General features: G+C 43.4%; 4 protein-coding genes across 7 annotated transcripts; 3 read left to right on the top strand and 1 right to left on the bottom strand.

Moving 5' to 3' along the window:
- Positions 1–7,956: 7,956 nt before the first annotated feature.
- LOC142090023 (olfactory receptor 10R2-like) lies at positions 7,957–9,019 on the top strand. The gene has a single exon (XM_075167291.1). The coding sequence runs from the start codon at positions 7,957–7,959 to the stop codon at positions 8,890–8,892; it is 936 nt and encodes a 311-aa protein (XP_075023392.1). The 3' UTR covers positions 8,893–9,019.
- Positions 9,020–12,257: 3,238 nt separating this feature from the next.
- On the bottom strand, positions 12,258–23,708 carry LOC142083947 (uncharacterized). Its single transcript, XM_075154361.1, has 3 exons — positions 23,632–23,708; positions 14,030–14,806; positions 12,258–12,414 (listed from the first exon to the last, which is right to left on the bottom strand). Exons 1-3 carry the CDS (start codon positions 23,706–23,708, stop codon positions 12,258–12,260), a joined length of 1,011 nt encoding a protein of 336 aa, XP_075010462.1.
- Positions 23,709–27,164: 3,456 nt separating this feature from the next.
- LOC142088174 (C-type lectin domain family 12 member B-like) lies at positions 27,165–47,330 on the top strand. Of its 4 annotated transcripts, none has more exons than XM_075163238.1 (6): positions 27,165–27,375; positions 41,571–41,669; positions 43,023–43,109; positions 43,395–43,549; positions 45,563–45,675; positions 46,026–47,330. In XM_075163238.1, exons 1-6 carry the CDS (start codon positions 27,285–27,287, stop codon positions 46,144–46,146), a joined length of 666 nt encoding a protein of 221 aa, XP_075019339.1. In that variant the 5' UTR covers positions 27,165–27,284; the 3' UTR covers positions 46,147–47,330. The 4 variants fall into 4 exon arrangements, with proteins under 4 accessions (XP_075019339.1, XP_075019355.1, XP_075019330.1 ...); XM_075163229.1 differs by lacking the exon at positions 27,165–27,375 and adding an exon at positions 38,589–39,025 and having other exon boundaries at positions 46,026–47,327; XM_075163254.1 differs by lacking the exon at positions 41,571–41,669 and having other exon boundaries at positions 27,168–27,375; positions 46,026–47,328.
- A 2,919-nt stretch (positions 47,331–50,249) lies between these two features.
- On the top strand, positions 50,250–58,267 carry LOC142088168 (C-type lectin domain family 1 member B-like). The gene is made up of 6 exons (XM_075163216.1): positions 50,250–51,754; positions 52,887–52,976; positions 54,166–54,264; positions 54,525–54,679; positions 55,226–55,338; positions 56,419–58,267. The coding sequence occupies exons 1-6, from the start codon at positions 51,643–51,645 to the stop codon at positions 56,540–56,542; spliced, it is 693 nt and encodes a 230-aa protein (XP_075019317.1). The 5' UTR covers positions 50,250–51,642; the 3' UTR covers positions 56,543–58,267.
- Positions 58,268–59,529: the final 1,262 nt, after the last annotated feature.

Genomic DNA, 59,529 nt, shown 5'->3' with positions numbered 1-59,529 from the left:
CTTTAATTATTAAATTAGCAAACATTTCTACCCTAGTACAAACGGTATTTTTTGGTTGAAATGATAAAAACAACCATTCTAAAATTCGTAAATCTTTACCGTTCGTCTGTACAATTAACCCAATCAAATGTTCTCTATTTCCAGTAGAATTTATTATCACCAATTGCAACGGACAAGCTACTAATCTCCTTTGCACACTGGCTGTAATTATTTTTTCTATAATTTTGTCAAGAGCTTTCTGTTGAGATTCTGATAATTGTCTCTTTTCATCAGCCCCTGTCGTTGTTCCCAACAAAGGCATGAGAGGAGCTAAGTCATCATTGGTAATTCCGGCAATTGTCCTGACCCATTGTATATCACCAATCAATTTTTGCACATCTGTTAATGTGTGGATATTCACTGACAGCTTAACTTTCTGAGGTTTTACCACACTTCCTGTAATTATCCAGCCCAGATATTGCCAAGGCCCCTGCTTTTGAACCTTTTCTGGTGCTATCTTTAATCCTTTTGATTCCACAATCATAGTTAAATCTTGCAATGTTTTTTCTTTTCTTTTCTTTTCTTTTTCTTTTTTTTTCTTTTTTCCTTTTTTTCCTCTTTTTTTTTCTTTTTTTCTTTTTTTCTTTTTTTTTTTTTTTTTTTTTTAGATTAAGGGTCGTACCGCTGCTCCTACAGCAGCAGCCATAACTGTAACTTGTTCTTGAGCAAGCATGTGCTCCACAGCATCTAGCAGCTGAGCAGTACTACTTCCTCTTGGTAGCATGCTTAAAGCCGCCTTTGTTTTTTCATTAGCATTGTCAAAAGCTAACAAATCCAAAAATTTCACTTTCATGTTATCATCTAAGTCAGGATGTGATGATAGAGCGGCATGCAAACGATCAATAAATTTAGAATACGATTCCGTGGTACCCTGCCGCACAGCAGTAAAAGCAGGTGAAGTTTTTTCCTTTTTTTTTTCTTTTTTTTTTTTTTCGAAAGCAACATTTGGATTACTTGTTTAACATCGTAAGGTGTAAGCAAATAGCCCGAAAAAATATGCTCTAATACTGCTTTCGCGTATGATGACTGCAACCCATATTGAGACACAGCTGTTTTAGCTTCTTTTAAGATCTTCCAATCTAACGGCCCCCAATCATGCCCTCCTTGTTGGTTAGTAAATATCGGATATGCGTTAGGGAAAAATACTCCTTCTACTGCAGCATCCCTAATCACCCCTTTCCACCGAGAACCAACCCCGGAATCCCCCCCTTCCATTCCCCCCTGTTGTCCCAGAGGCGGGGCCGAGGGGAAAAACGAAGGTGGTGGAAGACTTCTTTCTTCTAGGTGCGCTTCCAGAGCTTCCAACTTCTTACACAACTCCTCAATCTGACGCTCCGGTGGGCTCACAGGATCACTATTCTCCGGTCTGGAGGGCAGCGACGATGGCAGCGGGGGGTAGTGCTCCGTCTCTATGGTTGGATCCCTCTCATCGCTTCCCTCGTCTATGTCCAGCTGTGGTGGAGGTGGGGATGGTGGCGGAAAGTTGCAGGGAGAACTCTCAGCCACCTTCTGGGGTTCCTTAGGATTTTTTAAGTTAAGTCCTTGAGTCAATTGCGGCCTCTGGGTCAAAGGTGGATTAATCGGTCGCGTCCCAAAAGTAAAGCTCGTCGGGGACGGCCCCTCTGGATTAAGTGCCGCAAAAGCGGAGGCTGAAACAGCACGCTCAGCCCGCATAGTCTTTAAAGTTTCTGTTATCAACCTCCACAACGTGGAGAATTTTTGTGCCTCTTTGGAGCCTCTACTCACTTCATCCCACAATACCGTGCCTATGCGATCCCAGGTATCGGAAGCATAAAGCGCCTCAGTTGTGGGGATCAAACTCCTTTCCCGGGCCCACAGTAATAGGGCCTTCAAAACAGGCACATCATACTTCAGTCCTCTCATGGAGAGCATATGTTGGAGGAGCTTCACCGCTGCCTCTTCCTTTTTGGACAAAGCGGACCCCATCTCCTCCCCGGCCGCTCGCCTGATCAGGGCGAGATTCCCTTTATTTCAGCGCTAGCGTCTTTTCTGAGTGCCGGGGCAGCACTCACCTTTCGGCCAGCTTCCGCACCCTCTCCTTGTCGGCTCGTCCCGTCGGTCCGGTATAAGGCCCAATGCCGATCTGAGGGTCCTTGTTCGGGCGCCACTTGCAGACGCGGAAGTTTCGGACACAACACAGCGACCAATGTGATCAAGTTAATGCCACTTTATTGCCCAAATAGCTCGGTTTATATACATTCTTCTACCCAGATACACACGCATCTAGTCCCCCCTATTGGTCTACAGTCAGCAAGCACACAAATCTTAATATACACAGATTGGTCAAAAGCAGGTGTCCACGCGAACGCTTCCTGCGCCTGCATTCCGTTACCTAATCTGCTGATAGTTACATTCCTCAGGCTACCTCCCTATTCTGCTGTCGCTTCAGAGACTCTGAAACCATAATTGCTCTTTAGCAACCCTTTGCCTTATACTGTTGTTAACACATCCTCAGTGCTTGGAGTGTTCATAGGATGTCTGTTATTTAATAAAAATCCTTCCACAGGCTGTGATCTTTGGCTGCCCCAAACCTTTTTTTTTCAATAAGGGAGAAGGCAATTTACAACAGAAGAACTAATTTCCCAAAGAAGAGCTGTCAGGGGCTGCAGAAACTCATTGTTCCTCCGAGAAGTATAACATCCTGAACCCATTACTTGACTTAAATGACACAATGCTCAGACAACCAGAAATTTGTCCTATCCTGTTGCTCTGAAACATGTGTCAAATACCACTGCTGTAGTTATTTTGTTCTTTGAACTGAATAACATCAGAGAGGTTTCTAACAAAATACCACCCATTATAAATACTTGTACATTAGGAGGTGTGGTAACTTGTTTGGAGAAACAAGAAGACTTGAGAGGTTAAAGAGAAGCCGAATTCCAGACTAAGAAGCAGCAAAAGAAAGAAGAAAAAGAAAAGGAAGAAAGAGGAAAAAAGAAGAAATAGACCAGCATTATCTAATAGGGAAGAGAAGATGTACAAGAGGAAATATCAACTGAACTAGTTAATCAACAGGTTGATCATCAGAGCTGGAAGCCCTCAAACTTTCCAACCATTAAGATCCAGCTTTGATCATTAGTGCTGGCTTCTTAGGCTCAGGCCTCATCAGAGCTGTGGCTTCAAGCTTTTAGAACTTTGGAAAGTCATAATGTTATTTGATAATTTGCAAGAGGGTTACTTTAAACTGCACCTGGGTCTGACGCAGGCTGAACGGTCCGCTTGACCTGAAGAGCAGCAGGAAGCGTCAGCTGGTCAATCTTACTCACTCTAGCTTGCTGGCCTGAGTATATTCCAGCAGGTCTGATACATTTATTTCACTTCCTTAGCTCTTCTGAAGGCACATGTTGCCTCAATTGTGGTGTATTTCATGCCTAGATGAGCAGCTGTGAGATTTAGGGATGCAGCTAATTCTGCTCTAGGTTTTTCGGGATCCAGAAGTTTTCTCGCTCTCTATAAGGGTCAGTTAAGAAATGGAGAAGAGACAGCATTTCTCAGCTGACAAGTAGTCATACTACAACAGGATGATTATATAGGTTTTCTGTAAGAGCTTTATCTTACTTACTTTATTTTAGACCTTACGTATGGTTTCTCTTACATGATTATAATTTTTGATTGCCTGGAGCAATAGTCAAATATTAAATTGTAATAGGCAAGAAATAAATAAAAAGGCTATTATTATACAGATGCTTATTTTTCTTAATGCCTACATGAAAATTTTATAGCTTTCAGAGGTGCTGGGTGCTGGCTTGCCTCCTTTAAGTCAATGAAGAGCCTCTGAAAGTTGAAATCCTTTAACTTGGTGCCTAAGAGAGGATATAGAGTGGAACTTTCAAAAACTCCAGAATTACTTTGGTGCACAAAGGTGATGGATCATTTTAGGTATTTACAAATAAACATATTTTACCAATGACACTTCCCTAAACAAGCACACTTGTGGGGAAAAAAAACAAGAAAACAAAACAAAACAAAGCAATTATTATTCCTTTTATTAGAGATAACGAATTATGCTTCCTCATATGCAGCCATCCTAGGCAGGTAGTATGTTTTACCAGAACTATTGACCCAGCTGGAAAGAATAGTTTGTCTTCTCGATTCTAACTTGCAGTCGGAATAAACTACTGTGTAGCAGTTTTTTTTCTGAGCATATCAGTTGATCTAGTAAGATATTATTTGTCCCTACCATATTTGTATTTCCTGTATCCTTAGGATGCTAGAGCTTCAACTCTATTATTCGAGAAAGAAAAAGAGAGAAAACATGATGCTAATGGGCTTTGCTTCTCAGGAGGGTGAATGAGCCTGTGAAGAGTTTTGCTACTGCACTCTACGGAGCCTGACACCTCTCACGCAGGAAGCGAACATGACGACCACTGCAGTGCAGAACCCGCTTTGTGTGGTTTTGTCAGGCTGCTACCCACAGCAGTTCCTCAGACTGAGTAGCTGAGGTATCTGCATTCTGCAGGGTAGTTCTTGCATTGACCCTGACTCAGGGTGTAGGCCCTTAGTGCCTTCCCACATTTTTCCCAAATCTTTACCCACATTTCAAATGTCTTTCTTCCTGCAGCTCTATTTGCTGACGTTTATGCTTTGGAAAATCTTCCCTGGTCTCTGTGTTGACACGTCTAACTGGGAGGTCTAATGGTTCAAAAGTGCCATATATTCCACCAGTCTATCAGCTTTCATGGAATTAATCGTCTGCAGGATCATGTCTTCTGGGAAATAAGGCTGCTAACTGGGATGGGGTTTTCGAAATAATGGACTACATTCAACACCTAATTCCTCTGGATCTTTCTACTTGGCACAAGTTTAGAGGAGAAGAAAAAAATCTCCCTACCCCTCATCCTAAACAAGCCTTTGAAGGCAGGAGCCTTATATGTTCATTCAGGAGAATAACTGCAGGTACCTATTGTTGAAAACTTCCTGTGAAATAGGTAACAGTTGAGACAGCTGTCTTCTTTCAAAAGAAGAGAAATGGGAAAGCTGGCACCCCCTTCAGCCACAGGTGCCAGCCATGGTTGTGTTCGCTAATGTGAACACATTAAATGTCAAAAATTGATGAGCCACTTACCATTTGGATTGAACAGATGTTCATCTACCAGGGGAGACTATCGCTAATGTTCTAACCCTGAGCATCGATAAACCAGATACATTAGTCCATTCCTACTTGAACCCTGTAGGTGTTTGGCTTTTTCTAATAAACATGAGAAAAGCAGAACTGAAAACTGCAAGTCAAACCACAACAGCCACAGTTGCATTCATACAGCTAGACATTCGTTGTAGTTGTTTCTGGAACACTGAGATGACTGAGGGGCCAAATTCTCTTTTCCAAGGCACCCACGCAGTAAACAAAATTATAAGATAGCAAAAATCTGACAGAATTTTACAAGTGAAAGAGAGGTGGGAAGAAATCTCCTTTTCCTAAAGTGGATCATTCCTAATTTCAGCATGAAAAGCAATCAGCATTAGCATGGTAGCTACACCATTTGGATAATTGGGGCTGTAAGAGAGCTTCACTGCCTTTGTTATCCTTTCTTATCCCCATGTTGGCTTTCACTTCAGAGCCAGAGATAATTCCTGCACACACAGACTCATAGAAGAAGTTAGACTGGAAGGGACGTCTGGGGTCACCTGGCCCAGCATCCCATTTCTGAAGCAGGGTACATCCTGACGCACGCTCCTTCGCACGACTGCATCGTTCTTGCCCGGCCCTGAGACCACCAGTGTGGTCCTAAAGAACTTTACTCAGTTCCTCATTTCATACCACCCTGTGGAGGGAAGAAGAATGGTCTTGTCCTTACGACCCAGATGGGTGTAGAGCCTTCAATGAAGTATAAGTCTCCTTCAGCCCAGCTGATGATGGCCTCTTCTCAGGGAACAAAGCTCCTCTCTTGCTATTGAATTATATTAACCCCGAGAACAATGCTGGATATTTTATGCTGATTTTTTTTCCATTTCAGTCCATGCTGTTTTGGAATATGGAAAATCGGAATATGGAAAATACGGAAAAATGTAGTTTGCTAAAAATTTAACCAAGAAATTACTAATGAAATCAGGTCTAAGCTTACAGGGAAGCTCGAGATTATGAGCTATCAAACAAATCTAAATAACAAGGTGCGAGAGATGGCATTTCTTTATATTCTGAACTCTTCAATAACAATTCTGACAGAGTTAACTCACGGGTTTCCGTTTTGTGTCATAATGGCATATTGCATTTGGTTGACTCATTGATTTCCTGGCCCAGAAGTTTGCCTTGTGACTCACAAGTCCAGTTGCGCTAACAAGAATTTACCATGTTAATGTACTTTGTTATTTACAAATAATTCCAAAGAATTGTTGATCTTTTATTGAAAAATATGCATTTATTTGGGTTTGTGCACTAGACTGTGTGGAAAGAGTCTTCCCCAGCCCCAACTTGAAAATGAAACACTTTTCCAGTCACAACAGTAAAAAAGACACTTTTGATAACTTTGAGCAAAACTTCCCCTTTTTTTAGGGAGAAGAGCTTTTAGTTACAATTGCATTGAAGCTTTTCTTCATTTGTTTTCTTTAATTTATGAAGTAAAACTGTGAAGTTCATCCTATTTTATTATGTCCCACTGATGATACTGTTACCAATTAGTCCCAGCTTTTGATTTACCACAAAGACTATGCCCCAGAGGTCTCACAGGATGTATAAAGGTGTGACTTCTTTGAATTGCAGGTATTCAGAAGACTTGTTCTATACCCTGCATTGCTAACAGCTGGTTTTTCTCCTAGTAGGACTGGAGTTACGATGTCTATCCCCTTTTTTTTCCAGTCCTTGCCAGGGTGATAGGGAAGACTGCTAGTGACATCTCAGGAAAGAAATTAATGGCAAGACTGAGCAAAGTTTGCATCAATCTGTGATTTTAGAGTTGTCAACTAAGGTATGTTTCTTTAGGTAAGAAATTCCAGCAGCTTCTGCAAATCAGCATTCGGTTTCTGATATTAGACATGTAGGTAAGCTGAACTGTAGGGTCCTGAGAACGACAAAGTTCCCAGCGATTAGGAGAGCGGTGCGACTACTGTCAGTGATGAAGGATTTAGCCCGGTTTCTCTCCCTTACAGCACTATTGGTGTGAAAGAAACAGTTCCCTGGTTTTGTCTTTCCTCATATGTCACTCTGCATTGTGACGAAGCTGTTAATTATAGCTAGGTTTTACTTAAAACGTTAAAATGTGTTTAAATGGGTTAATATACGGCACTAATTGGCACTAATACTGAACCTGAATGAGTCAGCAGTTTGTTTTATCTGACATTACTGGCTTCTGAATATTGAACCACAGAAAGAAATGGCTTGCGGGATTTTATTTTGCAATGCTAGATGAACAGTGAAGATTTTGTCCAAGCATAAAACCATCTTTTCCTTCCCCTGTATTTAAACTGTCTGCTTTTGAATACTGGTGCACTTCTAGACCCTCTAGTCCCAGAATACCAAATTTTATTCTGTAGTGAGATAAAAACCACTGGGATTTCAGCTTCAAATAAGCCTCAAGTGATTTTTACCCTGTACGTTCAGTGCCGTTAGGCTGAGCTGCTACTCTGAATTCGGAGTAAGATCCCAAACTTGGTTCTCTTACCATTTTACTTCATACTGAAGGAACAGCAAAGAAATGTTTTATAATACTACATTTAATAATATTCCTAAACTGAAAGGAGAGTTTGCAAAGAAGCAGGGAACTTAAAAGGAAACAAAGTTCTCTTGCTTACTGTTATTATTGCTTCACTGTAGAACTACTGCCCATTTGTGTCAGAGGACTACACCCTGCTGTTATACTGTGCTTTGGGGATTATGAAGGGGAAATGGTTTTGTTACTTGTCTCACCATTCATGTCAGATTTCTTTTTGACAATGACCTCTTTTTAGATCAGATACTTTACGATGAATGAAACCAAAGTGATGGAGTTCGTCTTGATTGGATTTTCAGATTTTCCAGATCTTCAGATTCCATTATTTATCTTTTTTTTCCTGACTTACCTGGTCATCCTCACTGGAAATGTCCTGCTAATGACAATTATCAGGCTTCACCGTCACCTTCACATCCCCATGTATTTCCTCCTTTCCATTCTCTCTTTTTCAGAAACTTGCTATACATTTACTGTCATTCCCAAGATGCTGGTAAATCTAATAACAGAAAAAAAGTCCATTTCTTTCACTGGATGTGCTGCTCAGATGTTTTTCTTCCTTGGCTTTGGAGGCACTAACTGTATGCTTCTAACAGCAATGGGGTATGACCGATGTGTGGCTATATGTAAACCTTTACATTACAGACTCCTCATGAACGACACAGTCTGTAGTCAGCTAGTGGCCTTTGCAGTGGTGACTGGCTTTACCTTGTCCCTGATACTTACCTACTTTATATTCACATTGCCTTTCTGTGGAGAGAAGGAAATTAATCACTTCTTCTGTGACATGGGTCCTGTCATTCAGGCAGCTTGCACACAGAATAATGGAATTGAGATAGTAATTTTTATTATTTGTATTGTGGTTGTGTTTGGCTCATTCTTATTGATTATTCTCTCGTACATTTTGATCTTCAACACCATCCTCAAGATCCCCTCTACTGAGGGGAAACGTAAAGCCTTTTCCACTTGTGCCTCCCATCTCACTGTGGTTGTGGTGCACTTTGGGTGTGCCTCCATCATCTATTTAAGGCCCAAATCCACCTATTCCCTAGAGGAGGACACTCTGATTTCTGTCACTTACACTGTGGTGACTCCCTTGCTGAACCCTGTGGTTTATAGCCTGAGGAACAAGGATGTGCAGTTGGCCCTTCGGAAAAGCCTGGGACGAAAACTGTGCACATGGATGACGTAAAGGAAGCTCCTTGAAGCTCTGGTGTGAATGGGCTCTCCCCTTAGGTAGATGGCATTTTTTGTACTTTGGCACTGAAAAAACAAGGTACAATTCTATTTGGAATAATGCTGGATGTCAACCTGGATAATCCTATAATAATCGGTAATAGGAGAAATTGCATTGCTAAAAGCTGACCTGCTACATTACTTACTGTTTTGGGCTGGTAAGGGAGATGAAAAGACCATTGTGATGTACTGAAGAGTAAAGGATTAGCATGGTACCTACACCATTTGGATAATTGGGTCTGTAAGAGAGCTTCACTGCCTTTGTTATCCTTTCTTATCCCCATGTTGGCTTTCACTTCAGAGCCAGAGATAATTCCTGCACACACAGACTCATAGAAGAAGTTAGACTGGAAGGGACGTCTGGGGGTCACCTGGCCCAGCATCCCATTTCTGAAGCAGGGTACATCCTGATGCACGCTCCTTTGCACGACTGCATCGTTCTTGCCCGGCCCTGAGACCACCAGTGTGGTCCTGAAGAACACTATTCAGTTCCTCATTTCATACCACCCTGTGGAGGGAAGAAGAATGGTCTTGTCCTTATGACCCAGGTGGGTGGAGAGCCTTCAATGAAGTATAAGTCTCCTGCAGCCCAGCTGATGATGGCCTTTCCTCAGGGAACAAAGCTCCTGGAGTTCCGTCAGACATATGGCACAGCGTGCCCCCGGGCTCCTGTGGCCGTTAGCTCCGTGTCCATTTATGCTCCATTCAAACTGAGGCTCTCGGAGAGCACAGGTTGGCTTGTGACTCCTCTCCTCTTGGTCGCTTGGTGGGAGATTGAGGAACGCACCGGTTCTCTGAACACAGGGAAACAGACTGGCTGTCTTACACCTTTCCACGCTATGTCAGTAGGTCACAGTCAATAAACCTGAAGCACGGCCAGAGAAAAGGACAACAGTGACTTGGTCTTGCTATTGTGACTTGCGCCTGTTGTCTTGGTGGGAGAGAGACAAAGCTGTTGTTAAGTCCAGCCAGGGAGTTGATCGGTCTCTGATTCTGCTCTATCAGAAACCATCTGCCCTAGTTACACCACCCAGCAAAACACCGTCCTACCTCATGGCTGGGCTGGCTGCGCACACCCGTATTAGAGTTTGAGGGAGCAGTAGTGTATATCTCAATGATGGGGATCCAACATCTTGCTCAGGGGCTGGGTCGTCTTCTGCTCATGCCCGAGGCTTATTTCCACTTCCCTCCCTCAAGCCCCTCCTCCCCGGTCACATTCAGCAAGATTAGAAGCAAACACCGAGTCACTCGGCGCCCGTGTGAGTACCTCTTTCCCACCTGAGAATGGTGCTGTTTGAACCTCATGTTCTCCCGATTCCGCCACACACGCAATCTAAGCGCTGCTAAAATCACCTTCTTTCTAAGCACATCGCAAACCACGTTAGAATAACTCGCTCAGAGCACACACTTTTGCTAACTGCTCCAAGCATGCCTCAAGATTTTCCCTGTTCCTTTCCAAAGACTGCTGCAAAATCCAGCCCTGACTCATTAGGACAGGGACAGGGATCACTACGAGGAAGTTTATCTTTAACCACATTTTGCTTTTGAAACTACCTGTGAGCTTAAGCCCTCCTGAGCTTAGGTCCTTGACAATATGTCTCCCTTTGGCCAGAAAATGTGAGCCTGTGCTCCACCTCACTGTTATGATGCCCTGGACTCCCTATGGCTGCCCCAGGCCAAGCCACGAGATGTGGGTGCCTTTCTTTCCAGACCTTCCTTCAAACCACAGGGCATGATTGCCATCACAGGCCAGGACTGCAGGAGCTTCACCTTTCACAGTTCAACAAAGGCCGGGTCCAAAGGGCATCTAAGCATCTAAATTGCAGCTCATTTTTGGCATGCTGCGCAATCAGGGGCTTTTTCCCCATCTCAACCTCCCCACAGGAGATGGCTGAACCTGAGCTAAGTAAAGGGTGAAATCCCAACTTTTATTGACAGCGATCGGGCGACAAATGCTACAGCAGCAGCAGCGGCTGTGCCTGACCTGCCATGCAGGCAATACGCTGCCAGAGCCTGAACTGAGCACGGTTCAGGTTCACACAGCCCTGCTCAGTACTTTGGGTAACGGAGCCAGCGGGCCGAGGCTCTGCCTGCCCGGACGGCACAGGGGAGGGTCCCGTGGTGCCGCGAGAGGAGCCACACGAGGCGTCATTAAGGTGTCAGCGTTTCAATGATAACAAGTCTGGTGGGGCTCCTGCACGTGGCACGGGTGATTCCCAGTGCCGCAGTTGTGCTGCAACACAGGCCACAGCGGGGGTTGTTAAAAGTTAAGACTTCGTGTTTTGCAAAGCATTTCATGTCTGCTGGCGATGATGTTAGGGGCTGGCCGCACAGGGCCGCCAGACAGTGCTTGGTGAAGCCCCCGGGGCTGTGAGCAAAGCCAACGCAACAACAGACAGTTCCTCCCCCAAGACAAGGACAGATGATGACCTCTGCTCCTCTGCCTTCATTGCCACGGGCGGCCAACACCACCCGGTCTGCAGCTCCCCCTTTCTGCCACAGCCCGAGGGTCTCTCGGCACGGCTGCTGCAAGCATGGCAACGCAGGCATGGCAGACGTGGTGGGGGAAGAAGGCTCCGGGCTGCAGCTGTGTCTCCCACGTGCCTACCGACCCTGTCCACTCTCATGTCCGTAATACATATAACCCTTCTGCTGTTTGCCGGCACGCGCACCAATGCACCTACACGTTGATTTTAATGGCAGCTTGCCAGGAATAAAAGCTCAGCTTGTGCTGGTGTTGTGCTGAATCTGAACATTTGTTACTGTGGTTGGGATTGCTAAACTGTGATCAGACTCCAGACACAAGGGTCCCCCTTTCGGAAAGACTGCCCCGTTTCATTTCTTTATGAATGAAAGGTGTAACACAGAGGGCTCTTCCCGGTCACTACCTCGAGCTCTCCCTCTGTCTTGCCCCAGCAAATACAGGACTTGGTGCTCTCCCACTTTCCCCTGTTGGCCGTGATAATTCTCTCTATAGCTCCGGCATCCCCCTTCATCCAAAACATGGCATCTGCAGCCGTGTGCTGACCCCCTTCCCTCTCTGCGCTCGTTTCCTTTCTTCCTTTGCATCCGTTTTCTCTCCCTGCACGTGCCTTGAAGGCTCTGAAAATGCCTGATGCCATTTACAGCAGGTCTGAACGTGCCCCCTCTGAGCCCCTCTGCTCTGCCAAAGCTTGACTGTGCCCACATCCCCCGTTCACGGGCCAGTCCCGCTGTTAAGGTTTCTCCGGCTGTGTCCCACGCAGTGGAAACAGCCCCTCTCGTTTGGAGTCACCTGCTTCCTCCCGTCACGCCCCGGATTGAGAACGAGTGCTGTTCTTCTCAGGTCACGTAGGACGGGGACAAACTTGCGGAGAGGACTGGAAGCCTCTGAGCCAACAGGGCCACCAGCAGAGAGGTTGTAAGCAGCGACAAGGCCCGGACTTTGCAAGTCTCAGAGTCAGCATCTGTTCTCCCCTCCTCCAGTCTGGCCCCGTAGCTAGAAAAAATACCTTGCCATTAAACGAATGCGGAATATGGTTCCTTTTATAGGCAGAAATTCTAGGGCAGGTATTTAACACGCCTCAGCATGGGTCAAACTTAAGGATATGCTCTCCCGTATGTCTTTCTCATAGCAGGTTATCTTGCGCCACACACCTCAACCCCAGGAAAGGGGACAACCAAAACACTGGTTATCCTTGGCTTATTTTCAGATTTCCCGGTGGGGGATGCCTTTTTTAACCTTTGATTGCTCCTATACGCTGAAAAAAATTTCAATCTCCTGGTATTGCGGCAGGTGACTTTGTTGCATTTGGAGCACTGATTATTAGTCGGGAATACCTGTTTATTTTATAAATTCCCCATAGTATCCGTATTTATATCAGTATCATTTACATCAGCAACAAGAAGTTTGTGGTGCCACTGAGAGACTTTCCCAGGAGTGTTAGAGATGTGTTTATGTGCTACCTATTGTCTCTGACAAGACAATGGGAGATGGACGTGACTTACCCCTGCTCTCCCCTGGAAACCACTTCTGGAACGTGTTAGTAGAACAAGATTGAAAGAAGAGTGTGTTTCAACCGTTCCCTGAGCCAAAGCGCTTCATGCCCTGCGTTTCTATGAAATCCTGCACCGAGCTGGGTCACCTGTTTGTGGCAGTTTTGAGCGGACTGCATTTGCCTATGGAAACCAGACAACACGCTTGCCTATGGCACGTGCACCCTTCCTTTCTCTTCCCTCTCCTCCCATGGAGCTCCAGGGAAAACTAACTTCAGCCTAGATGTATGGGATACATACTTAACATCCTGAAGACCTTGCAGTGTGGAAATAACTAGGAAAAGTGGGGGAAAATGAGTAACAGTCTCTGTCAGAAAGTGGCTTTTCCTGCCTTCCCAGGGTCCCGAGTGGGGACACGTGCGATGGGAAGACGCCGCAGGAGGGCCTGTCCTTGCGTGCTTCACCTGGAAGAAAGGCGGGCAGTGTGCTCAGGCTGGATCTGGAACCTGAGGGTTCTCCGAGAGCCATGGAAAGAAAGGTGTGGAAGACACCAGCTGTCGGGCTCTGCGTGGGCAGGCAGCGGTGGGGATTGGGGTGCTGGCTGTCACGAGCCCAAGTGCTTTCCTGCCCTCCCCACCCAGGAAGGGCAAACGCGGCACTTGCTGTCTCCCCCCTATTCTCCCTTGGGACGCCGCAAGAGGAACCTCCAGGGCCCTTTGCTCTTCTAGAAACATTCACCCGCACCATCCCTCACAGCCTGTGCCACCCTTTGGGGGGCAGATCCCTTCTTCCCTCCTCAGCTGCTTTCAGACCAAGTGCAAAACTGAGCCGGAGGCAGGTGCTGCCCGTCAGGGCCAGTTGCCCTCCAGGCAGGTTCCTGCCCTCCTTCTCAGCAAGGGCTGCTCTACAGCCTCCCTCTGCAGAGCCTTCTGTCTGCATCCAGCTGCACGCCTTTGGCCAGCCAGGAGACGCCAGTCCGACACACAGCACAAAAGGCCCATGGCCCGTACGGCATTGCAAAAGCTTTTATTGTGCCCTTAGACCATAGTTCCTGGCACACGTGGTAGTCCTTGCCTTGCCTTGCTGGTGTGGGGCAGGCACTGCTACCTTCTTCTCACTCGACAGCGGCAGTGGCACGGGCAGGTGCAGCCCTTTGCGTGGGTTGTCTCTTCTTGCTCTTGGTCGTCTTCTTTTTGGAGGGTGAGGCCACGCGCCGGTTTTGAGGGGCAGCCCTGCCGCGGCACCTGGGCACGCCGCCTCGCAGGAGCTGCTTGAGCACAGAGCTCCCTTGCACCGCCGCCTGCATGTGCGATGGAGAAATGCGCTGCTGCTTGCTCTTCTTGGAAATCTTGCCAGCCGCATCCATGGTCTTGTGCGTCACCCACTGCAGCACCGCAGCCAGATAGACGGGGGCCCTGGCTCCAACGCGCTCAGCAAAGCGGCCTCTGCGCAGCTGCCTGTCTACGCGGCTCACAGGGAAGAGCAGCCCGGCCCGGGAGGACCGGGAGGAGCGGCTCTTTTTGGCCTTTGCTTCTGCGCCTTCGGAGGGGCCCCCAGAACATGCCGCTTCGGGCTCCCTCTCCCGCTCAGGCATTGTGCAGACCTCCTCTTCTCCGGACATGCTGCTGGCAGCTTGCTCCCACAGGGATCTCCCTGCCGCGCCTTCCCGTGCCCTGCCTGCCTTGCCCGCCTGCCCTTGCTTCCCTTGCTGGCCCTCGCTGCTGGTTCCTGTCTCCGGGCTCGGGTTGCCTGCGCTTGTCCTTGCCGGCCTGGCCAAGCCTTCTCTGTGGCCGAGACACTTTGGCTGAGCCCCTCCGAAGAAGGGCTCGGGCTCAGGCCCTCTCCTGCGCAGGCTCGGGCTTTTGCTCACCCGGGCAGCGGGAGCTAGGGCTCTCCTGGTGGCGGGGACCAATAGGAAAGGACTTCCTCTGTGACCTCACCTCCCCGCTTGTGACATCATCCCCCCTGGCTCCGCCCTTTGCGGGTGAGCTCAGGGAGCAGCTCTGCTCCCCAGCTCTGCTCCTCTTTTCCATGGCGCTTGGAACTTTCCCAGCTTGGCACGGGGGGAGCTGCCACGAGGCCGAGCGCTCTCCTCTCCTCCACGTTCTCCTCCCTGGCCCTGCCCTGCGACAGCTCTCCCTTCAGCCCTTGCCTCTCCCCTCCAACCCAAACCCGTGTTGCCACTCTTGGGGAGAGGACTTTCTTCCCTCTGTCACGGCATCCCAGAGCCACAGGCTGCCCAGACATGGGTCCCGTTGGGTCTTGCCCATCAAGGCCTATCACCTCAGAAGGGTCATTAGTAGAGACATATTAGGCAGTGGCAAAGCCTGGACTTTGAATGTTCCAATGCCAGCATCCATTCTCCCCTCCTCCATTTCAGTCTTGCCCCTTAGCTGGAAAGAATACCCTGTATTTGTGTCCGGTGTGTGAGAGAGAAATGCAGGGACTCCCCATGCGAGTTAAGTTTCATCAAGTCATTGACATTGTGTCTGAGAAGTTGCACTTATGTGATCAAAATTTTCAAAGGTCTGTGATGAAAGATGTTTAAAAACAAACCTTTGGGTAAAGGGAACAATACCTTCTCTTCCCAGAAGATACCAGCCTTCGTTTTGATCTTATTTCCTTTGATTTTCATGTAAGCTTCCTCATTTTTATCTTTCTGTGTAGACCCTCATGGCACAAGGTTATTAGGTACATGGCTTAAACTCCTCTGGAGTCTTAGTTGGGCAGCAAGTAAGTAAGAAGCTACAGTAATTTATTATTACTCTTATTAGTGTTAGAGTTAGTCCCATGTGAAAGACTGTTTGAAAGTGTGAAATATTTTCAGTCCTTGTAGCATTTCAAGGTATAATGTTGTATTTGGGAAAAGATCGGCTTTTCTAATGGATTAAGCTGTGATACGATTATTTCATTCCTTTGTCTTCCGATCATTCTTTCTAGCAGAACTTTTTTGCATAAATGAGAAAAAGAGATCAAATCCTCACAACAGAACTAATCCTGCTCAAATTTTCCAGTTTTCTGGATGCCTAGCTTGTGGTCTTCCTTGTGTGTTCCTTCATATACCTGCTTATGCTTGTCAGAAATGTCAACGTTATGGTAATAATAAGGATTGACTGTACTCTCCCATTTATTTCTTTCCCTCTGTTCCTTCATTTTCATAGATCTGTTATTAACTAGTCATTGTCCCTAGTGTGTTGGCAAATTTCTTAAAAGAAATCAAGACCATTTCATTTATTTCCTGCCTTATGCAGATGTTTTTCTTCACTGGTTCTTCATGCTCAGTTTGTTTCCTTCTAGTAGCAATGGCTTATGATTGGTGCTTTGCAATATAGAAGCCTTCAAACCCATTCTCCTGAACCCCAAAGCCTGTACTCATCTGGTGGCCTTTCCAGCACTAATTGGCTTTGGGCTGTCTCTAAGAGAGACATCTTCCATATTTAACTTAAGTTTCTATGGCACTTGTGATTATATGGCTTGCATGGACAGCAATGGAACCGAACTTTTCATGTTCAGTCTTAGCATGTTGGTTATATTTGGCTCATTCCTATTGATGCTGCTTTCTTAAGACTTCATCGTAAAGCAAATTCCCTCTACTGAAGAGAAGCAAAAAGCTTTTCCTAAGCGCTTTTCTCATCTTGTTGTGGTGCTGTGCACTTTGAATGTGTCTCCATGATATATTTGATGCCCAAATCCTTGGATCTACCTTGGATGAAGACACTTTTCTTTGTTACTTATACTGTAATGACTCCCTTTTTAAACTCTGTACATTATAACCTGAACAAACGAGAACACGCAGCTGGCCCTTCGGAAGACCCTTGGCACATTCAGGGCTCAGTTAGAAAGCTAATTTAACCCCTTGAGAAGTCCTCACCCAATCCAGCAGCTGACAGCTTCATGGAAAGAAAAGGCTATGATATCAACTGCATCATGGGAGAATCTTGCCTATTCAGTGTCTTCTGCAAATTAAGTGCTCCTCAGAAATCATTCTCATGCAAGAAAACCTTCAGTGAACAGAGTCTGGTAGAAACATGACTTCAGAAATCCATACAGGACATTTGCAACTGTCCTTCCTAGGCCTCTGCTTGAACACACTCTTAGTTTTCTTCCCACCGGACCGTTTTTGTCCCATCTAGAATGCAGTCTTTCTAGGATGTCCACGTCCTTATGGTTGTTTTTAGGAAGTGATTAGGAGAATGCCAATACCATCAGGCCTGCAACGGGCATCAGTATGGTGATACCAGTATGTCTTACCCATCTGTCTCAGATGTTCCCCTGCTGACCACTGAAAGCATCCTGCTCTCTCCAAATCTTCCTGACTGAAGAAGTTGTTTTGACATGTGTTCTATGGTCAGAACAATGTTTGCTTTATGGTCCTGATTAGGTTGTGGTAATCAGGGGCAGGGATGCCCAGCAGGTAATCTTGGACAGTCCAGATCGTGATTTGCATACTTTATTATCACATTCCTCATCCCTCCCATTCTGCACCACAAGCTCCTCCCATATAAAGAACCTGCCCCCTTTTTCTCACTACTCCCGGTTTTACTACATCTGTTACCTAATTTGAGATTTATGATACTATCTAGGCAGTTTTGGCTCTATATGGTGTTACTCATATAACCAAACTATGGTTGGCCTTGCAAAATTCTTGCCACCAATACCTCCCTCCAATTATCCGTGAAGTGCAATGATTTCTCACATGAACTGCCCCTTAACAACCCGAGAAATCCAGCCATTCTTCATGGTCTTGTCTGTAACTTTTGTCAGCCTTTCACACTGTTACTTGCCATGTTGGGCAATTTCTCATGCCATGGCCAGTAGTTTCCTATGCCTTGGCTGGTGAGTGTAACCTCAGGGCAGGGCATAGTCAGGAGCCTACATGTGCCTGCAGCCCTAGCACTTGCCGTGGGAGTATTTCAAACACAAATGCAGCCCCAAAGAACCACTCTCAGAAGAGGCAGCACAGCTCCTGGGCTGAGAGTTCACCATGTCTGCAACCTGAGGAGGCAGCAGAGGGAAGGGTTTTTTAGCCTCCTCCCAAACCAACGTCACAGAATTCTTCACGATTCTTCCTGAAAACTGGATTTCCCCCTTTCTCCCTTGCACAAATTCTGCTGGTTTTGGTGTTCTCCTTCACGTACTTGTCTGCTCTCACCGGCCATATCCATATAGTGGTGATAATAAGGGTTGATTGTTCTCTCCATTTCTCCATGTACTTCCCCGCTACTCTCTGCTTCTCAGAGACATCGTATACCTTTGTCATTGTCCCCAGCATGCTAGTAAATTTGGTAAGAAAGCAAAAGGTCCTTTTCTTCACCGGACATGCTATCCAGATGTGGTTTTTTCCTTGGCTTTTGATGCATCAATTGCATGATCCTAGCATCAGCGATAGATGATCGTTATCCCTCAGTCTGTAGGCCCTTGCACGTTATCATAAGTCACAGGTTCTGCATTCTGCTGGCAACTTTTTCAGCGTGGACTGGGTTTCTGTTCTCAGTAACAGAGACATGCATTATTTATCTTTCTGCAAGTAGAATAAAACCAACTACTTCCTCTATGATTTGGCACCACTTCTTGAGCTTGTGTGTGCCAGGAGCTGTCTAGATGAAATCGTCATTGTTATAATTTGTGTTTTGGCTGCATTCTGCTCTTTCACTTGATACTGCTCTTTTCCTTCTAATTCTCAACACCATCCTGAAGATCCCTTCCACTACGAGAAGGTGGAAAGCCTTCTCCATTTGTGCATCCCACTTTACTGTGGTTATTATGCACTTTGGGTGTGCCTGCATCATCTGCTTGAAGCTCAAATCCAGGGTACACCCTAAATAAGGATGTTCTGATTTCTGTCACCTACACAGTAGTAACTCCCCTGCTGAAATCATTGTTGTACAGTCTGTGGAACAAAAATGTGGAAGATGCTCTCAGAAAAAGCTTTCTTGTGAAAAACAAATCTTTGGCGTCCATGAAATTTATCATGGAGTGAAGTTGAGAAACCTGTACTGCTGGAAAACCTATATTTCAGCTAGCTGAGAGGTGTGATAAAGTCTTTTTCCTGACCAAAAGGCTTGAGACAAACAAAGGAAGAAGCTTGATGGGGACGGCAGAGAAGCAGTGTGGTGGAAATGGGCAGCGCAGACCCACGATGGTCTTCACAGTGTGGGTCCGAAGTAGCAGTGGGCAGCTTTCCATCTGTGGAGTATCTGGGGAGGGAAAGCATCAGCTCCTGCATCCACACGGCCTGAGACGCAGCAAACGGGTAAAGCAGAGCTGTTCAGGCAGGTTTAGAGGCTAATTCATGTCTCACAGATAGGCATCCTGCATGACTGATGCAGAGTGCTGCCAGGTAGGTGTTGTACTACTGCTGTGTCCCCTAGGTTGAAATATAAGGCATAGCCTCCTAGAAATGGTTGATTTGTGTGATTAAAGGCTCATCCCCACAAACACAAAGGAACAGAATTCAGCAAAAGGAACACGGCAGGTGGGGAAACCCCCGGTAACCTGAGCAAAGCCACCGGAGCACCCTGACCCGGCTCCTCCCAGGGCTGCCACAGGGCAGTGACCAGCCCCGTTGTGGGGGAGTGAGACCCACCAGGTGAGTCAAAGGGAGGGACTCCCTTACAGACTGCCTAGGGGTATGGGACTCATTACGGGATCATGAGAAAAGCATTCTGAGATTGTGCGAGACTTTTTATGGGCTGTTTAGGGGAAGAGCCAAAGGTGGAAAGGGAGGGATCAAGGTGCTCTAGAAGGAACAACGGTGGGAAAAGAGAGGGAAAATGGGACAAAAGGGGCTGGTCACTTCTAGACAGGTTGCTGGTCAGTACACTTGTCTGGCCATGCCCTGCACCTGATCACCGCAGTCTCTCCGGTCTTCTTCTTAAACTCTTGTTCCTGACTGTTTTCCTGGGTGAAGGGCTCTCTATTCTGTGTGCACCTGTGTGTATGGAGGTCTGAGTGCCAGCCACTGGTGAGGGGCCCCTGGGTCAAAAGGGGCCGTGAGTCTGAGGTGCTGGTAACTGGGGAGACTGGAGAGTGTGCCTATTGTGTGGATGTGTGCATGTCAGTGTGTAGTCATTAGCAAATATTGAGCTGGACTAGCCATCAAGTAGGATAAGATGTTTGACAGCCAGGTATGATAAGGGCTTGCCAGCATCAACATAACGTTAGAAAACCTATTTTTATTTCAGACACGGTCTCATATTCCCCCTTGGGACTGTGCAAAAAGGACATGAAGATTGCTTTGCTCTTCTAGAAACATTCACCCGCACCATCCCTCACAACCTGTGCCCATCCTCTGGGGGGCAGATCCCCCTCAGCTGCTTTCAGACCAAATGCAAAACTGAGCCGGAGGCAGGTGCTGCCCGCCAGGGCCAGTTGCCCTCCAGGCAGGTTCCTGCCCTCCTTCTCAGCAAGGGCTGCGAAGCCTCCCTCTGCAAAGCTTTATCCCCATGTCCAGCAGTGTGCCCAGCACTGACGGGGTGCTCTCTCCCACTGGGCTGTTGCTCTTCACGCTTTGCTGCTGAAAACCTGCGAGGCATGCCCCAGGCACAGCATGGCGTTGCAAGGGCTTTTACTGTACCCTTAGACCAAGAGCCTTGCAAACAGGACAGCCCTTTCCTTGCCTTGCCAGTGTGGAGCAAGAGTTTCTGCTTTCTTCGCACGTGAAGGTGACACTCCTATGTGCAATCCTTCTTAGGGCTGATTGTTTAATATTCCTCTTCTTGAGACGTGGGGCAACTGACTTCTTTCTTTGGTGTGCCCCTGCTTTGCAGATGGTGATGCCTGCCAAGAGTTTCTTCAGTTCAGAGTATCTTTTGACAGTCTGTAGAATATGCCATGGAGAAATGTGCTGTTTTGCTTTGCTCTGAAATGTCCTTGTCCATGTCTACCGTCTCGTATGTCGAGTACTGGAGCACAGGAGCCAGACACACAGGGGCTCCAGCCCCAGTACATGCTGCCTGCTTCCCTTTGTGCAGCTGCCTGTCTTTGGGGCTCACAGAGATAGCCAGCCCAGCCCTGGAGGAGCAGCTCATTTTGGTCTTCATTTCTCTTCCAAATGGCCTGCAAAAGGCAGTTTCATGTCCTGTCTCCTTCTCAGACGTTTTGCAAGATAGTGCTCTGTAATCATACTTTCTTTAGCTTGTATTGATATTTCTTTCTGGTTTTTGTCTTTCCTGACTTTCTTTTCGGGCGTGACTGATTTGCTTAAACATTTTTCTTTTTAGAGGGTAGCTCGGTTCTCTCTACCTGGCATTCTTACCTCCCGTGAATTGCTTTCCTTGCTTACTTTCTGTCCCAGCCTTGTAAAATAAATGTAAGCAACTCTTGGGCACTGGAGACTTCTTTTGTGATTGAGTCTGTCTTTAAATAAGGGAACAAATATCCCTTTTGACTGGGTGGATAGGAACCAATGGGAAGCTGTAACCTTTGTTACTCAAGCACAGGAGGCAGCTCATCCTTTTATTGCGTCACTTGCCTTGACACACCCTCTGCTGCGTACTTCTCTGATTCACATGGTTCAGGGAAGTAAAATTCTCTTATAGCTTTACTAAGAATGTTACCTTGTCACCCACACTATTCTTGTTTAATACAATTTTTAATTTAAAGGGTGGTGAAGAATAAAGCAAGAGACACAAATTCAATGGATGGCTGTGAGTGGCCTTTTCTGGGAGTTTTTATGAATGGGTCTTATAGGCACTGATTACTGTTGATGGAGCAAAAGCTACCAGAAAACAAGACAAGGAGAAGGAGAGTATGTGCCGAGAGGTACTCTGCGAAAACCTCCTAAGGTCTGATAGACTCTGGAGCCCGGGAGTTCCGCTGGAGCTGCAAGACCTGGTCAACCCAGAATGCCAACAGCCTGCCAAACCTGTACCAGCAGCACACACCAGCACCTACAACACGCACAGTAACCCAGACTGCTGCCGGGCAGTGGCTGCTGTTTCCAGCAAAGCCTGCAGGGTTGGGCATACAGCTGATGAAACTCAGGGCCCTCTGAGGGACTTTCTGAACACCTGCCCTGAAGCCACCAGTGTGTCAATACACCCTTTTGCTGCCGAGTGTCACGCTGCGCTGGGCCTCGCTGCTGCTGCTCCGACCGCGTAGCTATGAACGAGTGTGTGAACTGCATCAAGGGGAGCAAGAGAATGTGTTTTGTGAATAGCCATCTACTTCTGTAATAACTGCGTGGCTCTGCCAATAATGACTCTTAATTAATAAAAGGGGTTCTAAATAATGTTGGCTGTGATCTTTGCCTCCCCCAAATCTTTTTTTTTAATAAGGGAGAAGGGAATTTACAACAGAAGAACTAATTTCCCAAAGAAGAGCTGTCAGGGGCTGCAGAAACTCATTGTTCCTCCGAGAAGTATAACATCCTGAACCCATTACTTGACTTAAATGACACAATGCTCAGACAACCAGAAATTTGTCCTATCCTGTTGCTCTGAAACATGTGTCAAATACCACTGCTGTAGTTATTTTGTTCTTTGAACTGAATAACATCAGAGAGGTTTCTAACAAAATACCACCCATTATAAATACTTGTACATTAGGAGGTGTGGTAACTTGTTTGGAGAAACAAGAAGACTTGAGAGGTTAAAGAGAAGCCGAATTCCAGACTAAGAAGCAGCAAAAGAAAGAAGAAAAAGAAAAGGAAGAAAGAGGAAAAAAGAAGAAATAGACCAGCATTATCTAATAGGGAAGAGAAGATGTACAAGAGGAAATATCACTGAACTAGTTAATCAACAGGTTGATCATCAGAGCTGGAAGCCCTCAAACTTTCCAACCATTAAGACCCAGCTTTGATCATTAGTGCTGGCTTCTTAGGCTCAGGCCTCATCAGAGCTGTGGCTTCAAGCTTTTAGAACTTTGGAAAGTCATAATGTTATCTGATAATTTGCAAGAGGGTTACTTTAAACTGCACCTGGGTCTGACGCAGGCTGAACGGTCCGCTTGACCTGAAGAGCAGCAGGAAGCATTTCTTGCTATTCCGCAGTGTTCAGAAATACAGGGCCAGCCTTAGCAGAAAGGACTGAAACTCTCTCTTTCTACCATTGGTTCTTCTCCATGCGCTAGAATAAACCAGAAATAATGGTGGCTCTATCTACTCTCATAAACTGCCCGTGTCACATTGTGGTGCCCTTATGGGGAGTGGGAAGCAGAAGAGCTGAAGGCGTCCTCTCCTGCTCCTCCAGCTATGGTCACTGCCTTTGTAGAAGATGTCGCAGATCTAAACAACTCATTCCCCACTGATGTTTAGCTCCTCTTTATCTATAAGAGGCCAACCATTTCCCTTTCCAGACAGCATTCCGCCAAAATAAATGAAACAAGATTTTCAGTCTGTCTCCTGTAAGAGAGGCCTCACATTCCCATCATCAGCACAGCCTTTTTCTGCATTCTGGTTTTTGTTTGTCTGTTCTGACCAGAGATGCTTTAACCATAAGGGGATTCCAGATGAAGCAGAGCCTGAGCATCAGCTTGTCTCTGTTTCTGTTGGGAACACATTTCCCAAAGTTATCGTGCTCACAGGATGCAAATGGTCCATATACATCCTGTGACCAGCTTTCACAGTCATTTCCAGCAGATGAACTTATTGTTCCAAGCAGTCCTTTTATCTATTAGTCTTCCAAGCTCATGGCCTTCTATTTTGTGCTGTTGAATTTTTCTGTTCTGCTGAGTTTTAGGAGAACTGCTTATGCACTGTCAGCTGGTCAATCTTACTCACTCTAGCTTGCTGGACTGAGTATATTCCAGCAGGTCTGATACATTTATTTCACTTCCGTAGCTCTTCTGAAGGCACATGTTGCCTCAATTGTGGTGTATTTCATGCCTAGATGAGCAGCTGTGAGATTTAGGGATGCAGCTAATGCTGCTCTAGGTTTTTCGGGTTTGAGGATTCTTTTGATTCCCTTGTTTGCTTGTTTTTACTTTTGTAATAGTGGGTTTGTGGTTTAGTTTAAAAAAAAAGTGCCTTATAATTGAATGGATCCTTCCCATGATATCTGACTTTGCATGGGTTTTTATGAGTACAATAGCAATTCACTAACCTTCTGTATGACTATCAACCTGTGTTTTGGGAAAGGCCTATTTTTCCAAAAGGGAAGATGAAAGTGTAAAATCAGCGTAGGTGAAGGGTTGAATTACAATGGATACTCCCATCTGAAAGCTTTTACAGAATTTCACTTAACTTGTGTAAGAAATTTTTCTTCTAACTTACAGATTTAAAATATTCATAAACTAGGTTATAATCCTTTACTCCTGGGCATTCTTCAGCACTCTCCTACAATAATCTTACTTGTCTTTAACTAGCAAGGATAAACAAGATCATTTAGTCTCCTGAAGTATGACAGAAGCTATATCGAACTGTTTTTACAGATAGCGCTTCTCTTCACCTATTCCAAACAGATCATACTCTTCTAACTTTAAGATGATCTGATCACTTCTGGTGATCAGAACAATGAAGCAGAGTATTCTGGATGTGATGTCACTACTGCTTTATGTACCAGCACTTAAATTTCACTACCTCTGCTCTAGACACTCCTTCTGATGTAACTGGTATGAGATCTTAACAGGCACAGTATATTCCTAGTTCCTACTAAACTTACAGGAAATATTATTATACTCAGGCCCTTCTCTTTTTGAGCCCTTCCTGATTCAGAAAGTTCTGTCTACCGATTCCCATAGATGTGGCCTTGCTCTCTGCATTATTGAATTTCCGTTCCTTAAGACTTTCAGGAGAATGAACTGTAGCTGTATTTGCTTACAAATTAGAAACACTCTATGTTATAGATTCAGTCAAGAAATCTGTCTCCAATTTACCTTCAGCACTGCCAACTGGCAAACGATCTTCACAACGCATTTTGAGATGCAGCACAACAAATTATGTATCGACTAAATAAACAGCAAGAGCGTCTTCCTGTAAATCCAGAAGTTTGTGGGAGTCAGCTACCTAGATCAAACAAACGTTGAAATTCTCACATCTATGCCATTTTTTAATACTTCAAAGAGCCAGAAGTTTTCTCACTCTGTATAAGGGTCAGTTAAGAAATGGAGAAGAGACAGCATTTCTCAGCTGACAAGTAGTCATACTACAACAGGATGATTATATAGGTTTTCTGTAAGAGCTTTATCTTACTTACTTTATTTTAGACCTTACGTATGGTTTCTCTTACATGATTATAATTTTTGATTGTCTGGAGCAATAGTCAAATATTAAATTGTAATAGGCAATAAATAAATAAAAAGGATATTATTATTCAGATGCTTATTTTTCTTAATGCCTACATGAAGACGTTTTCAGGTTTCAGATGTGCTGGGTGCTGGCTTGCCTCCTTTAAGTCAATGAAGAGCCTCTGAAAGTTGAAATCCTTTAACTTGGTGCCTAAGAGAGGATATAGAGTGGAACTTTCAAAAGCTCCAGAATTACTTTGGTGCACAAAGGTGATGGATCATTTTAGGTATTTACAAATAAACATGTTTTACCAATGACACTTCCCTAAACAAGCACACTTGTGGGGAAAAAAAACAACAAAACAAAACAAACCAAAGCAAAACCAAAAACCACTTCAGGCTGATTTTTAGTAGAGTTTGGTTTCTGTAAACCGTGGCTGTTTTTTTGATATTTTGTATTAAATGTATTTTTTTAATGTTCCATCTACGTAGCTCATCCAGTATTTTAACAATCTAAATTTCTTTTGTTAATTTAGACTAGTCATTTTGATTTTAGCATTGATATAAAGAATAATCTTTGGTTATTTTTCTCAGTGAAGTGAAAAATGAAAGCCTAAGTCTCAGTTATGCAGGTCCAGAAGTGAAAAGGAGGATTAGTTTATACTTCTGCTCATTTTTAGAATGCTTTACACTCCTAACACAGGGTAGAATAGTGTACGTAAGCCTCACGCTAATCACTCAGGTGGTAATGTGCGTCCATAACCTATTTCTGTTCCATTCATAATTTTTGCTAAATTGCAAAAATCGTACTGGAAACTCCAGACATCCTGCTTTTGTCATGCACATTTAAGGTTTCACAACTGTGGAAGTGTTAAAAAACATCATGAAGAGGGGCTTAAAACTTCTTGGATAATCTGTTCTCCTGCTCCTGTGTTCATTAAGGAGTGTGTCTGTCTGCCTTTCTACTCCAGGTGGAATCACTGACATTTTGGCATCAACTGAACATTTTGCTCTTGCTCTAGAAGATCCTGTCTCATGGTCTCCGTTATGCCGGCTGTTACAAAATTTGCCCTAGACAATTCCTTGGATAATAGCAATAGTCCAGCAAAGCACTGCCCTACCAGGATAAAAAAGAATTGCTGTACTCCAGAGAAACACAGTGACCGATAGACTCACGGGAGGCACACCGCAGTAAAGCAGGTGGCCAATGTCTCATGCGATGAAACATGTACTCCCTCCTTGGCTAACCAGGTCTCCCTGTCATTTCTTTTCCTCTGTAGGATTGTTTGTTCACCTCAGAGAAAGATAATTTCTACAGCTGTGTCCATCTCTGCGAGGGAGATATATGACATTTTCTTGAAGACTCACTTTACTGTGCAGTCTCAAAATCTGAGTGTTAGTGTATGCTTTTCCTCATGCCATAGATCTGGAGAAGAAATGAAGAATAAAGAAAACTATTCCAGAAATGGAAATAGAACATTAATGCCAGAAAACTGAGTGGAAGAAAATATCTTCTGAGATGTAGCCTTTGTCAAGAGGTCCTTCTAGTTTGGAGCTCTCAGAGCAAATGATCACTTTGGGAAGTTGGCATGGAAGGTAAGAGCCAACCCCCTGACATGTCCTGGCTGAGGTGCCAACCTCGAGCACAAGTGCTTACTTCTTTCAGATGAGAGCGCAATTTGCCAGGCTTGAGATGCAAGTCCACCTTCTGGTTTGCTTTCAGCACATTCTGGTGTGATCTAAAGTGTGATCACAAATCTGCTGCTGAAAACAGCTGCCCAAACTAAAGGACAGCCTCAAAGATGTAAAACATTTTATTCAATTCTGTGTTTCAAGCCTGAACCTGATGTAATCATAAATTAAATGTTGTCTTTCCAAAAGAAGAAGAGTTCTAATGAAAAGAGAAGAGTTCTACAAAAGTGGTTGCTTTTTCTTCAATAATGTCAAAAAGAAATATATGACAGTCAGGGAGGGTAGAAGTGAGGTAAAGAGGAAGAAAGATATATAGCAACGAGAGAAAGAGGAACATTTTCTTGGCAGTACTATGATTGAGGAAGCTCAGATGTATCTGGATGTCTTTGCTGCTTCATTTGTGTCTGCCAATATAAGGAAACCCTGCAAAGGGGTAGATTTTCTTCCTAGCTTACTAGCTGCAAATGCTAGATCTTTTTCTACCTTTTTGTTCTGACGCTTTTCTTTTTACCAGCTATGACAGAAGAAATAACATATGCCAATCTGAAATTTGAAAACAGCCATGAGCTGGATAATATCACAGAGCCTGAGGACACTAAGGAAAAAGGTGTAGTATCTCTGAAGCTTTTATTATTTATTCTTGCTAAAGTAGATGGGACGGGAAATACTTTCAATTATATGCCCAAGGGGCCTTTGTTAACTTTGTTACTATCAGAAAAGTTATATTAGTTATAAATGTGTCCTGTTTTTTGTTGCTGTCATTTCTGCTTGAATTTTTTAGAGTTTGGAAGTATACCTGAAATAATGATCTTACTATTTCATAGAAAAGCATATTACTGAGAGTTATACTAAGCTCCACAAATAGTCCTAATTGTCTGAACCTCAAAAGAGTTAACTTGAACTAATTTTTAAAGTGGATCAGTTCCATTTAATTTCTCCATGTATTTGCATTCAAGCTTAGAACTGAATTAGCCTTAACTGACTCACTTTATTTCACTTCTGACGTTCTAGCCTGAATTAAGGCACTGGTCTTTGAAATGCCTGTATCTGTTAAAGGGCTGAATGAATTTTAAATACTATATTTTAAATACAAAATTTAAATTAATTTTGCTTAATTTGTGTTAAATTGCTTAAGAGTACCTGTGAAGATGAGCTCTAGATTTGAGTGGTGCAACTCATGGGAACAAAGAACATGAAAGTCCTAGCTGTTTGTGGGGTCAGGCTCTGGAGCAGAGGTTTACAAACAAGAGGACAACTTGCTTGTGATTCAGAAGGAATTGTCTGGGGAATTCTGTATCAGAGCAGTGGTTTCGAATGCTTTTATGTTTTTTGAACATATGTTATGCTTTTTGAACATTGTTATGTTAAGTTAACAGTACAGAGGAACCTTGAGAAACTTGAGGACCGGGTGAGCAGAAACCCCATGAAGTTGTGCACTGGGGCTGGACTAATCCCAGGCAGTGGCACGGACTGGGAGCAGGCTGGCTGCGGAGGCCTCTGCTGTAAAGGACCTGGGGTCTATGGTGAACGGGAGGTTGAATATAAGCCAGAAGTGATCTGTGCCCCAGTTCAAGACAACATCCATTCCCGATCTTCTTTCCCCTGTTATAATTCATCAACTCGAGTTTCTGTAGAGTGAGGTCTTGTACAACATTCTGCCCAGAATCGCTTCACCACAGAAGCTGACCACAGGTTATTTGTAGGGGAGGCACACGGCATAGTTTCCATTCCTGTTCCTTCAGCGTGACACACTAAATTTCGGTTCCTACTCCTTCAGCAATTCAGTCCCCAATTTTAAATACCCCCTTCACTTTTCTAGACTAGCAATTTCCTTTCCATATTCCCATTCTACTGCCTTTATTGGATTACGTCAAGCTGGTTGCAGCTCTCCACAAAGTCCGTATAGTGGCAACTTTAATATCTGCCTTAAATTTAGTGCTTCTCTGACAAACTGAATGCTTTTTCTCCCTCCTTCAGTGCATCTTAACCCATGAAATCTTCCAGCTCCTATAAACAAGGTCTCTTTTGGATGACCCACATGCTTAAAATTTCTTTTGCTCAGGAAAAGGTTGTTCCTTCTTCTCCTGATTGAGTGCTTGTTTCTGTATCTAGGCTTTTTTTTATCTTCTGTATCTGTACCTAACCCTCTGTGAAAAATTCTCTGTGAATTCATAGCTAGAAATCTCAACTACCATAAAGTACCAGAGGAGTTTACTATAGCACTCAAATTAACCAGATTACCACAGATATATGCCTCACATCACAAATTACCACAACCATACAGTGCATATTTGTTTTCAGCTTTCAGCAATCAACTTTCTAGATATCGTGCTTTCTCAATATCTCTCTTGCCACACTCTATGGCCTTCAAAAGGACCAAGGCTGTCCACATTCTCCACTGAGCTGTTGTGATCTCTCACTCTCTTACTTTGTTTGGGCATCTTTTGCTGTGTGCAGAGACTCTGCAGCAGGAATATACAGGGGTAAAGTAAAAGCAATTATTTATTGACCAATGCACCACAAAGATGGCTGCGATTTAATGAGGCTAATGTGTTCGCCATTCTCTTAGAATCGCACCTCCATTTCATTACTGAATTCCTCCCAGGGCCTCCCACCTCGTCCCGCTCTTGCTGGCCAGTAGTCCTGATTTTGTTCATGCTGTGCCTGGCATTGCTGATGGCGCTGGTGACCCTGGCAGTTTTATGTAAGTATTAATGTATTTCTGTTTGCTGAAGCTCAAGCTACTGAATAACATCAGACTGACATCTCCTTCAGGTACAATTTCTGGTTCAGCTGAGAACAGGCAACCAGGCAAACCAGATATTTTCCCTTGCTGCAGCATCTTTGTCCTCTTCTCGATGTGATGAGGCTAGAAATGAGCAACGTGGAGGGGAGCTGGAAAGGGGTGGAGTAGGAGATTCACTGCTTGCTCTGACTGCCTTTGTCTGGTCTTCTAAAAACTGTATCCACAATCCTGCTGTACTGACTAAGGATGGAGTGAATGCCCCTTTGATAATGCTGGATCTGAAGGGAAGGGAAAAGCTTTGTGTCACAGCAAACAGATTGTTCCATCAGGTACCTCCCATCCACAACAATCCCACTATGATCTAGAGCTGAAGTTCACATTTTTAGGGAAAAAACACAGTCTGCAAACCAGTATAAGAGAAAGACACGCACTGGAAATATATGATAAAATATGACACTTTAATTTTGTTGTTCACTCATGGCCAAATAATAAGAAATCCACAATGCAGATGTTCTCCATCTCAGCAGCCCTTACATACAACTGTTCAAGGAGGAATAACATTTGTCCCAAATGGTTTATTTATCCCTAATGATCTGCTAAGACATTCCTTATCTGTGTCCCACCCTTTCTGAAGGACAGCACTGGAAAATGTCTTACTGTGAATTTCAGTTTTCCAGATTCCCAAGGACTACAGGACACAACTTAGAGACCTCAACATGACAAAGAATGAGCTGCGTGCAAATTTCTCAAATATGCTGCAAGCAATAGGAAATCAGCTGTGCTTGGAAGGGGAAAAAAACCTTAAAAATAATGGTAAATCAACAAGTTTTGACAAGGGCTTATCTTTGAACGTGGCAGGGAAGGAGATGTGTCTTCTGTGTCTACTCAGGTCTGTCTCCTCAGCTGAGCCTGTGTCTTCTCAGATGTGACTACCTAGAAAGCAGACAATGAGCATGTCTGCCTCATGCAGTGTCTGGAGAGGTGCCCAGCCTGGCCCTTTGTGCACTGGGTGGGGCCTAGCAGTGGTACCAGGGTTTCAGGATTTAGTTTCCATAAGAAAAGGGTTCTGTGGGATGCCTTCTGGTCATGCCAGTTCCCGACAGCACTAGTTCAGGGATCTCTAGAACATGCTCATCTGCATCTAATAGACAATTTTACAGTGGTGCTTGAGAATTAAACAACTTACTGCATTCTATGTGAACAGCAGTCCACACACAGGACAGCGTGTAGTACCCACCCAGGTAAAACAGGAATCTCCTAAAGTCAGAAGTGATGTGCGGTGAAGCATAGCTAAACCAAGCTGGGAGTTCATTCCCTGTCTCCTGACTATGTCCAGTGCAGGGCTGTTTCTGAAATCAGTTTGCCACAGCTCAGTTATTTAAGTGGCATCTGACCGTGAGCCAGCCAGAGAATTAGTTCTCTTCAGAAATTATACTCTGAGGAGTAGGGGCATCGGGCAAAGGGATCCCATTGTGACTGTTGGGAAAGGGGATTTCATTTGTCCGGATATTATTCCACTGACAAGCTAACTGTCTAGATCTCCCTTTTAGCCAATGTTGTGGTTTAACCCCAGGCCAGCAACTAAACCCCACACAGCCGCTCACTCACCATCACTCCCACCCCCACCCCCCTCCCCCCCGCCTCTGGTGGGATGGGGGAGAGAATCGGGAGGGCACAAGTAGGAAAACTCGCAGGTTGAGATAAAAACAGTTTAATAATTGAAATAAAATGAAGTAGAACAGTAATAATAACGACAACAACAATAGCAGAATATACAAAGCAGGCAATGCCCAATGCAACTGCTCACCTGCTGACTGCGTGTCACAAGGGGGGCAAGCCCCTCCCCCCCATTTTTTATACTGAGCATGATGTCACATGGTATAGAATATCCCATTGGCCAGCTGGGTCAACCACCCCAGCTATGCTTCCCCCACCCCCACAGCTTCCCCTGCATGTGGCAGGGCATGGGAGGCCAAAAATTAAAAAAAAAGTCCCACTCAGCAACAACCAAAGCATCATTGGGCCATCAATGTTCCTTTCATACCAAACCCAAAACACAGCACACCCCCGAAGCTACTGGGAAGAAAGTTAACTCTGTCCCAGCTGGAACCAGGACAGTCAACGAAGAGAAATTGGTAGTGCAAGGATACAGTCTGTTTCCTCCCAAGAAAGACACCTGAAAAGACAGAAGAAGCATGCGTGAGACACACCTACTTCTGTCCATTGACTAAAATAGGAATCTATATGGGTTGACTCATGTCACCTTTGTAGCCTCCTAAAATTAGGCAAAATAAATCCCATTTGCAACACCTGAATCCCCTCCCAGTGCTAAAGGAATGGGAGAGATAGGGGGATGATTCAGTTTTCATCTCTTTCATTACCTGAACCTCCTGGGACCACAGTGGGATTTTGACTGAATAAGGATGTCTCAAACATCCCCAGTCCCTACCGATCTTGTCATCACAGGCCAACAGCGATGTTCTGTGAGGGACAGCCTGGGAACAGAAATGGGGTGTTGGTTTTCCTTTTCCAGGCCAGAATTGTGTACTCTGTCCTGCAAACTGGAAGTGGGAAGGTGGCGATACATGTTACTACCACCCCGAGGAAGAGAAGTCGTGGGAACAGAGTCACCGGTTTTGTTCCTCACAAAACTCTACTCTTCTTCTGATAAAAGAGTCAGCAAAGCTGGTATGGACTGGTTTCTCGCCCTGTTTAGCATGGAGGAAGTTCATGCACCCTTTCAGCTGCTCAATTCACACATAATTTTCTTAAATGGCTCTGTGAGCAGGAGTTTTTCTACAGTGATCAGGTTGTCCTGGGCAGTGCTAAGGCATAGGACTGGTCATCACCACACAACGTGCTGCCCTTTGTGTGGCTGGCAGTTGGAGACAGCCCATCTTGCCATGGCTTGCCATTACTGGGATCACTGGTGAAAGGAGGATCATGGCTGTTTTGTGGTGGGCAATGGTTTCACTCATTTAACAAATATTAAGGATCCATACAAAGATTTGGTAAGACGTTAGTGTGAAAACCTCTTTTAACCTGGTCTCCCCATAGGCAAACCATAGTCCGCCCCATTTTGTGGAAGTTCTTTCCACAATAGTTGATCTCATCTTTTAAATCAAAATTAAAACACTTGGCAGCGAGTTGCTGAAATCTGGCCTAATCTTTTAGTAACTGAAAACAAACTGAGGTGGGAAGAGAAAATGCCAGGTGTAGAGTGAAATAATGCTTTTGCCTCTGGATGCCAGCAGATGTATTGGAAGACCGAAGGCAGAAAAGGTGTCCCAAGAGCTAGCAGTCAGGGCTGGGCCCGTCTGCTCTCCAGCACTTGACAAATGCCAGTTCCCCTCTCACTGAGCTGCAGGCCGTAAGGTGTCTCTCAGACGGAAAGGGGAGCAGCTTTATTCTCGCCCTCCCAAACTGGTGACAGCAAAGATTGTGAGGTGCAGTCTGTTCTAGCTGTCTTAATCACAGCATTGAGAGGTATGAGGAAAAAGAGAAAATGGAGACGTGCGCTGGAAGTGACAATGATAAGTGAAGGAAAGAGGAGAACAACAGAAAAAATTGAATTGAAATCTTCAGAGATTGAAATCTTTCTCAAGCAGCAGTGAGAAAGGCAGCGTTATTTAAGTTTACATTCTCACCTGTTCTGCTCAGAGCATTTTTTAAGAACAGAATATCACTAAATGCTTAACTTTAAGACCTCCTCTACTTGTCATGGTCCAGCTTTTGGGAATAAGTAAACGATGCTAGAACCAAGTGTGAAGGTTCAACAAATCAAACCCAACAGCTGCCTGCAGAGGCTTCCTTTTCGCTGTTGAAAATGCTAAAGACAGGGTAAAGGGGGAGGAATGATTCATGACTAAAGGGGGGAGAACGATCCAGTGTCTCACCCAGAGGGTTTAAATCAGGTTGATAAGGGTGACGTTGCTCTTCAGAGCTATAAATGTATCTTCTCTCTGATTAAAAACAGCTCTATTATAATTTCTCCTTTGATACTAGGCTATTCCTCCAAGAGCAGAACTTGTCCTGACAGGTTAACAATTCGTGGTATTTATGTTCTTTAAGCAATTCCCATCTACACTTTCAACTTCTGAGCCCAGATATTTATTTTTAATATCTTCTTGAATATCTGTTTTGAATTGTGCTTACTCTGCATAGGAACTGGTAAAAAAATTTCCTAGAAAAATATACTGGCTTGGATTAACATTTAGACCTGAAAAGAGAGACTGGTATTGGGCAGACAACACAGCTTTTACAGAAGAACAAAATTCTTGGTAAGTGGGCAGCTTTCCCAAAGTACATAAAGTTAATCCTCACCCATATGCAACTCCCAGTTCCTCTGACACAAAGGGAACGTTGAACAGCCAACTTTTATGCAGCTTTCTCTGTATTCTGGGTCTTCCTTTTCCATTTCAGATTTTTCTTGTTCTCACTCAGGACTGCTTGGAGGGTGATCTCGGCACTATTACTGGGCAAAAAAAGTACCCTGAAAGTTTCTTTCCACAATTTAGTTTCAGATTGATCATAAATGTCATATGTTTCTCTTTGTGTTTGACATCTTGTTTTAGTGAGGAAACATGGAAAAAACTCCAATGGAAAGGTGTTTCATTTAATGCTTTTGATTTTATACTTTTTTATTTTTATATAAGACACTATTCACTCTCTAGAATAATTTTATTTTGGTTTAACATGTTATTTCAGAAATATGATATATTTTTCTTCTTGCTTTCAAACCTGCTTTGCCAATTTTCCTTTTCGTTATTGGGCAGTCTCCTCTTAACATTTCTGTTGAAACACCCACTGACACCCTCCAGGCAGTACCCAGGAGTTAGCATTTCTTACTGTCAGGTACAAGAAATAGTTTAGGATCCACCCTTAGAGTCTGTTGGGCATGCTTGTTGGCATGTTCAGGACAGGGTCAGCCTCCTAGGAGTTGGTGCACGATGTCACTAAATGCTTTATTTCTTTGTTGGGAGTATATATTCTTCGTGAAAGCCACATAAGTAATTCTTGCAAAGACAGCTCCTTTTGGAAGGGGCAAGGATGCACCATTTGAATGAGGTGAGATGTAACAATAAAGATTTTTCTTTCCTAGGGTAAAGCATATAAACTCCCTCCAACACTAGATGTAACAATAAAGATTTTTCTTTCCTAGGGTAAGGCTAGGAAACTCCCTCCAACGCTGTGGATATTTTTATTACAATACCATATATAGCATATCATGTGAAAACGAGTATCACTATATCTGTGAAAAGCCCGCCATCCAATTAGAGCGAGGTAACAACCATTGGCATGAGGACTGGTTTGTCAGACCAAAATGATTATGAGAAGCTAGAAGACGTTCTGCAAGGTCGGAATTTATTGTTTTGTTTTTCAGAGCTATCACATGAGAATTTAAATACGTGGGATTGGACCTATTACATTTCCCTGTTTTCATTCTCTTTTAGACATATGTGAAAATATCTTCATACTAAGGAAATGGGTATGGTGATGGGCTCCAGGAGTGACCCGAGTCTGTCATTCCAGATCCAAAACTGTCAAATGATTACTCTGTTTTAACCAGCACAAGTGATGGACAAAATGGCCAAAAGTGATGGAAAAAAAGCACAGTGACCAGGCAAGCATGTAAAGATACCTCTCCTCTCCCAGCATCCACTGATACAGCCCTAACACCACTTGTCAATTCATAACTGTACAGCTGTAACATAACACAAGTGATGAGGATTAAACACTTCCATTCAGCAGACGCTTCTGATATTTTGTTGATCTGACTGCTTTAATACACTAGTAGGCTGGAGTATACAACACACAAACAGAATTATCCTCAGAAGGTGGGCCAAGGTGTTCCCAAACTGTATTAATAATCATATTTGCTCTGGAGCACAAGGATTCATAATCCTTATAAGGACTTGTGCATGTGTCACAGGATAAGAAAACCTCAGCTATGAATGTCTAGCTCTCTTCCATAGTCTATAATTCTTCCTGGCAGTGTTAGTTCTCTTTTTTCTTTTTTTCTTTCTTTTTTTTTTTCCTTAGTAATAATTCTGCTCTTCTTTTCTACTTTTCTAATTTTTTACTTTTTTTGTCTATTGCAAGAGTTACGCTAGGGTTCAGTCAGAGGCATGAACAGAACCTCCTTTTATGTTATTTAGGACATTTCCTTGAATGCCATACTACTGACTTAATGTGCTGAGCAAGGGTCTACAAACCCAACCATAGTGAAAATACACCAAGCAGTGTTAATGAACAAAATGTCTCCCTCTGCATCTCCGTAGAAAATGACAGTCAGGTTGAACTAAGAAATCTCAGTCCCCTAACAGTGTTTTGATTTGAGCAAAAAGACCACAAATTCCTAGCTTGGTCCCCTCTGGAGACTTGTGTATTCCTTGTGGATTGCATCCCAGATTATTTATTGTGGATCATTTACCAGTGGTGTAGCAGCTGGGCTGCTAAAGCATTAGTCATTCCCTTCGAGGGGCTGTTCTAGTGTCTCACTGATCTCAGCACCACATAGCAGTTTCTGATCACCAACATGAACATTTCGGGTGTTATTTTCAAATACCAATTTCACACTCCAGAAACCTTAGTGGATTTCTCTTCCTCTCTGCTGTTTACACTCATCACTCGCATCTCTAACGTAATCTCTCCTAGCTGCTCCTCTCAATTTTTCTCCTAGCTGTTCCTGTCTTTGGGGGTGAAAATGCAGAGTGCTTCTCTCCTGCAGTGCGGACACAGCCTTGGTGACTTCCCAGAGTGTCTCTCAGTGTTCACACCAGCTACACTGAAATAAGAAATCTCATATGGAAGGTATCCTGAATGTATTCATGGCACATCCTTTCTTGATAATGAAGGGCTTTGCTGTAATTTGCCAGAAAAATTAAAAAAGAAAAAAAAAAAACAATTCTGATCTTGTTTTCCCTTACATTAGAGTGACCGTGAGGAAACAGGAAAGATATTTCCAGGATGTTTTTTCATCAATGAGGCATGCCTAAGAGCAAAGGGGCAAATCCTAGGTGTTTCTGCAGTTTGTTGAAGACAAATGTGAGCTGAGATTGACAGCTCCTCACGCTGACAGGCAACCACAAGGCTACACCATATCTTGCTGTGGCCTTGCTCTTTTGGGTCAATTTACTGTCAGCCCAAAAGCAGTCTCTGGTGCAGCAACTGTATTTGTAACTGCAAGGGCAGGTGGGGTTAGGGTACTGTTTCACAGTGTGCCATGCTACTGAAACAGAAGGAGCTAGCTTCTTCTACTCAAAAAACAATGACTGAAACACCAAAGAAAAAGAGAAAGAAAAAATCACCCCAGAGAAGAAAGAGAGGAGGCAGGCAATGTCCTACCATTCGCTGCAGGCATTCGGAGCGCTGCAGCAAACCACCTTGTCCAGCAAGGTTGAAACTGGCACAGGACATACCCTGGTGGTGTGACCAGGTAGGGCTTAAGGATGCACTGTCTGACTCTATCCCCTCTTCCATTGAAAGGAGCTTTTCCTTACAGGGGAAGAGACATAGAAATGTGCCGTTTGTGTATTGGCTGAGATGGCATTTTTGAATCACAGTTCCATACAACAGTGTGTTTCCCATGTCTAAAATCCACTCCTCCCCGCGCCCCCCCCCCAGTCATTAATTCTAGCTAATGCAACTTGCAAGGTCACATTCCGGTTAATAAAGACAGCTCTTTTGTTCAGCCTGCTGATAACATTTATACACGGGCTGCATTCAAATGCAGACCCAAACTTCCTGCCTTAGTTTTCTTTTCATCTCAGACTGAAAAAAACAAGAAATTTTGCCTGCCCTGGATCCTTACAAGAACAGAGACCGTGATGGTGAAGCTCCATCTTAACGCTTTTGTTACTTCTGTTCTTGCAGCAGGATGTATTTTAAAAGGTGACTCAAAAAAAAGGTGATATAATTAAGACTACTTATTGAATTCAGAGCTAGAAAAATAATACAAGAAAATTATTTTACCTACTGTTTTCTCTCCAGAAGTAAAATCAGGTTGGAGAAAAATTTCCCCAAAGGAGATTCATTACATGCTTGAGAAGTTGTTGCTAAGACTGAAGAGGTTACTGTCATGAAAACCTGCAACCAAATTCAGTGGCATAGACACACTTGACTCCCAGCTCTCTGCAGAAAAGCTCTTTTCACACTAAGGTGCCAACATACAGTTTTCAGGCCCAATAAACAAGGATTTTTGTACCATATTTAGCATGAGTTTTTTGTGAGGATATTATGGATACACCATGAATACACAGTGAATGCTACTCCTTGTGTGCCTGTCTGTGTAACAGAACTGACTGTAAGCACCCTTTACTCCCAACTTCTCCCTCATGCCTTCTCTTTGCAAATGGGTAAAATATAATGCAAGAAATTCATGCAGCCAGAGATATTTCTGTTCTGAAAAAATCTATCAGCTGCACAGCAAGGCAGGAAGAATAGCCCAGTCATTACAGTGTATTTCCAGTCTGTTGATATTATTTTGCAAATGGGAGACTCTGAACATTACACACAAGAGCAGGAACAGCTACCACAGAACTTCCTCTCTTGCAATTTCCTTCTGACTCACCCTGTCACCACGACGTGACCCATCACGTGTGGACAAGTGCTCTGTTAAGGAGAATTGGTCACTGAAGATGTTTAAGAACTACAGCTCAGCACTGGAACAAGGCACTGCAAAGAGCTAGAGATGGAGAGAGGATGGATAAGCCACTTCTGCACAGTGACTTCTGCATACAGGGCAATAGCAGAGAGGTCCGCAGTGTAGTCTGGTCTTTCTCTGACTGAGCTGAGCGGTCACGTGAATCCTGCCAAGCTCCTGGCCTCACCATCCTTTCAGCTCAGCTTTTCCCCTTCTAGCATTTATTTCAGTGAATCTTTGTAAAATAATTTCATTTCCATTTATTTCGTAACAGTGTATGGAAATGCAGCCTATTGCTTTCAGTGCAGCTGATGTGTTGTATTTGTGCCCTATACATGAACAGATATCTTTCATACCTTAACACAAAATAGCAACTATTTCTAGAGCATCTTATTTTAAGGAGGCAGAAAATCCTGACGTTTGCTGTATTTACAGGGTCAGATCAGGTGGACAGTTAAATGAAAGAGCCTTAGGTTCCAGCCAGGAACCAAGACTCCCGATCTTCACATTCAGGAAGAAAACACCCATCCTTGACAGCACCACTTTAACTCCTTAACATGCTTTCAATATACTACACTTTTACTATGACACAGTAATCAGAACAGAGCCAGCTTCCTCCGTGGTTTCACTGGAAATGCTGAAACGTGAACCATTCCCATCGCCTCAGCATTGGTCTCGGTGCAGTGTGCCCCTACTCCCAAAGTACTGCTCTGGCAGGAAAGAAGTGTGACAAGCTGGAGATGGAGGATGAGGAAGGCTACACCGCTTTAAATTTACGACCCTCAGCTTCAGTTATTACTCCTGGATATTCGAGCAGCAACAAACGTTCTGCATTTAAGCCTCCAGCCAGTTGCGTTATAGTAGACAGTAAGTACGGATGGAAATTAGCTTTTCTATCTAAAAGGGCATAACTTAAATTTGTATGTTCATGTTGATTGCTTTAGAATCTTTCTAAACTTCATAGTGTATTCTTAGATAAATGTTCATAGAAACAGCAGAAAGAATAATCCTAATGGAGTCTTGTGTGCTATTGTTTATGATCACAGATGATATTTTTTCTGAAGCCTATCTTTACTCCAATTATTTTTTCCATTTACTTCAACACAGAAGACAAATTCCACTTTTCTAGGATTTTTTTTCATTTTGGTAGGACTCGTTTATTACAGCAGGGCACTACAAGAGAGGAAGGCACTATACTTTTATCAGATAATGCAGGCCTTGGAAATGGAAGCAATTTCCTCAGCTATGGGGAGTAGGAAGGTGCCCTGTTTATCAGTCTTAATAGTGAACGTATGCTCCGATAGGAGAATATATTTTTATTTATTTATAGTCAAAGTTTTTCTATAAACAAGCTCAGTGTTATCTAAGGTAGTGGACTGTGCCCGAGGAATGCCTGAAACCATAAAATGATGACTTGAGTACTGTTGCTCCTGCTCATAAATTCACCATGTGGCTTATGTGTGAAATAAATATCATTGCTGCTGTTTGCAGGTTGGGTAGAATAGACAAAGACTAAATTAACATCACTCTGGTGCTGTCTGGAAAAGATCTAGTGCTATCCATTGAGAATGACCGCTTGACAAGGAGGATGGAGGAGAAGCTGTTGAGAAGCTGCAGTCAGAGAACCAAGGATAAAATATTAGGGAGTGTGATCTAAGGGCAGAGCTTCCCAGAAAGAAACAGGGTGAAAAGCTCAGAAAACTCTTAAAATGGCCTTTTGATATGCACAGAGAACATGTAAAGTAGATCGACTCATGACAAAATTAGTTTGGGAGGGACCTTTATAGTTCATCTTTTCCAATCTTTTGCTCAAAAGGGCTAGCTCTAAAGTCTGATCAAGTTGCTCAGGGCCTTGTCCACTTGAGTTTTGGAAGCCTCCAGGGATGGAGATCTCACAACCTCTCTGAGGACTCGTTCCAGTGCTGAAGGGGAAGAATTCTTTTTCCTCACATCTAATCAGGAGTTTCCGCGATGCAACTTGTGACTGTTGTATTGCGTCCTTTCGCTATGCCTCTCTGAGAAGAGGCTCCATCTATAAAGCCCTTTTAGGTAGTGGAGGACTGAAACTACATCCTCCCTTAGCCTCCTCTTCTCCAGGCTAAACAAGCCTACATCCTCCAGGCTAAACAAGCCTAGGTCCTTCAGCCTCTTTATAGGTCCCTGACCAACTCAGTGGTCCTCCGCTGGACTCTCTGTAGTTAGCTGACATCTCTCTTGAACTTGGAAGCTCAGCATTGGACACAGTACCCCGATGTGGCTTCACGACTGTCAAATAGAGTGGAATAATCACTTCTCTCGACCTGCTGGCTACAGTCTTGCCAATGCAGCCCAGTGCTCGTCAGCTTTTGCTGCCACAATGGCACACTTGAGGATTCATGTTCAACTTGTCCACTGGGACCCTGGAGCATAGCTGCTTCCTAGCCAGTCTGTCCCCTACTTGTACTGGTGCATGGAGTTGTACTATTACAGGTGCCGGGCTTCACATTTGCCTTTGTTGAGCTGTTATACTTACAGCTCATTCCTAGGATTTTCAGGTCCCTTTAAAAGGAAGCCCTACCCTCCGGCATATCAGTCACCACCCCAATGTGGCATCATCTGCAGTCTCTTCAAATTACCTTAACTGGTGAGGGTTAGGGTCGTCTCCCTTAACTTTGGCTATGTAAGTTTTAGTTGCCAAGTCTATCTGGACTTTCGGGCATCTCTGGAGGGTGATTCTTCTCATCTAACAAAAGATTAGAGGTGCTTGATCTGATGCACTGGACTCAAGTAAAATACTTATGTGTGTAATGCTTTTCAATTAACCTGAACACTCTAAATAGATATGAAAGAGTATTACAGAAAATTGCAGAGCACTGCTTCCCAAAAGGGAAAAATGCACATAAATAAAAGAAAAGGTTTTAATGAGGGGATAGTCAGCTATAAAATTCTGAGAACTATATTCCTGATTAGACATTGAACCACAATGGAAATTGGAGAAAGAGCCTGAAGAAAGATGCACAGTTTAATGTTCAAACATTGTAATCATTTAGAAAACCCAATCACAGGTTCCAGAATTAATTATCCAAAACTAGTTGGTAATTTTTCCTTTTCACGGTGGAGAAGTCTTAGAGATTGTTTTATTATTTCCAGGACTGTGGGAACTGCAAAATCTAATCTGTTTACCTGTTTCATGAGAATTTTTACTCTAAAACACTACAGCCTCAGTTAATGAACATTCTCAGTGGATAAATAGATATTTCTCAAAATGACTGCAGGAAATTCAGAACGGTGATAACAAAAACTGCAGTAAGAAAAAAAGAGGCTCTGCAGACGGGATAAAGGTGAACTGGTGATGTCAGAGAGGAGGTAGTACCACTGCGTGGTGAGGAGAGCTGCTGTTTTTGTTGCTGAATGGGTCTTTTGTTTGTCCCAGGAGCCCCTGCCTCATCTTCCGTATGGCGGCCAGTGGCCTTTGCTTTCCTCGCTTTGTGCCTGCTGCTGCTGACGGGGCTGATAGCCCTGCTGGCCCTGTGTAAGTACTGTGGTGTCCCAAGCTGCTGCTGTGGGAGTAAATTCCAGCTGTACGACTGCTTCTTCACCCCCTGCAGAACTGTCCCTGGTGTCCCTGTTCCCCCAATGGAAATAATACGGCAAGAAGGGCAACAGTGCAGCTCTCCCACAGAAGTCCCCCTACAACTGAGTGTCAGCAAAAGTCACTCGGAATCACTGGTATCTACACTTACAGTTACCTTAACCCTAAGGGTTACACTAATCCTAATGCAAGACCTAAATGTAATTAAAACTAACCCTAAACCTAATGCCTAACCTTAATGCTAACCCTAACCCTAAACCCCTAACCTTAACCCTGAACTTAATGACTCTAACACTATAGCTAATCCCTAACCCAATCCCTATAGCTATTCCTATCCCTAAGCATAAGCCTAACCCCTAAACCTAACCCCATCCCAAATCCTGAACCATAACCCTAACCCTAACACCTAGTGCCTTAACTCTAACCGTAATGATAATGACCCTAATCCTAACCCTAACCCCAACATTAACCCTAACCTATACCCCTAAGCCTAAGCCTAACCCTAACGCTTACCCTAAAACCTAACCCTAACGCTAGCTCTAACCCTAACCGCTGACTAATCCTAACCCTAACTCTAAAGCCTGACCTTAACCCTGGCCCATTTCTGAAACGCTTGGTTTTCCCAGCGAGCAGCTCATCTGGTGAGCCACGCTGCCGGGACAACGGTGCCCCCCTGTGACTGCTACCGGAATATTGCACAGTTACAGTTCCCTCTTTTGCTTGGATTGCAAGCTTTTTGCAGGGAGGGCAATCCTGGCAACAAAGCATTGTGACTGGTGCATTTGCCCGACGATTACAGCAGATTTTCACAGAAACATTTTAATTAACAATCAAAGATGATGCCACATTACATTTGGAAGCAGAGACAGAGAGTCCCCAGCTTCTTTTTAGCAGGAGGGAAGCAGTTGCAAGTGCCCACGATGAACACTCAGGGTGGTCCATGGCATCACAGAAATGTTAGCTCAGAGGCAATTCTTCAGGTGTCTAGTCTGACACCCACCCTTTCCTCCCCACCATTCAAAGCTGGACTATCACCAACCCCAGAGAAACTCATCTGTAGCTTTGTCCAGATGACTTCTGAAAATCTTCAAAGGCCCCCACCTTCCCAGGTGATCTTCTCCAGTGCTGCACAACCCTTCTGGTGAAGAAGATGCGGATGATGTACACACAATGGTGGACATACAAATGAAGTAGACAAAAAATAAAAGAATGCCAAAAGCTACAAATTAAAGCTACAATTAAAGCTACAAATTTTTAAAAACGGTCTTTGATAAGCACTTTCATGCCCTTCAGTTTTTCAGGTTTCCAAGGATCCTGAGGAAGGAAAGAAGCTGCAGGAAATGAGGGAAGCATTGTGTTTTGAAGGGAAGGAGAAAAATGGTAAATGTGGTTGTTACGTAAATAAACACAAATCACCCCCTTTTCAGAGCCCGTTGACTGAGAGACTATAAAATCACAGGGAAAAGATCTGATCGGTTAGTGTCTGTTTTTTACTGTGGTAGTCTTTGAGATGTGGATATGTGCACACTAACATGCAAAACAACTTGTCTCTCGCCCCTCGAGCTCAGCTGATTCATGGCTACCCTTAACCTTTTCTCAGTCAAGCCAGTAGCTGAAGCCCCTGTATTCCTCACAAGTCTGCCTAATACTCTCTCTGCTTTCTAGAAACGAAATGTGCTGTCTGTCCAGCAAGCTGGCAAAACAGCGGCGCTGACAACTGCTTCTACATTTCAAAGCAGAAGAAAACATGGAAGCAAAGCCAGGAGTTCTGTTCCTCAAGAAACTCTACGCTTCTTGTGCTAAAAGACAAAGCGAAGATGGTACAGTCTTAACCTCATGCATTCCTTTATGTCACATATTTTAACTTCCAGCAATCTTGCAGGCAGAAAATAGTTTGGTCATTTACAGTGCATGTATTTAATTTTCTCTGTGTCGAGTAGCCTTCCTGCAAGTCACAAGATTGCCATAATTTGCAACACTTTCTAAATGGTGTGCTGTGAGAAATAGTGAAATTATGTATTATGAGAAATAGCATAAGCCATTGTATAAAATACCTTAATTAGCTAATACTTAGGTTTTCACAGAGAAAACAAATTGCGTATTATCAGCATGGAGGAGAAACCCAGCACACAGAATGCATGTTTTCATTATCTCTTTCCACAAATTTTATTACTGAGGGCTCCCAGCATCAAACCCACATCTACATGAAATCTAGAGAGTGGCTGATTCACCAGTCATTTGCACGCTGCAGTGCAAAGTGACCTATAAAAGGTCGTTTTCTGACCTTGTGTTATACCCTCACAGAGTGGTGTTAATGATGGCACAAAGGCTAGACAGCAGAGGATTATATTATGATTACTGAAAAAGGTTTAGGGAATTAATAATATTAAGTAGTCTTACTAATTTGGGGGTGTTTTGCTGACTAATGAAAAATCTGTAATTTGCTGTCAAGACCATATTTTCCCTTTTTGTTCACACATATCTGGGAACCTGTTTTTCAACAGCTGTTAAGCTTACACAAAGCCCAAATATCCTTATTTTCTTTTTTGCCATATAAAACTTATAAAAGGAAACAAGCTTCCCTGGAAATTTGTCTCCTTTTTCCAGATGGAGTTAGTTTCAGATGGGGGTTCTCAACTCTTTCATATTAAGGCATAAAGGTTGGCCTTTTGGATTTTTCTTTTAAAGTGAAAATCAGATGGGTAGAGACAAAATAGAAAGTGGAAAAACGGTTTATTATTGAGTTTAGCGGCATCCTGAGATCAGAATCGTGGTTCACACTGTTGGGAGACACCTGAGCACCACACGTTCAATGCTGAATTCAAGAGATGATTTTGGTATCCTATATAAATCCCTGGATAGTTTGATTCCAGATATCTGGGTGCTTGCTTGTTCTTCCACGTTTGGTATATGCAGCTGCAGCCAGACTGAGGCCAGACCAGTTTAAGCCAGCTGTGGATTTTAGATTTTGGATGAGTCCCTAAATGTGCTACTAAGCAGCAGTAGAGTATCTGGAGGGTCTGAACAGGCTAAGATGCTGAGGAACCTCTTAGGTAGCACTTAGACACCTCGGGAATGAACCAGGCGCCTAAGCATAGGTTTCTAGGGCAATCTGAGATGCCTGGGGGTATTCTCTTTGACCTCCAAATAATGCCTCAGCAAGATACAGTTCTCCCATAGGTTCTGGGTCTTGTCTGTCAGCCATACGTGAAGACCTCAGACAGGTTGGAGAATCTCAAAAGGTGCTAGAGGCCTGTATTTAGGCAACAGGCTCTGCCCTCTAGGCTGGGACTCATCTCACCTAACTTCAGGCATCTACAGTGTAAGTGGTCTGCAACTTCAGAGCTAGTTCCTCAGGCTCCATTACAGTCAGTCAGAGATCTGGCCAATACAGTCACTATTCGGTAGCACTCCCACTGGGTGAGATGAATGACTTCTCAGGCTCCATTGGATCTATTGGTCAGATCTCTGCTGACTCTAATGGGGGCTTAAATGGCGCTCCTGTATCTATATCTAAACTGCAGATATCTAAAGGCAGCGTAGATACTTAAAGCCAGACCGGATAAAGCTGCTTTGTTTGTTTGTTTGTTTGTTTCTTTAAAAAAGCAGTGTTTTTACAGATCCAGGGTACATTTGTCTTGTGGCAATTCAATAAACAACAGTATTTGAGAGTCAGTCTGCACTGCCTCATGGAAAACAAGCACGGACAACAGGTTACTCTCCTATTGAGTAAGAGTTGCCTCCTTTGGTTGCAGAACCTTCACAGTTGGAAGACACAGGAACGTAGGTCTTATTTTTGAAATATTGTTGTGATAATTTTCTCATACCTACAGGTTTCTCTGCCACAGGATTCACAGTTTTACTGGGTTGGATTATCATACATATCTGAAAGGAGTGGCTGGTACTGGGAGGATGGAACAGCTTTTTCAAAAGAAGCGACAAATTGGTAAGCCTTCATAACTTAGGACCAGTGTGGTTCTATCCGAAGGGCCCCAGTAAATTATGAGAGACTTGTGCTTCCTCTTACTTCCCCATGTTTGTCACATGTGCAATGACGAAGGAGCATGGAGAGCATAGCATCTGCTATGGAGCTCCGAATTCGTGTCCTGTGTAAAGAACAATGCGTGGCAAAGTATAGCTCGATCACATGCACCAGACCCAAAAGGACCACCTAGCACAAATAACGAGGAAATAACTCTACATTCCAGTGGCAAATCAGTATGATTACAAATGGTCCAAATACAGATCACATGATGTCACTGGGACATCATTAAGCCATATCTTTTCATTTCCTAGGGTTATGTTATATGACAACATCTTCTGTGCCTCCTTATATGGACGGATTATTTATGCCAGCCACCCCTGTTTGACAAAGCAATTCTGGATCTGTGAGAAAGTGGCTGTTCATTTCACCTGAAGAAGCATTGCAAGAAGGGATGTGGGATCTGCCACTGTGAGATACCAACTTTAGGAAGTAGAAGTTTTAAATATATTTTAATTTTTGTTTGTTTATCATGCAGTTCTCTCAGAATGGTGATTCAAATGGACAGGTCGTTAGAGATTAAATCTTCCTCTTAGTCTGCATTTTCCCTCCCAGGCTCACAAATGAGAGAGAGAAAAAAAACCTACAAAGCTAAAAACTACAAGCAACTTCAAAGAATTAGCTACAGTCAAGCAATGATTCTTGCGTGACTCTCTGGGTTGACAACGACACATTCTCGCAGATCTCTATATTTCTTGAGCTTCAGTCAGCATTCTACACTAACACCTGCCAGTCATAAACCAGTCCAATTACATCCCTGATGGTTTTACTCTCTGAATTATTTACTGTACACACTAACTACCATCCACCCGTAATCCTTTTTAGAGCAGTTTGCCTAGGCATGCCTTCTTTCTTAAATCTGTTCTTCCAATTGTTTCCCTGTTTGAGGTACAGGGATACAGAAAGAACACAAGTTCTATTTATCCATAAAATTCTTTTCATATATGCATTAGTGTTTATAGAAACAAAAGGACATTTGTGAGAAGACTATAGGGAATCCCTGGAAGCAATCTCTGTGAAAAGTAGAGTCAAATGCCATGGCTGGATTAAAACATTACCTGAATAACTTCAGTGCTATCATAACATTAATTGGTATGCAAATAGCAGTGAGGACAATAATTATGTGCTCCATACAGAGCTACACAAAATCAGTACTCAAACTGATGCAGAACCCATTGCCACAGATCTTACTTGAGCTCTCATATTATATCCACACTGTTTGGGATCTCAGGAGCCCAAGGTACACACTATGCATCATGTGTTATTAAAGCAATTGTCATACTTCTTGAAAGAAAATGATGCCTCCAGTTTTCTGGGTGGAGTTTCATTGCATGAGTTCCTTGAAGTTTTGTATGTCAGCATCTGTTTTGTATTACATATACATATATTCTTTGTATATATATACTTTGTATCTATGTGTATATGCCTTAGTATTTGGAGACTTTCCTTCAAATAAATGAAAAAATAATAATATGTCTTTAATATTCAATATTTCCTTGGAAAATATTCTCAAAGACTGAAGCAGTTCCTTGGTAAAAAAATGAACCCCTCTTCCTAATGTGCCGAAAGATGTTTGTGAACTGAATAAATTCACTATACTCAGTAGAGCCAAGTCGTAATTCATAGGCATAACTACCAGTCGAACTATCTAGAATTCCTTACTATTGCAGTAGGAAGTGCAATGTACAATGCAAGTAAGGTACAATGTTTCATCTGTTTCAACCCATTCAACCTGAAAAAAATAATTCATAGCAGGCATCTAAGCTGCCACATTTTATCCTTTTTCTTCCCATAAACTAACACTTGATTTTTTTTCTAGCAATCTGCTATATGCCTTTGTTTGATGGCTGTGTTGTGAAAACAAATGTTAGTCTCTGGGTTTCCTGCTGACTGCTTGGTGTGACTTTTTAGGGAGCATTCACTATTACTGCAGGAAGGTCAGATCAGTGGTGGTAACTTGCAGGGTACAATTCTTTCGTTTCTGTGGCTGGATGATCTTTATAAACTATTTCCGTATCTTCATATAGTAAACTCCATTTGGTCTCAGCCCAAATCTTGGCCCCAGCAGCTTGGAAAGGGCTTTTCCCCTGTTAACAGAGGCGTATTTTGGAGGGAAGAATTTATAGTATCTAGTATTTGAAATTCAAGCAAATCCATTATTTCATCCAGTCTGCCTTCTATCTCAGAGGCTGTCAAAGTTCTCCTGATTACACATGTATGGAGCCCAAGACACAAGCTGCTCAGGGAGGTCCACTATCTTTGGGGATAGGGGAGGTCCACCATCCTTCCATGGCACTGGGAAGTTCAGAGAAGCAGTTCATTTGAAGCACATTTTGTATGGAAAATAAAACCTAGTATTGTATACAAAGTGTGAGAGTAAAGCCCTTGGTAGAGCCTGAGACATCATAAATCTTGAAAGGTTTGGGAACTAAAGAGAAGTTGTTGGCTTCAACATCCCTTCAAACAGGACATGGACAGTGAAGAAGACAGGGGTGAAGTGAATAAAGGGGTGCATTGGGACAACGAGCCCTGCAGTGCCATTCTGAAGTGGAAGGAGCATGACAGCTTCACATTTGCCCATCTACAATGAGACAGCCAAGACAGTGAAATGGGAGGAGCCTAAATGTCAGCTGCTGGATAGGAAAAAGCATGGATGTCAGGAAGGCAGGTTCAGAAATAAAAGAGTTGAACCCCGTCTGCACACTGCCTCTTCACATCCTCCACTACACTCTGCTCCAGGCCCTGCACCGAGTGCATCCTCTCTCATTCCCAATGGCCTCCATCATCCTTGTTATGAGCACACCCACTGCCCTGGAGGGGGTTAAGACTTGCCAGAAGATGCCGGTGCTCACAGGCTGAAACACACTGACAGCAAGATGCTAAATGATAGGGTGCCAATCTGTGTTCACAGACACTGTCTATAGAAAGCAACAAAGAAAAATACCCCTTCTCTGTGAAGGTCAGCCAATTTACTGAAGAATTTGATGCTCATTTGTCCCTGGATCTTCCTTCTCTGTTCTTTCTATTTCAAATCAGAACCTTAAAACATTTAACCGTTATAACATCTTTCACTGATAAGCTTTTAAATCAGTAAAAGGTGACTAAAAGACAAGAAGAAGTCAGACATGGGACCATCTCTTTATCAGCAAATGCTCCTTTGGAGACCTCTATCTTGTCCCCATATTCATACTTACGCTCTGCCAGGGCTGATCAGAACACTACTAGAGACAACTAATAGAATCTGTAGTAAAGGAAATCCCGGTTAGACACAAGGAGAACATTCTTCACAGTGGGGATGGCCAAACACAGGAACAGGTATCCAGAGAGTCTGGGAGATCTCCGTCCTTGGAGACTGCGTGAACTTGACTGGACAAGTCCTTGAGCAACTTCATCAGAGTTCAAAGCTGCCCCAGCTTTGAACAGGAGGTTGAACCACATGACTTCCAGAGGTTCCTTTCAAACAATGGCATTTAAGACGTAAGTCTTAAGACTTGAGACACCATGATTCTGCCATGCATCTTTTCTTGGTGGTGCCCAGACTCCTTGACACAGGTCTCAGCTCTGGCTCATGCATCTCTGTCGTGGTTTAATCTGGCAGGCAGCCAAATACCACGAAGCCGCTCACTCACCCCTCCCCCCTCAGTGGGACGGGGAGAGAATCGGAAGGGTAGGAGTGAGAAAAACTCGTGGGTTGAGATAAAGACAGTTTAATAGTACAGAAAAGGGAAAATAATGATAATAATAATAATAATGATAGAATATACAAAATGAGTGATGCACAATGCAATTGCTCACCACCTGCGCTGACCGATAACCAAGTAGCGATCGGTACTTCCTGGATCACGCCTACTGTTCATATACTGAGCATGACGTCACATGGTATGGAATACCCCATTAGCCAGCTGGACTGGCTGTCCTGATTATGTTCCCTCCCATCTTGTGTACCTAGTTCAGCAGTAGGCATGGGAGCTGTCCTTGGACTAGGAGGGTACTTAGCAACAACTGAAAACATCAGTGTGTTATCAACATTCTCCTCATACTAAATCCAAAACACAGCAGTAGGAAGAAATTTAACCCTATCCCAGCCAAAATCAGGACAATCTCTAATGACAGGTTTCCATTTATATAATCTCACTATCACCCTACAGATTCACATCACTCTAAGCCTGCCTGGTCTTTCCTATAGTATCTTCGGTCCTTAACACGATCTTTCAACTGGTATCATTTTGTCCATGGAGTATGGTCCTTCACTCTGTCCCTGCCTTCACTTGGTCAGTTTTTGTATTTGTTTTGTGTTACATCAAATAAACCTCTACTCATCTTAAACATCTGAGGCAGCAGGTGAAGTTCCAACCTTTCAGAACCTTCTCTTTTGATATCATGACTTTAATATATCCTATGTTCTCCTGGGAGGGGAACTTCCAGAGGAAAAAGGTAAGAGTGTACAGCACTGTGCAGAAGGGCCAGCAAGCTGTAAAAAGAAAAATGGGCTCCTACTGTAGTTGGGTGGTGCAGAGAATTTGAGTTACTAAAGAAAGTAGTATCCAGGCTGTTTCTCACTTTCTAAATTTTTCTCTCCAAGTTACAAGAAAAGGGAACAGATGATGTTATTTCAGGTGATCTACTATAGTTCCTTTGGGCATTCTCCCCTAAAAATCATAGTGAGTCTTCCCTTCATACTCATAGATCACAGAGTCATGGAAAGATTTAATTTGGAGGGATCTCTGAAGTCCATCTGGTCCAAACTCCTGCTCAGCAGGTCTAATTTCAAAGCTAGATCAGATAAGCCCAGTCCCTGTCTAGTCAGGTTCAGAAAATCTCCAAGGATGGAGATAACACACCCTCTCTGGGCATCTCTTCCAATGTTTGACCACCCTACCTGTAACTTATAACCATCGCTTCTTGTCCTTTCACTGTATACCTCTGAGAGTCTGGCTCCATCTTCTCCATAGCCCCTTTATGCAGTGAGAGACTGCAACTGGATTCTCCTTAGCTCTCTTCTGCAGGCTGAACAAATCCAGTTGTCAGAGTTTGTCCCTGTAAATCAAGTACTCCAGCTCCTAAGCATCTTGGTGGCTCTCTGCTTGACCTTTAGTATTTATGTATTTTATGGGATTATTTTTTTTTTCCAAGGAGTAAAAAGCTGGACATAGTACTCCAGCTGCATACTCACAAGTGATGGAGAGAAGAGAATCATCTCCTCCTTCGCCCTATTAGCTACACTCTTGCTAGGTCGGGCCAGTATGTGATGAGCCTTTGCCACAAGGGCTCACTTCTCTTATTTGTTAAATCCTGTCTGTGTCTTTTTCCCCACACTCTCATTTCCTAATTCTCCCTCTGAGATCTGGACAGCACTTCCTACCTCCTTGGTGTGATTAAATAGCTTCAACAGCTAATTGCAGCTGCAAACTTTGCTCTCAATTGAATACAGACACCTAGATTTTTAGCTCTTAACACTGAATAAAAGAAAAGGCACAGAGCTGAAGTTAGTCTGCCTCTGAGATGAATTAAAGGTGTTTGTACTGTTTTAAAATGTGGAAAGTTCAAAGGAGAGGAAAGTCATGGGAAGGCTAAATGGAAAAGAGGGGAACTACCAGCCCGTACATTTACTGGGATTCATGCCATCCCTACATGTCTCTAGACGTGGGGATGCAGATCCAGGCTGAGATGTGATGGGTGGGAAGAGGAGAGTTCTACCCTTGAGGAAGGAAAAGGAGGAGTCACACATAACAATTGAATACAAATATCTTGCCTTCAGGCATTTGAAGTGTGACTCATTCTTTTATCCCCTCCCTCCTTCTGCTGTTCTTTTTGCTTCTCCTTCATAAGTCATTCAGTCTGTCTTTTAAGAGGATCGTTATTGAACCACGAATGAGTTCTCAGATAATGCATACGAATACAGAGGAAGAGGATGGATACTCTAATTTAAATCACCTGCCACAGCATCCAGCCAGACACTACATGTCCCTGAACATCAACCAAGGTACGACGGACACTTGCTCTTTGAACTTTCTGCGCTATGCTAGTCAGTGACAATAGAAACTGTCTCTTGTCCAGCTCAGTAAATAAGAAAAATACGTACTTATAGGTTTAATGTTATAGGTTTAATGCACTATTTGTATTGTTTTGTCTGACAAAACCAAGCATGCGTGAATGTGAAAATGCATAGGGTGGAACTACTGCCATTACTTGCCCTAAATTTCTGTAGGAAAAGACAGGTGGCTTCAGGATCAAACTCTGGAATGTAGGAATCAGCTTTAAAGTGGTTAGTTTTATTTATTTATAGTTTCATTTATTATTACAGGAAATGGCTATAGATACAGGACAATCTGACTTATAGGAAAAGAACTTTCACATTTTGCCCTCTGGACCTCAATTTTTCAGAAAATGCTTAAGATTCATAGCCTTTAAGACTAGAAGGAATGAGGCAGTACCGGGCCTGAATGCATAGGTCATGGCATTTCCCTTCTTCAAGTCCCATAGCTCCAGTTGGGCTAAACCATGTACTTCAAAAGGGCATCCAGCCTTGAGTTAAATATTTCTTCATCTGAAAGGTCCATCATACTGCATTGCCATGGCCATCTGGTGACAGTAACTCTCAGGAACTTTTGAATCCAGGGAAACCTCAGTGCATATTTTGGACTCCAGAATTTTCCTGAACTGGGCTTCAGCCTAGAGCTGGCACGCAGCCTGAGCACTCTGTGCCCTGAGAGCAGGAAGGATTTGTGCAAAGTGTAAGATGGTATGCAAAAACTTCCTTACTCTGTTCTGACAGAGCAGAGTAATACAGTACTGCCAAAGGAGAACAGGAGCATCACCTACTTCTAAGTCAAAGGATCACTACCATGTTTCATAGTTTCATCATTTGTCAAAGGCAAGGAATGCCCAACCTGTTCTGTTTAAACCATGTCCAGTGTCTCCTTTCAAACAGACCTCTTTAACAAGGCACCACATCTTCTTCTCAACTTGCATTTGGGCTGATTCTTAAAACATAATACAGCCTGGAAGGGGAACTCTTTTGAGAGTCACCAGATGGTTCTTCATGGAGAAGTGGAGGGTTGGGAGTGCTACTGAACAGGGTGCCTGCCCTCAGATAAATTGTTGGTTTCTCCCAGGGCGCTCTCTTCCCCTTGCTGTATGGTGGCCAGCTATCTTCACTTTGTTTGCACTGTGCCTGGCCCTCACCATAGGAATGATAGTCCTAGGTAAGTGCTAAAATATACTGTGTTCCTTTATTCATATTAACACCTTGGGAATAACTGCATTGAAGAAAGGTGGCAGACTGACTGCAACAAGGACAGTCATAGCTCATCCTCCCCACATACACTGTCCTTTCTTCTCCTCCTAATTGCCTGCGACAAACACTCTGCGGCTTGGTGCACGTAAGGCTTTGAGGGAAGCAATATTTTTGAGCCTGGACCTGTGCCCAGAGCAAGGATATAGAAGTCAAGATGATATATTTTGGAAAGAGTGGTAGGAATGGATTCTGTCCACATCCATGTATTACTCATTTATTTGCTGATTCGAATTCGATAATAAAATTCTAATATTGACTTTCATAAACAACATTGTTGTTTCCCTTCTCCCCTTCTCCTGTTGTTCAAGTCTCTACTCTACTGGAATAGCAGTTCTTGTCTCATTCCTTTGATAAACGTTTCACGTTTGTAGACTAACCTTTCATGTTTGTAGAGTACTCTCTTAAATTAGTTCATACTAGTATGTTAAAAATGGACATACTTCTAGCATTCAGATTCATGAGGAAATCTCACTTTTTCTGTCTATTTCACTCAGTCATCCCAGTTTACCCGAGATGTGCAAGAGAACAGAAGACTCTCGTATTTATATTAGCTTTTATCATGCGTGACATGACTGTACCTATACTTTCTATCACAGAGCCTGGACATAGTCATTCTGAGCCATTGCTACCAAAAGACAGTATCTAAATACTGTTGAGGAAGATATATAAAAAAACCCTGCCCACTTTCTTCAGGGAAGTTTTACCAGCCTTTAAGAATAAAAGTTTTTTTCAACCTGAAGTATGTTTAGAATTTTAGGTTTTTTTCAAAGGCTTATAAAACTCCCTTTAAGATCAACATGATTTGTTCAAGACAGTCCTTCCTAAGCATATTTTTTCGCATTATTTTAGTCTTTTTTTAGGTTACCAAGTGGCCTGCAATGGCACTGTGATTAAACTGCATTTAAAATTTGGAAACCTCTTTATCCATAATTTTCTCATCTGTTAATCTCCTCACAATATGTGACACTGTAGCATCAGAGTTGCGTGTGACCACGCTGTTGCAAAAAGTGAATTTGCAATATATGATGAAGCATGTATCATGCAGTAGCATCATCACAGCTTTTTTGTGTCATGAAGAATATCTTTATAAACTCCAGGTCTCAGTGGTTCTAAGGCACCTGCGGGACGTAATGAAAACTTGCAAGGACTAAAGGAGAGATTGTGCTTGATGGATGATGTAAACACTAAGAATGATAGTAAGTAGAACTACTGCTCACACAGCCTTAAATCTGTATCAGTCTTTATATCAGATTAAACAAGGGTGTTTGTTATATACTATATCAGATTAAATAATGACTTTAATAAAAAAAAAAGAATGAGTGTAGATGTGACCCATAAAGTGTCCATATACATTTCAGCTCTGCATAACTTTGACTTTCCAGGCCTATGGGTGTAGACTCCTCCACTCTCCTCCTTTGGCTTTTTATAAGGGACTGATGGTTTCTTTCTGTTCTAGGACACGCGTGTTCACTCTGCCCTGTAAACTGGAAATGGATTGGAGGCGACACCTGTTTCTACTTTTCAGAAAAGGAGGCCACGTGGCAGGAAAGTGAAGACTTTTGCTTCTCCCAGAATGCCACCCTTCTTATGCTGAAAAGGAAAAGCAAGTTGGTATGGTTTCAATCATACCAGTATTTCTTTGCGTTGGTATCAAATATTCAAAACTCCTCACCAGTCAGCAAGTACCTCTTGATGTTACATAGTAATAGAGGCACCGTCCCCAAGGTCTGAGGCAATGCAGACTGCAGAGCCTTTAACCACAAATGTGCAATGATGAGGTAGATAGCAACACAGGATATTATTCAGCCAAACAGTGAACATGAGTGTCCCGGATCCTGTGAATGTAATAAGCAATGAGTCTTTCATTCAGGAAATCTCTTTGAATACTCTTCAGAGATAGGGCTCTAAAAAGAATTGTTGCCCTGGTCTTACATTTAGTAGAGATGCCAGACACAAAATATTCCTGTTTGCATGCCAGATAAAGATGATGTCTCTTGGAAACTGTTATGAAGGCCTGATGAGGAGTTCAGAGAGTCATTGTCAAGTTACATCCTTTGGTTCTTTCTTGATCACCTCCTCTCTCAACAGTAGTGGTTTAGGTACAAAAAAAAAATACCCACAATCTCCTTTGTGATAAACATTTTGCATTTTTTATAGATTAGTATATCTCAAATATCACAAAAACAATCTTATTGGATTGGGTTATCATACGGAGTTGATGGCTGGTCTTGGATAGATGATACGAAACTTTCTACAAAGAGAATGGACTGGTAAGTTTTCTGTACTTAAACAGTTGGTGGTTTTTAATTTCTTCTTGCACAATATCCTCCCTATGCACTGAAGGAGGAGGAAACCAAAATCCCATTAATGGCAAAGCTTCAAGGCAGAATACAGCCGCAGGTGTATTTGGAGTTAAAATACTCTTTTAGGTATGGAGTCCCTGAAATATAGAGAGAGTCTCAGAAAACTGGAAGTGTGAGCAGGACAACGAGTCAACAAACCAGTGCAACCAGTGACTGCTCTCACTATTTAAACCCAGTCACTTTATGAAACATCCCACGACTCTATAGGAAGCAACACACACTTCCTTCAAGAGAGCCTACCTCCTGCAAAGCCTGCCTACACCTGCCTCTTCTACTCAGCCACAATTATCCCAAATTCACTTCTCTCTTCCATCAACATTTTGAAACCTTTATTACACAAAAATAGTCAACATTAGGTGGACAGAACCTGTTTACTTTTTCTGTAAAATCTCATCAGTTTACTCAGTGTATTTCTCCTTTGCTAACTGCGGGGAAAAATCAAATTCCCATTCTGTTCTGTGCGAAGTGATCACTGTATGCAGTAATGTGAGAGTGCTCTTCAGGGTCTGGAGAACCTTCTTCGACTGAAGATTCTCCAGCACCTCCTTGGAAAAACACGTGCTCGTTTTGTCTTGCAAACTCTTACACTTCCCATGACTAGTAGACATCGGGCAGAATGATTTGGCTTCTGTTCAGGCAGACCACTGCTTTTCAGTTTCCAGACCCAAACTACCACTACGTAAAGCAATGGTTGGAGTGACACAACCACTGGTGAGGAACCAGTGCTTTTTTCTGCTTTGATGATGCTCCATACGTAGGCTTTCTTTTTTACATCTTTGAGCTGAAGGGCAGGTGGGAGAATGATCCTTCAGACTTGAATTATATGAGCTGTTGTGTTCTTCAATACTCTGTATAAACCTTTATAAACCTTAAAGTGACTAAACAATGACTTTTGCAATAATGTATGGTTGTCCAAAAGGGCTTTATGTTTTTATTTTAAATTTGTACATGAGAATTTTTAACAAGATGGTGTGGTTTTTTTTCTAGGATTGATTTGTCCTCTAAGCAAAACTGTGCATACCTGTTTTATCGTAAGTCAAGAGTTTACAGTGAGAATTGTTTTGAGAAATATCCCTGGATCTGTGAGAAGGCAGCAGTCCAGCTGATCTAAAAAGATTATCAGCAGAAAAAGAACTGGAAGAGTATGAAGAAGATTTTGATGTTCAGATTTTTCAAAGAAGGGATGTAAAATAATGTTTAATACAAATTCAGAGTAGAATTTTTCTTTCTTCCTAGTGTATTTACACAAACACAAAAATGGAAAAGAGACAGAAAGCCTTTGCAGATAAAAAGAACCAGCAGTAAGAAATATCTAGAAATCAGAGACAAGGTATTAGTCTCATTGTTCTAGTTCAGAAACCACCACCTTAGCGATGCTAACAAACTTAAGCATTACTCACAGCCAAAGAAATCAGAAGTCTAAAGGCCTGTGGGACCACTTCTTGTCACTCTGATTGGAATTTCATGTATATCCATTTCTACCAAGGCTCTTTCTTTAGTCCTTTTGACCTTACTCAGATGATGAGTCTTCTTTCACTTTTATTTGTAACGATATGCTAACCTCTGATAACTATTTCCAGCCCTCTCTTCAGCACGCTCACTTTCAGTTATTCTATATTCCTCTAAAACTCCAAGGCAAGCTCTCCTCTTCTTTACTACTCACAGACTTGTGGCTCCCTTGTTCACTGCTTGGCAGTGAAGCATCACTCATCATCCTCGACTCTTCTTGACTGGGTATAGTATATGAATTTTAGATATGTTCAAATTTTACTTCCAGATAATGATGCTTTTCCTTTACATGCAATAATATGATCTTCAAGAATGCCCAGAAGTCAGTTTTAAATTAGTTTTAATAAATAGTATGTTACTATCATATTCACCATTGTAGTTATGCAGAGAGAATGGGAAAAATGATCGGATTTTTCGAAGAATGCCACCTGAGGGCCGTCTTCAGCTAACATAGAATATGTCCTTCCCTTTACCTAATGCATTTCATCATATGAAAGGATGGATATGCGGCATAAACGGCTGCACATTGAATGAATGTGGCATGAATGGCTGCACTGATAGCTGGAACGCTGTCATGGTATTCAGAAAAGTATTAATTGCTGAATGGGGAACTGAATTTTCCAATGTATTGGAAGACACACATTTTTGGTATTATATATGTCCCGGTTGCGATTGGGATAGAGTTAAATTTCTTCCTAGTGCTGTGTTTTGGATTTAGTATGAGAAGAATGCTGCTAACATGCTGATGTTTTTAGTTGTTGCTAAGTACTCTATAGTCAAGGACTTTTCAGCTTCCCATGCTCTGCCGGGTGCTGAAGAAGCTGGGAGGGAGCATAGCCAGGACAGTTAGCCCAACTGGCCAACGGGGTATCCCATACAATATGACATCATGCTCAGTATATAAATAGGAGGCGTGGTCCAGGAAGTAGGGATCGCTGTTTTGGGGATAGGCTGGGCAGCAGTTGGCAGGTGGTGAGCAATTGCATTGTACATCACTCCTTTTGTATATTCTACCATTATTATTATTATTATTATTATTATTATTATTATTATTATTATCCCTTTCTTTTCTGTTCTATTAAACTGTTTTTATCTCAGTCCACGAATTTTACTATTTCTCTCCCCCATCCCACTGAGCGGCTGTGTGGTGTTTGGCTGCCTGCCAGGTTAAACCACAACAGTCCGTTTTGGTGCCCAATGTGAGGCTTGAAGGGTTGAGATAACGATAGACCTGACCAAAGTGTGTTAAGGCAAAAATTTGTTATAAGCATTCATTATATTGGTTTAATAGTTGCTGGTCACAGTGTTGATTTATTGGCTCTCAAAGGTGTTGCGCTGGCTCTCAATGTTGTGTTATATAATATACCTTACTTGCAGTATATGTTCCCTGTTGTGCTGTTTAGCACCCTTCGGAGCTGGGTCAAGGTTATCATTTTGCTGTACTGTGTAACTCTGTTTTATGATATGATAAAATTATTGGTTGTGAATCTAATCTGGTATTTGTACTCAGCATTGCTGTCATCGCCATACCTCGGGAGCCACCTCTCGGAAACTATTAATAATTACACTCTTTACCTTTTCTCCTCGGAGAACCAATTTATGGGGGAGGCAGGGGGCGACACTTTTCCCCACTCCTTTATCATCCCTTTCATATCTCCAGAAACTCCTTTTTTCTTCTATCCTCTCCATGAAGCCCTCCACAACAGTTCTTGAGAATTTTTAATATCCTTGGGATGTTCAAACAAGCACGTTCACATTGCTATGTCTCCTGAATGTGGTTCAGGTCTTGTTTAGGGTTAAACAACTATTTAGGAATACCATCCAGAGATCAATCCCCGGCAACAGACACTGTGGCTACTCAAACACCCGTGACAGGCACTGCAGCTACTCAGATCCCAGTGACAGTCACTGCAGCTGAACCAGAGAATCAACCTGTGCCGGTGTCAGTCAACCCTATACAGAAAAAGAAATACACAAGAAAATCAGCTTGTTTAGTAAGGGATGAAGATGAACCAGGGTCATCATGACAACAGGAAGAGGAAGAGGCAGAACCTGTAAATGAGATCGGGATCCCTGAATGAGCTGTGAGATATGCGAAAAGACTTCAGTTGTTGTCCAGGCGAGCACATTGTCACCCGGCTGCTCCAATGGTGGGATAATGGGGCTAGTAGCCTGGAATTAGAGGGTAGGGAAGCCAAGCAGCTGGGATCCCCTTCTAGGGAAGGGGGCATTGACAAAGCAATTGGACAAGGGGCACAAGGCCTCAGCCTCTGGAGGTGATTCCTGTCAGGCGTGAAGTGAAGGTATCCCTTCAAGGAAGATGTTATATGCCACCCAGGCAAGTGGACCACCATGGAGACAGGTATCCAGTACCCAAGGGAATTAGGTGTGCTGGAGGTGATTTATGATGACGTGAACAATGAGCAGTTACCCAAAGACCCAGATGAAGTCAAATGCACCCGACCCATGTGGCGGAAGTTTGTATGGAGCGCACCAGCGTCACATCAAACTCATTAGCAAAAATGACCTGGAAAGACAGAGAGGAACAAACTGTGGATGAATTGGCTGGCAAACTCCGGCAATACAAAG

This window comes from Calonectris borealis, chromosome 1 (genome assembly GCF_964195595.1).
Source record: "Calonectris borealis chromosome 1, bCalBor7.hap1.2, whole genome shotgun sequence".
Classification (NCBI taxonomy): Eukaryota; Metazoa; Chordata; class Aves; order Procellariiformes; family Procellariidae; genus Calonectris; species Calonectris borealis.
This window is presented reverse-complemented; position numbering and strand designations above follow the sequence as displayed.

Excerpts from the sequence above, each read along its gene's own strand:
- LOC142090023 (XM_075167291.1), top strand. The coding sequence starts at position 7,957 with ATGAATGAAACCAAAGTGATGGAGTTCGTCTTGATTGGATTTTCAGAT.
- LOC142083947 (XM_075154361.1), bottom strand. The coding sequence starts at position 23,708 with ATGTGCCTTCAGAAGAGCTACGGAAGTGAAATAAATGTATCAGACCTG. Across the intron at positions 14,807-23,631 it reads ACTCAGTCCAGCAAGCTAGA|GAGAGCCCTAGCTCCCGCTG; the intron begins GTGAGTAAGATT and ends CCCCGCCACCAG. Across the intron at positions 12,415-14,029 it reads CGTGCCACTGCCGCTGTCGA|CTACGGGGCCAGACTGGAGG; the intron begins GTGAGAAGAAGG and ends TATTTTTTCTAG.
- LOC142088174 (XM_075163229.1), top strand. The coding sequence starts at position 38,899 with ATGGAGGATGAGGAAGGCTACACCGCTTTAAATTTACGACCCTCAGCT. Across the intron at positions 43,550-45,562 it reads TAAAAGACAAAGCGAAGATG|GTTTCTCTGCCACAGGATTC; the intron begins GTACAGTCTTAA and ends TCATACCTACAG. Across the intron at positions 45,676-46,025 it reads TCAAAAGAAGCGACAAATTG|GGTTATGTTATATGACAACA; the intron begins GTAAGCCTTCAT and ends TTCATTTCCTAG.
- LOC142088168 (XM_075163216.1), top strand. The coding sequence starts at position 51,643 with ATGAGTTCTCAGATAATGCATACGAATACAGAGGAAGAGGATGGATAC. Across the intron at positions 52,977-54,165 it reads CATAGGAATGATAGTCCTAG|GTCTCAGTGGTTCTAAGGCA; the intron begins GTAAGTGCTAAA and ends TATAAACTCCAG. Across the intron at positions 55,339-56,418 it reads TCTACAAAGAGAATGGACTG|GATTGATTTGTCCTCTAAGC; the intron begins GTAAGTTTTCTG and ends TTTTTTTTCTAG.